Source organism: Podarcis melisellensis (assembly GCF_964234715.1).
Source record: "Podarcis melisellensis genome assembly, chromosome: Z".
In the NCBI taxonomy this organism is placed as follows: Eukaryota; Metazoa; Chordata; class Lepidosauria; order Squamata; family Lacertidae; genus Podarcis; species Podarcis melisellensis.
The window spans coordinates 43,738,829-43,810,917 of NC_138547.1; the positions used below are offsets into that span (position 1 = coordinate 43,738,829).

Sequence of the window (72,089 nt, forward strand, 5' to 3'; positions counted from 1 at the left end):
GGCCAATGCCTTAGAGAAACTGTGTCAACAGAACACCATAAAATAATACCACGGACTTTGCCAACATGGTACCCTCCATATGTTTTGGACTAAAATTCCCATCAACACTGGGTAAAACTCATAGGTTGTCCAAAACATCTGGAGAGCACCAGGTTGGCAAGTGCTGGTATATGACCTTCTTATTCTATACATATTTCCAGTGTCTACTCAAAAAAAAAATCAACTGAGTCCAGTGAGCCTTACTCTGAAATAAGTATGTATAAGACTGAGCTATTATGATCATTTACCTGTTGATTGAAACAGCAGGTCACTAATGCATCAAGAAAGTCTGAGCAGCTAATTCCATCGGGATTTAGACATGCTGTCACTCAATCATAGGTCCCTTCCTTCCCATTCTACCTGCTGGCATCCCAATGTTGTTGTTCTGTCCGCTTCATCACATTGTACATTATTTGTGCACAGCTTTTATATAAAATATTTTTAAAATATGTAAAATAAGAATATTGTTATATAATATTATGTTCTATAACATAAAAATGCACACTTTTCAGTGATGTGCAATTGTTTTGTAGGCATCTTTTATGCAAAATACATGTTTTTGTTCACTGAAAATTCACTGTAAAATCTGGAGAAGTGTGTAATCTTAGAAGGAGCTGCATTCTGATTCCGAGGCAAACTCATGAGCGTCAGGTACAATTTTTCAATCAAATCCTCTCCCCCCCCCCCATCCCAAATTAGAGCCACTTTTAAAACTAGTTCAAGAAATTTGGTACTTCAAAAACAGGGTGCTTCTTGAGGCATCTAAAGAGGCCCTTAACACAATCCTCTGTTTGTATCACTGCAGTGGAAACTAATCCATAACACTTATTCATTCACTCATCTATCTTTCTTTTTTGCCCTTAAAATGTTGGTTTGTTGGCTGGATGATGAGCACATCCTTCATCTCTTTAGCAACTATTTTTAAAAAAATAAAAAAAAATGGTGGTGGGCACATCATTGCTTGACATATACAGATGTGCAGATTAAAGGCTTGTTAAAAACAGCCCTTGAGATGACACAACATTTCGGCTTTGAAAGAGGCATTGTGTTAACTTATAGTGGTGATGATGTGCATTTCATGCTAAATTGCCAAGAAGGTAATAACATACTATAAGGCATCGTAATGATTCTATTGAAGTACCATCACATCCTTCAAAGCCTTTGTGCTTTTGATGAAGGCTTCTTTCCCCCTCTGTTATTTTACATGAGCCCATTCTTTAAAGAAGGAGAAATAGTTAGTTCAGACAATGGGAGATTCAAAATCACTAGAATACTTTGAATTCAATGGGAAGAGGAAGTTTGATTCTCTTACTGCATATCATGCTCAGTTTGCTGTAATTGGTTGCTACTTCAGACAACTAGAAAAAAATAGTATGGCTGCTATAAAATAGGCTAATTCTGGCTTCATTCCAAACCCAGTTTAAACCCACTGAACATCAAATATATTATTTGGAGTTTGACTTCCTCCTACAAGAAGCATCAATGACTACCAACTTGAAAAACTTTAAAGTAGTATTAGACAAATCCACAAAGATAAAGCTATGAATATCTACAAGCCATAGTGTTCATCTTCTACCTCAAATTAGTTCTAATTGTTAGGAATAGCATAACACATGGGGGAGGTACGATTGCACTTAGGTTCTGGTTTTAGACTTCCTATAGTTATTTGGTTGGCCACTGTGAGAAAAGATTGATTGACTAGATAGGCAAAAATTTTGTTTTTTGTTTTTTTATTAAAGATTTTCTTGATTTACAAAAGTGTGTGCAATGCCGCTCGTATTTTTTCCCCATGTAACATTTTTACAAATAGGTTTCATTTGTTGAGACATTAGGAAGAAAAGGGGGAAAGAGATGGGGGGTGGGGTCGGGTGGCAATGTTTCTATTTTACTTACTATATGTAGGGTTTGGTGTCAAGTGTTGCTTGTGCAGGTTCTTTGCTGTTCGCTTGTGTTCCTTTGGTGGTGAGAGAGGTTGGGGTTGGCCTAAGATGTGGTTATTCATTTGTGGTTGGCTGTGGTAGTCTTTGTTTTCATGTGTGAGTGGGGTGGGTGTTTTGGATCAGGTTAGCCATATTGATTTGTATGCTGTTGGTGGATTTTTGTCATTGTCTTGTTGGGCTGTGTATGTGATAAAGGGAAGCTGGGCTGTTTCCCATACTATTTGGTACCATTGGTCCATGCTTACTCCTGATAGGTCTCTCCAGTGTCTGGCTATGGTGCTTCTGGCTGCTGAAAGTAGCAATAATTTTGCTACTTTTCTTAACACTGTTATTCCTACTTTAAAAAATGTTTAGAAAGAAAGAAAGAAAGAAAGAAAGAAAGAAAGAAAGAAAGAAAGAAAGAAAGAAAGAAAGAAAGAAAGAAAGAATACAATGACTCAACCCCTGTTTTGTTATTAAGATGCGTGAAATTTGGTTGTGGCTCCCAAAAATGGTAAGAAAAAACACTCTGCTTTATTACTGATATATGCTACCTTACTTTGTTATGTTACTGATTTATTACGCTGAGCCCTTCTTAGAACTGGGGTGAATGTAGGTAACTCAGATCTATTCATCACCCTCCAGCCAAACATTGACAAATTGTGAGTATTTACAGATGGGGCCAAGAAGGAGGAGTACATGGTTTGAGTAGGAAAGTGAGGAGGTCGAAGTTCCAGTGATAACTACCAGCATTTCATTGTCCCAGCTTGAAATTTATGGGGTCTTTTCTACCCCAGCTTCTGCCCTCCTAGTGATGAGCTTTTGGCTAGTATAAAATCAACCAAGTAATAAGAAGCAAAATAATTGACAAGATAATCAGAAATTTGGTTTTCATGGCATCCTGGGAAAAATTAAAAATAGTTCTCCAAGGCAATAGCACAGTGCATTCAAGCCAAAAGTTGCTTGACCATACATAGGAGCATAAGAATAGCCTGTGGGACTTAGACAATGGCCCATCTAGTCCTGCTCTCACAATGGCCAGCCAAATCCTGATGGGAAGACCAAAAGCAGGACCCTAGCACAAGAACATTCTCCCCTCCTGCAGTTGTCAGCAACTGGTATTCAGGAGTATAGTACCTTGGACCATGGATACAGAATATCCCCATTGCGGCAAGTAGCTGCTGATAGTCCTAGCTTGCATGAATTTTTCTAAACCTCTTTTAAAGTCATCCAAGTTGGTGGCCTTGGATTGAGCATAAGTATGGAGCCACCACTGAAATGGCCTGTTCTCATGTTGCAGCCCTCTGGATTTCTCATGGAACACAGGGAAAAGGGCCTCAAAGTGTGAATTTGGCCCTCAGACTGAATTTGCTCAAATTCTTTAATCCTTTAGAGTGTCAGTGTGGTCTACAGCAAAAAGGTAAACAGCATTTCTATGCGTTCTGGTTTCCATCATGGTGTCCCATTGCACCAGAAGCAGTTTAGCCATGCTGGCCGCATGACCCAGAAAACTGTCTGCAGATAAACACTGCCCCCCTTGGCCTTAAAGTGGAGATGTGTGCCACACCCCATAGTCAAATTCGACTGGTCTTAACTGTCCAGGAGTCATTTACCTTTTACCTTTACTTTACAGAGGATGATCCTATGTTCAGAGAAAGGAGAGCTGAAGTAGTCTTGAAGTTGCCCATCAAAGCAGTTTAGCAGCTGGGCAAAATACCGAGGCCACCTGGTCACAGACTTCCCAACAATGGTGAGATGTGGTGTGTGTGTCTGTAGCAACTATTCATATAAATTAGAAAATAAAATTGCATACATATCTTCATCCTTTATGTCATGTATTTTAGTAATTTCCTTTTTGGGAGGGCATGGATATGCATAACTAGCCACCCAACTTACCTTAGTCCTGTTAACCATGGATAAAATAAACTATTCATACACATACATACACACCACTTATGTTGATGTTTGCTCTTCTGTCCTTGGCTTAAGAAGAATGGTATTGAATTCTTGGATTTATTTAAGCAATTAAAGGGGATTCATTTGTCCATATTTCTATCTTTGACAAACTGATCACGAGAGCTCTACCTGACTTTAACCTAAGTTTGTTCAACTTTGATAGGAAACCAAATTTCCAGGAAGCAACCCAATGCCCAAATTCCTAATTTCTGATTGAAAGAAAGCTTTATGGTCACTTAAATCTGTATTAAAGAAACCTCTGCATGATGTCATGGTCAATATGTAGAGGAAGTTTACTAAAATTAGCTAATACCCTTGGTGCATGCATCGGCGATTGCTGCTCCACCGAAAAAGGAATTCAAATACAATGAAAGAAAAACATGTCCCTAGGAGATAAAATAAATCCAATTGACTCGTGAAGCCCTTGCTAAGACAGGGCTCTCATCCAGCATTTTTCAATGAGAGCCTAACCTCAGAAGAGCTGGCCCCTCCCCATCTTATTCTGTAAGACCTTTCGCTCAAAATACGATGGAGAGTGATGGTAGATAATAGACAGTGCTAAGTAATGAAGGAAAGAGAAATTAAGAGCTGAAGGCACAGGAGAAAGGATGTGTTTGGAAATGGGATGGGGAATCAGTGAGGTGGAAAGTTATAAGGATGAAGTTTCAGATGTTGAGATACTGGCCTCAGACTTTTCACACCTGAAGCAGAAAATCTCTCTCACATACACACATACACAGACACACAGAGATTCCCACTCTTGAACGGAGCTCATTTGGTTTTAACAGCAAGTCAAGTTGCTGAGTGTTAGAGGAAAGAAAGGGCTGCTCTTGCATTTTTCCATTTAAGGTTTTGGTAGAGAAGAATGAAAGAAATTCAAAGGCTCAGGAGATTTTTAAAGACCTGGAAAAATTGTTTTGCAATAAGGTGAGGAAGGTTTTATACAAACTTAAGCTGTGGCGCTGACTTGGGCCCCAGGCTGTGGCTGCTGAGTGTGTGTGTGCTCCGGGGCCCGAATGTCCTCCACGGGTCCTCTGTTGAGGCCCACCGTGGCTGCAGATGCACCCTAGAAGCATGTCTGTGGCCACAGCAGACCCCCACAGGAGCCCCACAGCGGAGGCGCAGACCACGGCCCAGTTGCTGCCATAGTGTCAGTGGTAAGGTGGTGGTGGGCTGTGGTGGTAGGCTGCAGTGGTGGCAGTGGGGGACAAAGGATGGGCACCCAGAGCAAATATTTTGTGGGTGCCTGGGCCCCCACGGCTCCCTGGAGCTGGCACCAGTAGTGATCATGGTGATGATGGTTATAGCCCGCCCATCTGGCTGGGTTGCCCCGTCCACTCTGGGTGGTTTCCAACACTTATAAAAACATAATAAAGCATCAAACATTAATAACAGCAACCTGATCCAATACTAAAAAGTCACAATAACTTTATTTTTTTTAATTTTAATTTTTCATTTTCTCATTTTACATGTATTTTGACAAATAAATATCAATCTTAATATAATTAATCCAAATTTTATTCGACTTCCCTCCCCTCCTTTCTACGATTACTTATTTTACATCTTTTTTGTTACTGCATATCCAAGTTATACCTAGCTATTAACTTCCCATTATATTCCCTTTTAGTTCCCTTTTAATTATCTCTTACTATATCAGTTCATATGAACCCTGCTTATATTTTAAGTTCTTTACAGTGTGTCTTCAAATAATCAATAAATTTCAACTTAAACATTTGTGTTTGCCATTCTAGCATTTTAGACATTTTAGACATTATTTTTTGGTTATTCTCTAGCAGGTCTTTCCCAAATTGTGAGATTTGGTTAGCAAAAATATAAGTTACAATAACTTTAAAATAAACATATAAACAAAAAAAAGCAATATTCAATAATCCATTAGAATATAATAGTAAACAGTGAAATTAAGTATCAGCAAATAATAAACAGTTTACACTTATCAATTACAATAAAGAATTACTAAACTATAATCAATAAAAATTATGGCAAGACACAGTGCATAAAATACCACAAAACATACAAAACCATGTAAAAGGGTCAAACTGAGGAACAAAGACACACAACTTATAAAATTAATTTTTAAGAAATATCCCTAAACTCCTCTTCTTTCTTCCCAGCTGCTTCTGCTGTTCCCAAAGTCATGGTCTGGGAAAGGGCTGGAGGGTGGGGCAAGGCAGGTGGAAAAGGCATTGGCTGATTGCCATCAGAACGTCTCTCTCCCTAATAGTACTGCGACAGAATCACTATAGTTCCCATTTCTTTTTTCTCCCCTCCCCCTGCCCCGTGACTTGTTTATCTTTTTTCAATTATGGTCCTCATAAATTCACCACCAAAGTAGAGTATAATGTTGTTGACCTTTCCAGGCCTTCAACTTAATGTTCCCAATAATGGGCTGGTTGATATAATCAAGTTCTTTATAAGCTAATATGAGCTTTATTCGCTTTTGTTTATTATGTGGGAAACTTACTTAACAATTTTCTTCATAAGTATTGTAATTAAAGAAGATGTGACACTTGTCAATGATGGCATAACTCATTCAGGAGAGGGCACCAAGTGTGCACATCTGTATATTTGCATGAGAAACATATCTAAAAATAATTTCACAAAAGAGAAAAGGTTATTCAGTGTACATAACCCATGCCAGCTCCAATTATATGTTTCGGCTTTGACTATTTAGATCTTGATTGGAGCAACATAGATGTGATGAGCTAATTGCAGAGCAGACAGTGCCCTGCTCTGAACTTATGGACAGTAGCGTAAATTAGGAACAAACGCTGATGAATTTCAATGGGTTAGAGACAATTCTTGGATGGCGCAGCATAATTTTGTACCACTTATCAAATTTCTTCTGAAATATATGGATCAGAATTCATACCAAATTTGGAAAGTGAGCATTATTCCTGGAACTTGGTCAGTGTCACCCTTAATGTATGTTCTCACCTTTTGCAAACACAAAGGTATTGTAAGAGTCCAGGGCCATCACCTTCACATACAGCTGGCTTTTCACTTCTTATTTAGTAGTCCCTGGTCTAGCAGATCACCATTACAGGTCTTGCTTGGGAAGTTCACCCACTTTCTTTGGCTGCGGGCTGGCATTCCCCTGTGTGCCCGGATCTGACGTGCAAAGTCCCAGGCAGCAAATGAAGCCTCTGAGCCAAGCTTGCTGCCTGGCTAATTGGTCCTGCCCACTCGCCTAATCAGTGAATTGCAAGTGGGCATGGGCCACCATGGATTGGGCTTAGTCTGCCCCTCCAGTTTATTGCATAGGCATGTAGTTTGTTCTGCAGTCACTTTTCATTGGATCTCCCACCCCCTTTTATAGAATCATAGAATGGTAGAGCTTTAAGGGACCCCAAGAGTCATCTAGTTCAACACCTGCAACGCAGGAATCTCAGCTAAAGCATCCATATGACAGGTGGTCATCCAACCTCTGCTTCAAAACCTCCAAGGAAGGAGAGTCCACAATCTTCTAAGGAAGACTGCTCCACTGTTGAACAGATCTTAGAAAGTTTTTTCCCGTGTGATTAGTCGAAATCTCCTTTCTTGAAGAACCCAGTTCCTTCAAGCACTCCTTGTAAGGCTTGGTCTCCAGACCCTTGATCATCTTGGTTGCCCACGTTCTAGCCATATGACATATTTTTCATGGGTAGACTCATCATAGCAGTCCATAGTTAAAAGTAGAAGTCAGCAAAAGTGTGTCCTCTTTTTTGCTCTTTAAAATATGGCAACCTCCTTCTTAAATTGTGGTGCCCAGAATTGGACACAGTATTCTAAGTATGGTCTGACCAAGGCAGAATAGAGTGGTACTATTACTTTTACATGCTGCTGTTGCATGGTTATGGCATAACCGGTAACCATATTGGGGGCCAGGTTGGAATTTTCTCAGTTGGCAAATTGACATTAGTCTTCTGCTTTTTGCCATCCTCGTGGCAATTGTCACAACTTTGGTGGTTTAGCCATTGGATAAGTATAGTCTTTTTTCTTCTTCTTGCATTTTTGTTTTATTTCCAAGATTTTTATACTGGCCTTCCATCAGTTTCCAGCAAGTTAAAAACAATAGAATACAACAGCCACTATAACAGTGTTATTATTTAATTTAAAAACAGTAGAATACAATAAGCAATGTTACTTCTTTATTTGGATAAGTATAGTCTTGGTTTTGGTCACATGGGTAGGTTGACATCTCTGCATGGTTCCTTCAAAATGGGGTATTCCATTAAAGGGATCTAGGGGAGATACTTCTGTCCAGAAGCCCAAGTGAGAATGAGAGGCCACAGCACTCCCCAGATGCAGTCCAGTAGTGGAGTTACCCTTTGATATAGGTCTGGGACACCCTCATTTCTAGTTAACCCCAAAACTCAAGTTCTTTCAGCTGGCAGGCCGGAAGCGCGGTGGGGTCTACACAATGCCTATGCCAAGCCTACAGTCAATAAAGTTGTGGTCTGATTTCACCCAAATACTGTTTGCCACGTCTTATTCTTGGTATTGGGGAGGACCAAAGAGTTGGGGGGATGCCTTGCCATGCAAGAACAGTGCTTTTTCTTCTTCAGGGGGTACTCAAGGGTACACAGTACTGGCATCTCCCTCTCTTTTTTGCACTTACTGTAACAACTTCATAGTGCATATTGGCATCTACTTTTCTAGGGGGGAGATGCACTGCACAAGAGTGTCAGAGTATTGTATGGAAGGTCAAGGTTTTCAGCAAAAATTTAGAGCCTGTTTTCAAATTTATTGATTAATGTAGATCTGAACATTTAAAATCATGCATAAAGAAAAAGTGACTTGCCTGAAGTGTAAACAATTCTGGGGGAAAATATGCTAATGGTCTGAAACTATAGTGATGCCCTTCCTTGACTGAAACAATTGTTAAATGCACAATGTTGAAAACTTGGAGCCTCATCTCAATTCAATGAGAATGTCACCAGATTTTGTACCTCAGTTCCTTCTATAAGCCTGCTAACAAATTCCCTGGTTCTTCTGGATCACACACCTGCATTCTTATCACTGCATTTATGTCTCTACACATGTCAACTTGCATGGTATTTGAACCCTGTGGTGCTTTGATCATGATCTTCTACCTACTCTCATTAGCTACAATCCTAATGTGTCACACATTTGATTATTGAGCACAGAAGGTTGGGAGTGAAGGTTTTATCGGATTCTAGCTCTTACATGTTCAGTAATGTTGGCCTTGAAATGTAGCAAGAGAAGAGATAGGGAACCCTTTTAGGTAGAGAGCCACATTGCCTCCTGGGAAACCTTCCAGAGGCCAATGCCAGTTTTAGGCAGGGTAAGAGACAAAAGCAGGTAAAGCAACAAATTCAAGTTTTACCATTGTATAGTAGGCTAGTTGCTATACACTCACACTCAACCCTCTCTTATCTTCTATCTAGGAAAATGCATCAGAGTTGTGAGGAAACAGCAAAAGCATTCAAGGTGGCTTGGAAGCAGGGCCAGTTAGGGGTGTGGCTGGACTAGGTGGGCCAGGGAGGGTCCTGGTGGTCAGCTAAAGGGGCAGAAGACTCCAGACCCCAGGTGTAATAGCTAAGAGTGATATTTATGAGCTGAAAAGTGATAATGTCCAATGCTCACTGGATAGATGGATGGATATTCAATCATCCTCCACTGCCAAATCCAAAATCTGGACCCAATCATATTTCCCAAGGGCTTACTTAGGAGCCCCCATGCCCTGATTGCTGCTTTTAGTGCCTGGGACACCCCTGATGCAACTTTTAAGCCATCAGGAAGGGAGAGGATGTGTTATTTAAATACCAAGCTGGATAAATAGTTTTATGGGAAATGCCACTTATTTCATAAGGCAGCCAGGTATTACAAAAGGAAAAATCTCGTATTTTGAGTCGGTTTAATGTAGGCTTAGTAAAAGCATTACAATCACCTTTCCCTGCCAATCACATCACTGGCAAGCTATCACACAAAGGGTACAGGAAGATGTTAATAGTGCTTGAACCAAACTCTGACATTTCCTTACCCACTAAAACTCCCATTCAGGCCAAGGAGAAATCTGCATATAAAGAGATCCCAGAGCTCAAAGGTGATTAAGTATTTGGTATAATTGTGGCACTATCTCAAACCCCTCATGAAAATCAGACCACAAGTTTAGTGACTGTAGATGTAAGAGGTGTGGCATAGGTGTTGTGTAGACTCAAATCAAGCACTTAGCACTCCCCAAGCGCATTCAAGTTACTCCTTGATGTAGGTCAGGAACTCCCTCATTTCTGGTTGACCCCAAAATGTAAGTTCTTCTGGCAGGCAGGCCAGCTGAAAGCATCTCCCTTGGATCCCTCTAATGGGATGCTCCATTTTGGAGGTGTCAGGCAGAGACTACAACCTCCCTTCTAACCAAGATTATGCCTATACAATGCCTAAACCACCACTCAAGCATTGCTCACCATCAAACCACTCATATCTGAAGCCAAAGCCTTAAGCATTCCACCAGATCAGACAACCAAATATCATTACCCATGTCAGTCAGATGCACTCCATCACGTCTGAATATGGCCTCATTTTTCAAAGTAATATTAGGGTGCCGAATTGCCATACCACCCAGGAACTGCACCTTGCGCTTTACTCTACGATTTAAACTCTTCCTGGCTCGATTCATGACAGATCCCTGGAGGATGCAACTCCCCTGGCCAAACCAAAACCGCCTCTCCAGTAGATAAGACCAGCAAAGGATGATCTGTGGGTACTGAGCATGTAAGGTCTCCAAGTGCTTAACAATTGCCCTGCTGAGGTCAATGCCTCTCCATTCACCCAGCTCATTCTCACCCACCTGGAAAACAATGAAATCAGGTGGACCCAACAAGGAGATTTGATTTGTCAGAAGTGGCAGCACGTGATGCCATCTCATTCCCCTCTGAGAGATCCAGGATATCTGTACGTAGGAAGGAAGACCCAGGTTCTCTTCCCAGATTGATTCTGTTGCACGAGCGTGGGCCCAATGCACAATACTGTGCCCGCAAATCCAGACCTTCTTAGGTGATAATCCTGCAAACCAAAGAACAAGATAATATGAGATCAGGTGCACTGGGACACATAACTCTTGTATGACTCAGAGCACCATCCCCTGAGGAATTTAATTCTAGCCACTGGAAGGCCAAATCTGGGGAAGGGTCTGGGCTGCAAATGGTGGTAGCTTTTTTCAAAACCCTGGAACCCCTGGAAAACTGATATTTGGCCAAGTAAGGCCATGGATGAGCAATGGTCTTGGGCCAGGTGGCCTTCTCCGGAGGAACCTGGAGGTGTCACAGAGGGGGGAGGGGCCCTCCTGAGAGGACACTGCCATATTTAGCATGGCACCTCTGCCCAGCTGATCAATCTTTGAGCAACAAATCATAATGGTACCTGAGGCCACACTCTGGGAAATGTCCTCCAAGAGATGGCTCTTAGATTGCCTTGAATTGCCACCCACAGTGATACATTCACTAATATGTAGAGCTCTGAAGATGGCCAAGGAAAATGTCACCCTGAAGAGATGGTGTTCGTACCAGTGGCATAGCGTGGGGGGTGCAGGGGGGCCGGCCGCACCGGGCGCAACATCTGGGGGTTAGGGTTAGGGGGTCAAATCCACGGGTTAGGGGGCGCAGATTACTTGTCTTGCCCCGGGTGCTGACAACCCACGCTACGCCACTGGTTCGTACCTTGACCAGCAGACAGATAAAATGATTTATCCTCTACAATTATTTAAGTTCTGTCATGTGCTTTCTGAAATAACTATTGTTAGTGCTGGTATGCTTGGGGGACAGGAAACAGAATCTGCCTTATACCTTACACGTTGCTAAGTGGCATATATGCCCACTTAGCTGCTACACCTGCATTTCCTGAAATTCTGGTGGTTGGGATAACCTCTTCCTAACACTGATCTTTGGTGTTTCAGGTCAGCACTAGATGAGTGCATCCCTGCCCCCCGTCTCCTGACCTGCAACATGTTATTTATACAATAACCCTGCATTAATAGTTTATACTGGGCCATCCATACACCCTTCCAATCTATTAGTTGTCCTGTGATGCTTCCCCAATATTACCTCATTATTTTAAGACTGGAGGGACATTCTTGCACGATAGTACAAGAAAAGGCAGTGCAGCTCCTAACCCTGGTGTGCACCTGATGAAGCAGTTGCCATAACAGAGAGGCCCCACCCCCATTCTCAGTTTATGTATCTCCCCCACTCAAGCTGCGCACAAGCTGGAAAAGTCTCTGCCTGTGTGTAACCTACTTCTGCTCCTCTCTCCTCTCTTTTCAATCCTCTTCTGCTCCTGGGAGACAGTGGACAGGAGAGGTTGAGGCAGGAGAAGGAGGTGTAGAAACCCCTGACTCTACACCAGCCTGACCCACCTCTCTTTCCTACTGTTTTCCCCTCTCCAATTCTGCAGCTTCTCTTGCCTCTGCCTCACATCTCCCAGCTGTTACAGGCTCCTCCAGATCAGTGATTCTTTCTTTCAAGTCAGTCTATAGCCCCCGTTTTTCCCAGTGCCCGCTAATCAGAATCCAACCACCATTCCTCAGTGTTCAGTCAGTCCCTGGCAGGCCACATATCCTCTCAAACCACACCCCTCATCAACACTGCTTTGCATCTTCATTGGGTGTTTTTGCCTGACTTGAATATGTCTTCGAACTTTGTGAGAATCGTATTTATTGCTCTGCCTTTTGGCTTTATTCCCAATAAAGGAATATAGTCCGCAGAAGGGAATCTGGCCCTTTGGTTGAAAAGAGTTCCTTACCCCACATGAGAAAATGCTTTGTTCCGCCCCAACTTTCTTTCCCGGAAGATACAGGTGTTCTTTATTTTCTTATTTGTGTGCTTCTAATTATAGTACAGCATTTCAGCAGCCTTGCAAACCTTCTTAAATAGAAAGCTTGGGAAACAGTACATTGAAGGGTGTGTGTGTGTGGGACTTTGGGAAGCTACTTCCAAATAGAACAACTCTATAGAACTGTTACCATTAACAGGATTGAGGGGGTTTCACCAAGATATATAAACCTCAATTCAGATACATACCAACACATCAACAAATGCATGTGCATGTATGTGTGCCCCCCCCCCCAAAAAAGTTATGCAAGATGCAGCACAGCTTCTATATGGATTGTATTTCATGATGATATTATTGTGAGGAAGCTGGTGAAATGTGTTTTGAACGAGGTAACTGTTTGTTGGATTTGTTCCTGGTTGACTGACCAAACCCAGACAGTGCTCATTAATGGTTCTGAGTCATCCTGGAAGAAAGTGACAAGTAAGGTGCACAATTGTTCAACGTCTTTATAAATAACTTGGGACTCAGCTACATTGGCAAAGAAATAGCACTTTATATGTGTTGTTTAAGCATTCTGACACTGTGACACTAGATGGTGATGTGGAGTTCCACACAATATAAAAACACAATGAAACACCAAACATTAAAACCTCCTCTATACAGTTGTCTTAATTACTTGACATCTAACAGGACAGGAAGATGTTCCATAGGGCAGACACCACTACCACGAACCCTTTGCCTGGTTCCTTGTAACTTCATTACTTGCAATGAGGGAACCATCAGAAGGCCCTTGGAGCTGGACAATGGGGGTGGAGACACTTTGTCAGGCATATAGGGCCAGAGCCATTAGTATACATGTCCCAGTATTTCTTATTATTTCTTTTCTTAAAAACAACAACAACAAAACCAAGCAATGAATTCTGAAACCCTATTGAGGATGAAAAGTGTTAGAACACAGCCCTTCATGTTGCATTTTCGTTCAAGCAGTTGAAAGCTCAACCATGTTTGGGTTAAGAAGGGTTTTTGTTTTTGTAAAGGAGCTGAACGGACATGGAAAATAGTGATCAGATTAGATATTGGATTACATATCTTAAATGTCATTTGAATGAGATAGCAGAACCGGCACAAAACTGTTGACGCATGAGATTACAGGTGTTGCAGACATTGATTGGATTAAAGAATTGTTGCATAGTTCCCTGCTTCAATTACCGTATTTTTCCTTCTATAACACGCAGATTTTTTTCTTCTAAAAAGGAAGGGGAAATGTCTGTGCGTGTTATAGAGCGAATGTGTGGTCCCTGGAGCCAAATGGTGCGAGGGGAGGCAAAAAAAAAGCAGGCAAAAATCACGAGTCTCCTAGAAGGGAAAGCTGAAAAGAGGAAGTGGCTGCTTTCCTGCATTCTGCCTCAGGGTCTTACTGCCCACCCGCCTCTGTTTCCTTGCTGTGTTTGCTCAAAGGGAACAAAGAGCAGGGAAAGCCCCTCCCCTCCAGGCAAGCAGAGGTTTTCACCTCATGCAGGAGGGAGAGAGAGAGCATGCGAGCTGGCTGGCTTGGGTGGGTAGGTGAGGGAAAACTTTTGCCTTCCTTTCCTCCCTCCCAGTAATACCCCTCTCCTGCATTCTTAGCCAGCTGCTTCTCTGCACACCCCTCTTGTGCTCCTTGTCTGTTCTGTGTTTTTCCTTCCCTCCCCACTTAAAATGTGGTTAAAAAGCATGGATCCACATGGATCCTCAGGATCTTTGCATTGGGTCACCCCAAATTCACCATAAGATCACATAGCATGTCCATGGCTACAGCCTGCCCCCCAAAAAATCATGCACCCACTGTTGCCTGGGGCTGCAATGGTGCAAAAACGTGGTTAAAAAGCATGGATCCACATGGATCCTCAGGATCTTTGCATTGGGTCACCCCAAATTCACCATAAGATCACATAGCATGTCCATGGCTACAGCCTGCCCCCCCCCCAAATCATGCACCCACTGTTGCCTGGGGCTGCAATGGTGCAAAAACGTGGTTAAAAAGCATGGATCCACATGGATCCTCAGGATCTTTGCATTGGGTCACCCCAAATTCACCATAAGATCACATAGCATGTCCATGGCTACAGCCTGCCCCCCCCAAAATCATGCACCCACTGTTGCCTGGGGCTGCAATGGTGCAAAAACGTGGTTAAAAAGCATGGATCCACAGGGATTCTCAGGATCTTTGCATTGGGTCACCCCAAATTCACCATAAGATCACATAGCATGTCCATGGCTACAGCCTGCCCCCCAAAAATCACGCACCCACTGTTGCCTGGGGCTGCAATGGTGCAAAAATGTGGTTAAAAAGCATGGATCCACATGGATCCTCAGGATCTTTGCATTGGGTCAGCCCAAATTCACCATCAGAGCACATAGCATGTCCATGGCTACAGCCTGCCCCCCCCCCCCAAAATCACACACCCACTGTTGCCTGGGGCTGCAATGGTGCAAAAACGTGGTTAAAAAGCATGGATCTACATGGATCCTCAGGATCTTTGCATTAGGTCACCCCAAATTCACCATCAGATCACATAGCATGTCCATGGCTACAGCCTGCCCCCCCAAATCACACACCCACTGTTGCCTGGGGCTGCAATGGTGCAAAAACATGGTTACAAACCATGGATGCACAGGGATTCTCAGGATTTTTGCATTGGGTCACCCCAAATTCACCATCAGATCACATGTCTGTGGCCACAGCATGAAGCACAAAAATGATACATCCACTGTTTCATTCAGAATGTTTTTTCCCTTGTTTTCCTCCTCTAAAAACGATGTGCGTGTTATGGTCAGGTGCGTGTTATAGAGCGAAAAATACGGTAGATAGATGTAAACAGTGCAAAAAAGCAGTCTATATAAGGCCAAAGAGAACTATTTAAATAATTTGAATGAACTAATCCAATGGTTCTTAAAGTGGAGCAGTGACATGCGGTCAATGGACTAGGGGGACCAGGTTAGTTCCATTAAATGTTCCTAGTAAATTAGAATAATAAATTATTAAAGCCTGGTGCCTCTTTCCCAAAGCCCAGGAAGCTTCTATCCAACTTAGGATGGGAGGCACCCTGCTACAACTGGGACCTGCCCAGCTTTGGGAAGGAGACAGTAGGGCTACAACATCCTTTCAGAGGCCTATCGCCTCCTTCCCAAAGCCCATGAAGCTTCTCCCAATTTAGGGAGATGTGATGTTCATGCTTGCAATATCACACACACACACACACACACACACACACACACACACACACCAGCCTTGCAAGCTGGCACCTCTGGCCCTAACTGTTTTCCTACAAAAAATTCCACTGCACACCACTGGAGTAGAGTTAATGGCTCCCCTTGCATACTTTCATGTCATTTCTGAAACCACAATGGGGGGGGGATGTTAAAGAGCCAAGGGTTTCTTGAAAGTTTATAGGTCAAAAAGGCAAGCCACTTTTCAGAGTATTCCCACCCCAAGTTAAGGTGAAAAATGACTTGCTTTTTCAGCATTGCAAGTAACTAATGCTGGAATATCATAGGAAGGAAGTATTAATGGAGAGAAGTAAAATTACTAAGGTTCAGAACTGGGAAGCCATTGGGCAAGGAACCTTTGAAATGCTCCAAATGAAGAGAAATTGTAAGATTTACCTAAATACATTTAAAATGTACCATAGAGATTTTTCTTTCATGCTATGTATTTATATTATAAGATGGAATTGTCAAATGTACTTAAAGGTACTTAAAAACTCTAATAAAAAAATGTTAGCGGCTGTTAGTGTAGAATTACACTCCTGAAAACAGAAGATTAATTAACATTAATTTTGAATTATGACAAACTGGGTTAAGATAATTACTTGTGCAGTGTAATTATTTCATTATAAGGCAACTTGCATCCAAGTCTTTAGCTAAGAAAGAAATTGGTTGTGACATTTGTTCCTGTGTTTTGCCATTCTTACCCAACAATTTGGACTTCAAAGATATTTCAATTGTTGCCAGATGGAGATGAAAAGATGAGAGATCCCCTCTTCCTCCCCCCGCCCTCGCTCCTTATCAAAGCCTTCACTGTGAAGAACTGAAGCTAATTGGATCAAGTAACAAAGAAACTATTGAAATTACAACCCGAGAACAAACAGACAGTATAACAAAGAAAAAGAAAAACCCTAATATGGGTGAGCACTATCATACAATTTTATTAAAATGAACCCTGTATTATTTTATTATTATTATTGTACCAAAGGTGGAATGAAACAGAAACAAAATTTCTTGCAATAAGACATTCTCCTTTGAGATCAGTCTATATCTGGAGTAAAAAGACAAAAGAGAGGGAATCCAAAGTAATATTTTAAAGGTACTTATTATGTTACTCACCTTCTGCCTGCATCATGTGGGTGGTGATAAGTGTTTTTCACCTTTAATGGAATGTCAAATCTAAGGGCAAGCCAGAACACATAATTAAATAGTCAGACTGTGATCACTTATAAAAGGATACTAAGACCCAGAATGGGTTTCTCAAAAAACAAGTCATACCAGATTAATCTCATTTCTTTTTTCCTTTTTGATAGGATGACAAGCTTGGTGGATCAGGGGAATGCTGTGGAAGTAGTGTATCTTGATTTCAGTAAAGCTTTTGACAAAGACACTCATTCTTTGCAGAGAAGATAGTAAAATGTGGGCTTGATGAGGAAACTGTTAGGTCGACTTTTTGCTGGTTGACTGACCAAACCCAAAGAATGCTCACTAATGGTTCCTCATCATTCTGGAAAAAAGTGGCAAGTGGGGTGCTGTAGGGTTCTGTCTGGGCCAGTTGTTATTCAATGTGTTTATAAATTGCTTCAATGAAGCTGAGGGGATGCTCATAAAATTTGCAGATAACACCAAACTGGAAGGGGTAGCTAACACTGTAGAAGACAGAATTGGGATTCAATATGACTGTAACAGGTTGGAGAACTGGGCCCAAACAAACAAAATTAATTTCAATAGGGACAATTGGTAGGTCCAGCTGCACTAATATAAAATGAAGATTACCTGGCTTGCCAGTGGTATGTGTGAAAAGGATATCAGGGTCTTAATATATCACAAGCTTAACATAAGGCAACAGTATTATGTAGCAAAAAAAAAGCAGGCGAGGGGTCCTCTGATAAATTCATCAAAATCTTTCTCCCTGTGAGTATGCCTGTAAGGATTGTTGCAACATTAGGGGAAGGCATTTGAGCTGAGCCTTAGTGTGGGGTTTGGGACTCGGGACTAGGGACGGTAAAAGAACTCTTCAGTCCCATTAGCTGCCTTTACTTTCTATCTCCAAATGGATTTTGCATCCTTAAGCACACTTCTCTTCTTCATCTGACTTTGTCCAGGTTCCCTGACCAAAATACTTTCACCTCAGAGCAAGAGTGTTCCAGGCTCCTGAGCAGATGCTGGTCTTGCATGCATCATTTAGATCTTTTCACAAACAATTAGGAATTTAATTGGGAGGTTTGCTGTCAGAGTTGGACTTCCCTGCTGATGTCTTCCCCATTCCAAAATCATGAGCACTTACTCCCTGACCTCTGGAAAATTAATCATATCCATAAATAACTTGCTGGTATGACCAATCTTCTCTCAAACAAGAAAAAGAGTGCAATCCTATTCATAGTTATTCACTTATGTTAAGAAATTTATAGACCACTCATATGATAATATATATCAGGACAATGTAGAGAAAACCACAAAATAGAGTATAAAACATATACAATGACTAACACAGTTAAAGTCTAACAGTATAAAATGACCAAGGGACAATAATTACAAATTTCTTTTGGGGAAAAAAGCTTGAGTAAATAAAAACAGTCTTCCATATGAATCCTAAACATAGATTGTTAGTGCTTGCCTTCCATGAAAGACTTTGGGATCTTAAATTTCTGCGGCACCCTGTGTAACATAAAAATTTGGAACAGTCCCGCCTCTTGCCTTCCATTTTGCATTATAGTTGTAGAGCTCCCTGTGGCACCCCCGAGGCTCTGTGCCCAATGTGATTGAACCAGTCACACTCCTCTAAATCACTTGTGATGCCTTATATACAATGGGTTCTGCTGGTTATTGACCAAAATGATATATATAATGTGCACAAACTCCATGTTAATAGGGCCACAACAATGAAAACCATATTACTGGTGGTCACAGAGCAAATAGCAGAACCACTAGGAGGTTCTCAGTCTGGAAGCATAGTAGCAGAGAGAAGTGTAAAGAGAGAGGTGGTCACTCATGTAGCCTGGCCCGTCAGCATATAAGCAAGAAGCAACATCTCCAACCTTGTCTGGTAGCAAATGGGCAACTATTGCAGCTGCTTCAAAAATGTACAATACGTTGTGGTCGTACTAACTTCAGTTTCTGGATCAATTTCAAGAGCATCCCCACATAGAATGCATTGCAGTAATCAAATTTTGTGGTTACAAATGCATGGCCTTACTTGGGAACAAGTTGCACACAACCTACTGATAATTTCTCTTTCTTTCTTTCTACTCAGAAGCAAATTAAATTCAATGGAATAGAAATGCATATTCACTGGGACTCACTTCCAAGTAAACCTCTGTGGAAAATATGAATTCTGTATTATGGATCATTAATATGAATTCTGTATTATGGATCATAAGTCTTAGTATGAAAATGTACTTATAGAAATATGGTTTCTGCACCTCAAAAAGAATAGTATAGAGCTGGGAAAGTTTCAGAAAATGGCAAGCAAAATGACTGAGGGGTTGGGGCACCCCCCCATGTGTCTTTGTGCTATGATAAGGCCTCTGAATTGAGTGTGGTGGGATATGTGCATGTGCAAAAACCTCTGGCATTTGCATGAATTGAATTAAGAATGTGTCAATTTGGGTTCTCTTGGTTTCTCATTTTCCCAGTCTTAAATTCATTATGCCACATTTCTGCAGTGCTTTTTCTTTTTTAAAAATAAAAATCCTCATGAAAATTCTTCAGCATATAGTGCAAATTTCTCCAAATCAACACATTTCTGCATGCTGTTTTGTTGACTTCACATGCATTTTTCAAGCAATTTATCTTAATATTATGCCTTTTGTATGTTATTTCCAGGAATATATTCATTTCACGTATTCCCCTCTCTAATAAGTTCATTTTTATAAACTTTCACTGGTTAAAGAACTGCAACGCAAAATCCAGGTAAGTGCAATTTTTGAAAAATGGCTATGTTTACAGATAGATGGTTCCATGATGGTTCTCATGCTGTTTTGACAGGAGTGGCTTTAAATATAAACTGAATTAAATTTCTTCCCCATCCTTAAGTGGAATGTAGTCTATTGTACAACATTATCTTTTGTTCCCTCCCCAAACTTTTGCCTCTGGCACCACCCACCACAGGTATGTGGCCTCTGAAAGATTGCCATTTGGAAATGCTGGAAAGGGTTCTTCATCTCTGCTGTAGGGAATGCAAAAGGTTGTTTTGGAAACAGTTGCTAAGGGGGGAAACCTATAGTAAGTCCCCCCAGATAAACAGTTTAGGATTTAGTGGATCTCCAGCTCAGATGGTTGATTCCCAGCTCAATCAGGCTCAGCCTGAGGTAACTTGTCCTTCCCAGGTCAGAAAGTTCCTCAGAAGGAGTGTTCTGCGTGTGTAGCAGGGATGGGAGTGGGGAGGGAATGGCTGGATCTCAAGCCTATGCAGCTCAGTCACATGATCTTGTTTATTATTATTACGTATTTAATATATTGTTTGTTTGTTTGTTTGTTTGTTTGTTTGTTGCATTTGTATACTGCCCTTTATCCAAAGATCTCTGGGTGGTTCACCGCATAAAAATACAAAATAAAAACACAATACGTAATTAAAAACAAGAACAAGGACATAAAATGTTAATCAGCCGAAGTCTGGTTGAAGAGGAACATTTTCATCTGGTGCCTAAAGATGGACAATGAAGGCTCCAGGTGAGCCTCCCTGGGAAGAGCTTTCTACAAAAGTGAAGCCACTGCAGAAAAGGCCTGTTCTCATGTTGCCACCTTCTGTACCTCTCGTGGAGAAGGCACACGAAGAATGATGGCTGCAGGGTCTGGGTTGGTTGATATGGGGAGAGGTGGTCATTGAAGCATTGCAGTCCTGAGTCATTTATGGGTTTATGGATCAAAACCACCACTTTGAATTGAACCCAGAAATTAATTGGCAGCCGTGTATCAGGCCAGGATCTGTGTAACATGCTCAGATAATCTTTCCTTGCTGAACAATGAGGCTGGCGAATTCTGCACCAAGTTTCTGAACGCTACATCTAACATGTTGCAGTAACCTAATCTAGAGGTTACCAGAGCAAAGATATCTGAGATTTGGCTATCACCCATAGAGACACATCTGGGATTTGGCTATGTCCAGATAGAGACACAGCTGGGACACCAGCCAAAGTTGATGGAAGGCACTTCATGCTACCAAGGCCACATGAGCCTCAAATGACCCACAAGATGAATAACCACTCATTCAGAGGAAGTGTAACTCCATCAAGAGCAGGCAACATCCTATCCATCCAGTCTAAGGAACCATTCAGTGACAGTCTTACCTCAAATGAGCTTCAGCTTGTTGGCTCTCAGCTAGTCCGTTACTGAGACAAGACAATGGTCCAGTGCCTCACCTGCAGCTGTAAAGAAATAGAGTTGTCTGTCATCGGCATATTGTTAACAATGGACAGTGGTACCTCGGGGTACATACGCTTCAGGTTACATACGCTTCAGGTTACAGACTCTGCTAACCCAGAAATAGTACCTCGGGTTAAGAACTTTGCTTCAGGATGAGAACAGAAATCGTGCTCTGGCGGTGTGGCAGCAGCAGGAGACCCCATTAGCTAAAGTGGTGCTTCAGGTTAAGAACAGTTTCAGGTTAAGAACGGACCTCCAGAACGAATTAAGTACTTAACCCAAGGTACCAATGTACTCCAAAACTCTGGATTACCCCACTCAGTGGATTCATGTAGATGTTAAACAGCATGGGGGATAAAATTGAAAACCGAGCATGACCCTTTGGAAACAATAGTCCAAGTAGGACCAGAACAACTGCAAATGAGTGCCACCCACCCATAACCTGAACAGCTATTCCAGAAGCATACCATGGTCAATGGTACAGAAAGCCACCAAGAGGTCAAGAATTAACAATGACACATTTCCCATGTCTCTCCCAACAGAAGTCATCATACAGGCTGACCAAAACAGATTCTCCACCAAAACCAGGAAAATGATCCAGAACAACAGTTTCCTCCAAGCAGTGGTAGAGGAAGGGGGGGTGCGGACCGCCCTGGGTGTCATCACTGAGGGAGAGGGCGACAAAATGACAAAATTATGAGGGTGGTTTTTTTTTAAAAAAAAAAAAATCAGCTCCTGAAACTTTTTAGTTCGGACCACAAATGTAAGGAAATGCAGCTGGCACTGGGTGCGACACCGCGGGGGCACCTGCAGTGTGAATGAGCCAACGGCAGTGTGGGACTTGTTTCTGCCCTCCACCTCTCCCTCAGCCACCCTACAGTTGAGGGGGAGGCAGTGGAGAAGCTCCACACAGTGCACCCCGCCCCCATGGGTGGCAGGATGCACTCGCCACACCAGGCCTCTAAAGTGCCTGGATTTGGCCTGTGGCCACCCACTCAATAAACTTGCCCAAGAAGGGGTGATTAGCAAATGGCCAGCAGTTACTTATATTTTCTGTGTCCAGGGAGGTTTTATTGAGGAGTGCTTTTACTACTGCCTTCTTCAAGCAGGCAGGGACTGTTCTCTCTTTACACCAGTTTGCTTTATACCAGCTTCTTGTGAATATGATTGGCCCCTTAGTCTCTTTTTCTATGGGGTCCTCTCAGTGGCACATTGTATTTACTTCCTTCTATTAGCACATTGCCCTCAACAGATTTCTGCTTCCTTGATCAGTCTTTACTTTGACAGTTTCCTTCATTTTTCTCCCTCTAATTACTAACTTTTAAAATTTGTACTATTACTGCAGTGCTGCACTTTGGGGGAAAGAACGGGTGCTTGTGCTTACTGAAGGTATTCCAAAATTGTCATTCTGTCTCAAAAGAGAAATGATCAACCAGCTAAACCAATAAAAAGGAAAATCTTTTAACAAATATGAAAGCATGTTCAATTTGTGAGTGTAACCCCTTGGTGATCCTGGTATGAGCAAAATGCAATCCTGTATAAGAGATGATTCATATTTCAAAATAGAATATTGTAATATTGGCTAGAGGGTTGGGGGAAACATAGCAATAAAAACAGTAAGGTGGAGATCGGAATGTCAAAGAACGTAGCTGGATATTCCCCAACCAAATTTCTTTATCTTTTTTAAAACTGAAACATTGCTTTTAAGGCAATGGAGCAAGGATGGAGAACTTTCAGATGTGGTTGGATGACTTCCAAATCTCTTCTGGAAAAGTACTCTACAGCATTGGCCCAGTGGCACCAAATGCCTAGCTTCTAGTTGAAGCCAGCTGAACTTCTGAGACACATAAGACAACCAACAATACTGCTCTGGATGATCTCAGTGATCAAGCTGGGATAAGTGGGTTAAGGTGACCATTGAGGGGTCCAGGACCTTGAATCTGGCCAAGCAGCATATGGGCAACCAGTGAAAATATTTTAGCAGTTAAACAAGGCTGTCAGGGAAGAAGGGAAAAAAGCATATCCCATGGTGCATGCATCCAAACTATTCTGATTACTTCAATTCATGGTGTATAGGATATGTAGTGTGTCCTAAGATTGCAATTATACTGCATTTGTCCTACATCTTCATATTAACCATTCATCCAACCCACATTTTTCAATACGTTTCTCCATCACTTTCCTAACTTCAGAAAGTTTTTTTTTCCATTTTTTTAAAACCATATATCTGTTTAAATACGGCTCAACTACCAGTTTTGAAAACTCTCCCCCCCCCCCTCCGAGGTGTATTTCCTTTTTTACTTGGCAAATCTCCCTGGAAGGTCTGACTACCAATTGACTATGTACGCAAGTGGGATTGTAGAGTATTGTAATATTTAAGACTCATTTTGACCTAATTATTAACTCGTGGAAAAGATTTATGAATCTGAAATTAATTTTAATGGATTGTTAAGAACAGAAGACGAGAATTAAGGCTTCTAGCCAAAGTACGGACTTATCTGTTCTGGATTGAGATAAAACGAAGAGGTTTGGACATGTGCCTGGTACAATTGGCAGAAAGCAATATTTCCTCCATTTTGGGATGTATCGCAATGGATAATAACAGGCACGAAGAAGGGAAAGTGAAAGACATGGAAGAAAATAAACACCCATACAGAAACATGTTGTTTGATTTCACTCACTTGCTAGATGAACTCAGAGGCTGTTAAAAATGAATGATTTATGGGAGTTACCTAGGCTAATTAAGAGAAGCAGCACAAATGTCAGATGATTGCCATCCCCTGACCTCGGAGCATGGGAAGTCAACCAAAGATTTATAATTTGGCATAATATTTGGACTGTTTGATTATTTTATAATGTTTTTAATGTGGCTTTTGTTGGATTGTTAAATTGGAAAATTTAATAAATATTTTTTTTAAAAAAAAATAATAATAAGATCAATTAAAAAAATAAAAACAGCTAACTTCCTTAAAATGCCTGCTGAAATAGAAAGGTCATAGTCAAGCACTTGACTTAGTCAACCAAGAAAAAAGCATGTCTAAATTCGAGAGCCGGCGTGATGTAGTGGTTAAAAGTGGTGGACTTGTAATCTGGGGAACCGGGTTAGCTTCCCTGCTCCTCCACATGCAACTGCTGGGTGACCTTGGGCTAGTCACACTTCTCTGAAGTCTCTCAGCCTCACTCACCTCACAGAGTGTTTGTTGTGGGGGAGGAAGGGAAAGGAGATTGTTAGCCGCTTTGAGGCTCCTTAAGAGGAGTGAAAGGCGGAATATCTAGTTCAAACTCCTCCTCCTCCTCTTTTTCTTCAGCTGGCAGGAGGAGAATGAGGCCATCAGCAATGAATGCACAGCTGCTGGGAGGAGGCGTCTTTAACAGAGACTCCTCCCAAGACCAAGGTGATGGCACAGGGAAACAATACTTTTAAAAGTGGATGTGTTGTGCTAAGGCAGCAGAGAGTTTTAATCCACTCTCATTTTGCATTCCTAAATTAACAGTATGCACTGGAATCCCTCCAACAAAACAGTGGCAGTCTGGAGCAACCCAAAAATATTTTGAAAGTGCTCATGATGTTTCACAGCTCATTGCATTAGTTAGACTCAGATGGTGATGTGTGCTTCAGAACATCATATTGCATTTTGAAAAGTGGCATTAACAACCTGTGTAGTAGGAGGAGAGCAGAGATGGATAGCCTGCTCATGGGCCCACATAGCATATAGCTTCTGTTAGTGTGACTTCCAAAGCCCCCATACCTCCTTGCTGCTGCTTCTTTTTGTAAAGCTGGTTCATGAGAAAGGAAGGAAGGAAGGAAGGAAGGAAGGAAGGAAGGAAGGAAGGAAGGAAGGAAGGAAGGAAGGGGAAAGAGGTTGGCAGCAAGCAGCAGGAGGGAGTCTGGCAGGAAGGCAGGTGAAGGAGAGGTGGTGGCTGTGTGAGTCAGCATTTTAGTGCAAATTTCTCCCAAAACACAATTTTGATTTATTTCCAGCATATTTCCCCCTCCTTCAGGGGCATGCTTTGAATAGTGATTTTCATTAGCTCTATAAACTGTAGAGTTACTGTAGCAACATAGCCTGCAGCATTCCTCAGATGAAAACAGGGACTTTTCTCACTCCCCCCACCTGACCCTCCTTGACCCCACCTCCATTTTTGTCCTTCTCCCACCCACAGATAATTTCCACCACTAGTACACCAAACATACACACACCCTCCACCTTTCTTCCTACCCAAGGTGGCCCTCTACCTGCATCTCAGAGCTGGTGCGTCATTCAAGGATGGGCCTTGGTGGCAGCAGCCTCTCCTCATCCTCACCTGCTTTCCAGCAGCCACTGCAAGTTGCCCAAGAGAAGTGGTTGTCAGCGGCAGTCATGGAGAGGCCATGGAGAGACAAAAGAGAGTGCCACCATCACTCAAGACAAGCGCCAGATAATCCTCCTCCCCAATTTCAGCAGTGGGGCACTGGCAGGAAAAATACGGACATTCTGAGATCAAATCAGAAGCAGGGATGGCTTCTGTAATTCCAGGACTGCCCCTGAAATATCAGGACACTTGGAGGGTATGGCAGCCCAACAAATGTGGTGCTACCACTGAGAAGGCCTTGATATGGCTAAATAACAAACAGGCAGCACTCAATGGACTTGTTGCACACTCAGTGACAGCCAGGTTACCTAAGCAGTACTTTACTGTATTGGCACATGTTTGAAATGCATGTAACACTAGATTTCCTGTGTGACCCCAGATTCCAATTATTCCTGAAAGGCTGGAGTGGGGTACCTTAGGCATGGGGATCAAATGTTGCCTTCCAGGACATCCTATCTGACTCTCAGAACTCTTCTCTGGCCACACCTTCTCATGCTCCGACTTGTGGTTTTGCTTGGCTGAAATGTGTCCCTGAGCTATGGAATAGCATTCCTGTCTAGACACAACATGTGCCTGCTATCTGCATGTTCCAGAAACAGTTATGGAATCAAAGAACTGTAGAGTTGCAAGGGACCCCAAGGGCCATCCAATCCAACCCCCTGCAAATGCAGGAATCTCAACTAAATAATGCATTATCAACTAGATTGCCATTCAACCTCTGCTTAAGAACCTCCAAGGAAGTCCACCACCGCCCAAGGGAGTCCATCCCAATGTCTCAACAACCCTTAAGATCAGAAAGTTCTTCCTGATTTCTAGTTGGAATCTCCTTTCTTGTAACTTGAATCCATTGGTTTGGGTCCTACCCTCCAGAGCAGGAGAAAACAAGTTTGCTCCATCCTCCATGTGATAGCCCTTTAGATATTTGAAGATGGTCCCCCCTCATCCACTTAAAAATTGGACCTCACCTGTTGTCCGGAAATTCTCAAAGGCCAGAAATTCTCAAAGGCCTTCTTGTTCTAACAGGCTTTCCCAGCTAAAATTTCAGCTATGTTTTGTGTGTATTCATTGTTTTTGTGTTTTAAAACTGCTGCTAGTTAACTTGTGTGTAAAATGTTCTGACATGCTTATTTGGAAGGCAATTAATTGTAACAACAACAACAACAGCTCTTATAATGCCCTTTGCTTACTTAAACGAAGGACAGAGGGATGTGTGGGTCTGGGTATAAACTAGTATAACACTTACATCCATTGCTCTGGCAACTTTTGCAACTGGTTCTACCCACATGGTGCTCAGAAAGTTGCCTGGAAAAGGATAAGGTCTCTGTGCTGGAAAAAATATTTTTCACCTTTGCTAAAGCTTATGGGAAGTAGCCTTTTAAAAATATTTTTGATTACCATATAATATGGGTACCATGCAATTCCTTTCCACTCATGTGATGCTGCGTATCCACATTTTTCTTTAGGGTATTTTTGGGGGGATGTATTAGATAATATTTACTTTATTTAGTTTTCTTTAACATAACAGATCCTTAAGAAAGTACTAATCACATTTTACAGTAACTAAATACACTATTAGCATTTATTTAAGTGGAGATGATGGTTATCATTCCTTTGAATCTACACATGTGAAAAATAATGCTTCTGAGCCATGTAGATAGATAGATGTAACCTAATTAAAGAAAAAGAAAAGAAAAAAGTATGGGAAGAGCCACTGGTTCATTCAGTCCTTAGCTGCTGAAGGTAGTGTTGGTCATGCTCCAAGGTAAAGGTAAAGGTACCCCTGCCCGTACGGGCCAGTCTTGACAGACTCTGGGGTTGTGCGCCCATCTCACTTAAGAGGCCAGGGGCCAGCGCTGTCCGGAGACACTTCCGGGTCACATGGCCAGTGTGACATTGCTGCTCTGGCGAGCCAGAGCCGCACACGGAAACGCCGTTTACCTTCCCGCTGGTAAGCGGTCCCTATTTATCTACTTGCACCCGGAGGTGCTTTCGAACTGCTAGGTTGGCAGGCGCTGGGACCGAGCAGCGGGAGTGCACCCCGCAGCAGGGATTCGAACCGCCGACCTTTCAATCAGCAAGTCCTAGGCGCTGAGGCTTTAACCCACAGCGCCACCTGTGTCCCCCGGTCATGCTCCAAAGGCTGGGCTAATTTCTGCTATTAAAAACCCATACAAGTTAAGGATTTAAAGAGGTGACCAAGTTGCATTGCTTGTTATAATTACAATGAGAACTGGGGAGGGTGGGGTATTGTCCTGTTTATTGCAGGTTGCATAAAGATTCTGAGTGCCCACTAAGCTCTCTTCAATGAGAACAATTTGTACCCGATATTTTGGCTTCAGTGGCAAATGAAGACCATCTAAAGGCTTTTTTGAGTGAATTCTCAGAATGGTGACCCACAAGAGCTCTGTTGATGTTGTCCTTTGGAAACAGTGCCTTGCAGAGGCATTACCTGTGATAAAAGCATTTCTCTAAAGAGTCAACAACAAACTGATTATTCCATGGGTCCATGTGATTCACCCTTCCATGCAACCCATTCTTTTTACATGTTCTGTGATGTCGGTTTCCTTTAAAGAAATCCAAGGACAAAGCTGAGTGAGAAGCAGGTCTGAAGAAAAAAAGAAAATGCAAAATACCAACAAGGTATGTGCCTGCACATTCTATTGTGGTTTTTCCTTGCTAAACGTTGGAAACCAGAGGAACAAAAGGCTGGTGATTCTAGGTGGGAAAGCGTGTGATATTATGAAACAATTAGGCATGTGTGTGCTTTTCCACAGACTACAAAAGAAGATGAGCTATTCAAAGAGCACTCACAGGGCTGCTGATCATCCTATTCTGTTTGCCGTCAACATGTGGTGTTCAAAGGTATTTTGCTCCTGAAGTTGGAAGTCCCCCAATCAGCAAATAGTCATTGATCAATCTACCTATCCTACTATGGCACCAGGAATAATAATAATAATAATAATAATAATAATAATAATAATAATAATGATGATATATTATTTATACCCCGCCCATCTGGCTGAGTTTTCCCAGCCACTCTGGGCGGCTCCCAATCATATGTTAAAAACACTACAGCATTAAATATTAAAAACTTCCCTAAACAGGGCTGCCTTCAGATGTCTTTTAAAGATAGGATATCTACTTATTTCCTTCACATCTGAAGGGAGGGTGTTCCACAGGGTGGGCGCCACTACTGAGAAGGCCCTCTGTCTGGTTCCCTGTAACCTCACTTCTTGCAGTGAGGGAACCGCCAGAAGGCCCTCGGTGCTGGACCTCAGCGTCCGGGCAGAACGATGGGGGTGGAGACGCTCCTTCAGTCATACTGGGCCGAGGCCGTTTAGGGCTTGAAAGGTCAGACCAACACTTTGAATTGTGCTCAGAAACGTACTGGGAGCCAATGCAGATCTCTCCCAGTCACCAGTTTAGCTGTCGTATTCTGAATTAATTGCAGTTTCCGGGTCACCTTCAAAGGTAGCTCCACGTAGAGCGCATTGCAGTAGTCCAAGCAGGAGATAACTAGAGCATGCACCACTCTGGTGAGACAGTCTGCGGGCAGGTAGGGTCTTAGCCTGCGTACCAGATGGAGCTGGTAGACAGCCGCCCTGGACACAGAATTAACCTGTGCCTTCATGGACAGCTGTGAGTCCAAAATGACTCCCAGGCTGCGCACCTGGTCCCTCAGGAAAAGTTTCCAAGAAATACCCTCTCAATTTTTAAGAAACCGTTCCCTCTTCTTGCTCAGTTCCTGTTTGCACAGGCTCTGCCACTCCCATGATAGCAGTTGTGTCACATGCCACATCCCCACTACAAGACATTTTGGAATTGGCACCCACTATGCTTTCTCCAAATTCTAAATGTGTCCACTGCCCTTCCCCCAGGAGTTGGCAACCACTGGCCTGATCTCCTTCTCTTTTTCATATGCTAATGTGTAATGGTGTTAAAGTCTAGGAAAGTATATTCCCATTTCCCCCACCCCAGTGAGTTTTTAAGAAAACTGAGCCCCATTGTTAAACAGAGTACGGAAAACTGAGCAGGTGGCTGCTCAGCCCAGCGAGACACACAAGCTCTGTATTGATAATATTATTTGATTATTCTCTGACATGGGTTATGAATTGTGTATTGAGCAGCAATACAGCTTAGGAGTGTTTGCCAGCAAATTCATTGTCAGCGACACTCCCTTGCTGTACCAAACTGATAAGCTGTGGTTACTCATGCACTGAAGTCAAAGGAGTCACTTCGCTAATTGTGCAAGTCCAAAAGCTGAAGCTGCATTTTCTCTGCTAGCACCTGATGTTAGCAAAAGTAGATACATGGGTCAAATAATCTTGTTAAAGATGTTGGTGTGTGTGTGTGTGTGTGTGTGTGTGTAGAATAACAGTATTATGTATGTGTGTATATACATATTCCATTTTAAGCCTCACACCAGATTTTAACTCGAAAAGGAGGTCTTTATTTGCAAACAGCTATATCAGGGACCAGGGTTAGTCATGGAAAAACAGTTCAACAGTGCCCCCTCTGGTTGTACATGACCCCCAGTTGCAACAGAGGCCATTGTGTACTTTCACAGATGGCCCTAAAATGCCTTAAATATCTGCAAACAGTTTGGCCTCAGATCTCACTAGTCCACTGGAATTCAGAACTGGTCAGCTATGTGAGATGACCTTAGACCCTGAGCCCTGGGCAGCACCAGGAGGTTTTGAGTTAGCTCCCTTAAGATTTGGGGTCTCGATAGTAGTTGCCACATCAGTGCAGGAGCACTGAAGTGGCATCCAATCACCCTCTTCCTAAATCAGAACAAACAGCAATCCACAGTAAACCCGAACTGCCCGTTAGCTCCGATTGAGTAGTAAGGAAAAGTTTTCCCAAGAGGGAAGCAGCAGGACAAGAGGAATTGTGCATAAGCCCAAAGTGGTTCTTGTTTGTCATAATGACAATGAGAGGAAGGGGAGGTGGGGAGGAGATTTTGGGGGTATCCGTGGCAGCTGTTCACTGTTTTGCATTCTTCTCAGTGACCAAGATCTAGCATTCAAATGTTTCCCAAACAGTAGCAAATCCTTCTGAACATCTTCTGCTGTGTTATTGAGAGGTATTTCTTTTCCCAGAGACAGAATACTTCTAGTTTAATATGATGCAATGCCTTTGTAGCTCATTATGCAAGTGCAATTATGCATATCCTGTGGTCATTAATTCCAGTATGTATGAATATTTCTGCTAGTTGCTGGAAAGAGCTATTCCATCACACCTTTGTTACCAGCTTCTCTTGCTCTTCTTCCTAGCACTGAGATAATTTAGAATTCTACCTGTATCATAAGAAGATGAAGAGTTCAAGGAACAAGTCATGCTTGTGTCCCAATAAAGAAACAAATGATATGTTTGAGCCCAGATATCATTTCTTATAATTACAAAATTAAAATGAAATCAGCTTGATGAATGCACAAGGGTTTATTCTGCCTTCCTTTCAATACTTTCTCATTTATTTTATTACCTCCTTGCAGAAATGCCTCAAAGCCACAAATACAGAGCACCAAATATATTATTTAGATATATGTTTGTTTGAAAACTGCACTATTGATTTTGTGGTACGAAGAGCCGAGGAGCATTTTAGTTCACCACCACATCTGGGATATAATTTTACAGGGGGAGCTGAATCATCTCAAATGTCTTGTGATTAGCTGCTTTTCTTGCAATGGCTCATTATTGTTACAGTTATACCTTGAGTTGTATGTGCTTCGGATTGAGCACCTTCGAGTTGCGTTCCACGGCAACCCGGAAATAACGGAGTGTGTTACTTCCGGGTTTCGCCGCATGCACAGACACTCAAAATGATGTCACGCGCATGCACAGAAGCGCCGTCGCGTCATACATTCCGTTTGGGATGCAAACCGGGCTCCGGAATGGATCCCGTTCACATCCCGAGGTACCACTGTATCATTATTTAAGTGCTATGGGGCTGCCACCCCTGCTCACCCCACTTGCCAACCCCACCTACCCACCAACTACTTTACCAGTGCCCCCTTTCCCCATACCTGGCCAGCTCCTCCTCCCTTTACTCCAGACCAATGCTCTCCTTTTAATCCTTACCCATTCCCTTGCTTGTCCCCTCATAGCTGACCAAGCCCTCTCCCTCTGTTAAACCTCACTGCAGCTTTGTTTATCCAAGGCAGGTGTGAATTGCTTTATACCCCGCCCTCCCCCAGCCAAGACCGGGCTCAGGGTGGCTAACACCAGGTATAAAAACAATTGATTGAAATACAACTTAAAAACAAGATTAAAATACAACATTAAAATGCAGCCTCGTTTCAGTAGGAACTAAAATCAAAAACTTTTGGGGGGATGAAAACGTCAAGTCTTCACCAAGGCCAACTATCCAGACCGGTCCTACGTGGGCCAGAAAAAAAGCCAAGGAAGTCCCCAAACAGTAGTTCCATCACAGAAGGAGAAAGGAAAAAAAGAAAGGGGGGAGGGGATCAAGTTGATTCCAAGCCAAAGGCCAGGCGGAACAACTCTGTCTTACAGGCCCTGTGGAAAGAAATCAGATCCCGCAGGGCCCTGGTCTCCTGAGACAGAATGTTCCACCAGGCAGGAGCCAGAGTTGAAAAGGCCCTGGCTCTGGTTGAAGCCAATCTAACTTCTTTAGGGCCCGGGACTTCTAGGGTGTTGCTATTTATGGACCTTAAGGTCCTCGGTGCGGCATACTGGGAAAGGCGGTCCCATAGGTAGGAGGGTCCTAGGCCATGAAGGGCTTTAAAGGTCAAAACCAGCACCTTAAATCTGACCCTGTGCTCCACCGGGAGCCACTGCAGCTTGAAAACCACTGGGTGAATATGCTCCCACGGCAGAGACCCCGAGAGGAGCCTCACTGCAGCATTCTGCATCTGCTGGAGTTTCTGGGACAGCTTCAAGGGCAGCCCACGTAGAACGAATTACAGTAGTCAAGCCTGGAGGTTACCGTCGCATGGATCACAGTGGCCAGGTCGGGGCGGGAAAGGTAAGGGACCAACTGCTTGATGCGGCGAAGGTGGAAAAATGTTGCCTTGGCTGTTGCTGTAACCTGCGCCTCCATGATGAAGCACCTCTCCCCCTCCATTAAACAGCTTGCTTGGGCTGCCTGCCCACCCTCTTATCATGTTGGAGTAACCACCAAACTACAGTTTGATGACAGGCCCTACATATATTTTTATGTATATAGCGAGATATACTACTTAGGCCTCATTGGCATATGCATATAAAGCACTATCATACCACTAAGGAATCCTGTGAAATGTAATGTGTTATGGGTGTTGAGAATTGTTGGGAGATTCCTTCCCCCCCCCCCCACAGAACTGCAATTTCCAGAGTGATTTAACCAGCAATAATGAGCAGAATAGTTTTTGGGGGTTTTCCTGTAATGTTATAAACAAGCAAAATCACTTAGTAATGGGCCAAGAAGTCAAATAAAAACCAAGGCTTTGTTGACTGGGGGACAGTCAGTTGTGTCTGTGTCTTTGCGTGCATGGGGGTATATAAACATGTGCGCCCAAGGAAAGTATAATTCAGTTGCAACTCCACATCTGGGGGGTGGGGGGAGACTTTGGGAAGCTTTAATAAGGATAGTTGTTGCAAGCAAGCATTTTCACCAGCATGATTACTGGGTACAGTTCGACATCAATACAAACCATTCCACAAATACTAATTGGTTGTTTTTGCCAAATTAGATCTCTAATTTCCTGTTGAGGATTAGAGTAGTTAGCACAGCCCTGAAGAATATTTTAAATGCCTTGTGTAATGAAGAAAGTGGATCTCCTCTACCAATGAAAGAAGATTGATTGGATGAGAAAATGCCTTGGACACTGTGTACCAATAAACACTCCATGCTGATTAGTGAACTCTTGAAATATACAAATGAATGGGTGGCAAGCAAACCCAGATGGTGATAGTGTTAGCTCAAGAGGAGCAAATGGACCAGACTTCATCAACATACTACAAGAAACATGCTGTGGTGATGGGGGCCCTAGTAATTTCACCTAATCTTTAATCAAGTTAATGAGCTGATTAGTCATCTTTAGTTGATTAGTCAGGAGTTGTGCAATTTGAATTGCCAAGGACAAATTTTCTATGGTGGTGGTGCCTATTAACTTGAACAAGGCTGTGAATATGACCAGTTGTGGAGGGGAGAATCCCTTGCTGGACCCAGTGGTTTATTACAGCTCTTCCTCACTTTATCATCTTTATTTATCTATTGATTGATTGATTGATTGATTGATTGATTGATTTGTGACAGTGGGGCAGGTCAGATTACCAAAGTGAGTCCAATGTACCATAGTGAGGAGTGGGATTCCACTAGCCTTGGAGGAGGCAGTGGTGGGTCCTTTGCTCAAGGGCAACTCCCAGGTTCCAGAATTGTTAATCTACTTCTACACAGTCACAAATATCCCCTTCTGAGGCAAGGTGCTTGAGAAGGGGCGGGGGGGGCAGCTTCAGCTGTACTTGGATGAAATGACCATTTAAACCCAGAATCATGCCTGCTTTTAGGACTGAAAGAACTATGGACATGAATGTTGAGATAGAGTGACCCTGCTGATTCTCTCACCAGTGGCTTTTGATACCAGGGGTGGGGGAAATTTGGCCCATGGATTGACCCAACAGACCTACCCAATTTGGCCCGTGAAGCCAGTTCCCCCAGATGATGCGCACTGGCTGCAGATCTGATGATGTCAGGTGTGGGACATGTAGACACACATGCCTGGATTCTGAGGCTGGAAAGCAGAATTGAACTCCCCATGCATCAATTCTGTCCAGTCTTGCGTTGTTTGGGTGCTTCGGCAGGTTCCTCTAGGGAACTTGTTAATATAGCCATGCCCTTCAGAAAGTAGGACTGAACTCCCTATGGATCCACAGATTCTCAGGGAGTTCAGTCCTCTTTAGTCACTATCAGTGGCATCGCAATGGGATGGTGGGAGGGGCGGTTTGCCCCAGGTACCATGTCTGGGGGGGGTGTGACAAGAAGGCACCCATCGCAAGCAGTCATCACACCACCGCAGCAGCATGTGGAGGATCCTCAGTTTACGACTGCAGCCACAAGCAGACGATCCCGGCGCTGGCAGCAAACCACTATGTACAGCGCATGTGCAGCATCACACACATGCACTGTATGTAACGCCGCCACACATAAGCTGTACATAGTGGTTTGCCGGTGGCACTGCTCCAGTGTGCGGACGGTGGTGGGATCCTACCCTCAATGCTACAGCCGCAAACAGAGGATCCTGGCACCATCCATACAGTGCAGGGAGAATCGCCGCTGGCAAACCGCTATGTACAGCGCATGTGTAGTGTTGTACACAGCGATGCCACACATGTGCCTTACGTAGCAATGCCCCACCCCAGGTGTCACAACACCTTCGTTCGCCCCTGGTCATTATCCACACTAGTCAACTTTAATATTCCATAACTGATAGGTAGGAGGTTCTATCAAAGCTGTCAAAGATGGCCCAAAGATCTGGCCAACAAACCAAAAAGGTTTCTCAACCCTGTCATTAACCATGGTGTCCACTTGGACCTTTTGAAGGAGTTAGGAACTGGGCCATGACTGATTCCTTAGACTTTGCAATAATAATAATAATAATAATAATAATAATAATAATAATAATAATAATAATAATAATTTATTTGTACCCCGCCCATGTGGCTGGGTTTCCCCAGCCACTCTGGGCAGCTTCCAACAAAGATTAAAAATACATCAAAATGTCACACATTAAAAACTTCCCTGAACAGGGCTGCCTTCACCATGTTATATACTTGCCTGACTGTTGCTGTCTCTTCTCCTCACACTGAACACTTACAATGTGGAGCTACACCCCTCCCCTCTGCCACAGCCAGCATCAGCCTGGGAAATATTACACCACCATGGAAATTATACTGTATTGCTAATTCTGAAATGAGGATTAGCCATGTTCCAGTGTGTTGCCCCTTATTGTGAACATTTGCACTTACAATGCTGGAAGTGGTGTGTGCATGGTTGGGGTGGGAGGAGGGGCTCATGAACAATAACACAACAGCTTTTTTAGGGAAAGCTCTAATTAAAGCTGACCTGCAAGCTTTCAAACCAACATGGCCATGCTTCAGTGAGCATTTGAAACTCTCTGAAGAGTGTGCTGCTACAACCAACAAGAAGGAATCTTCTTTGCATTGTCTCCCGACAAAGAGATTTCTAGGTTGCCAAATGACAAGTTCTGCATCACTAGGCTTGGGAAGATTAGCTTCCCAAAAGGAGGGGACAATAAGAAGTTGTCAAAACTCTGAGAAGAAATATTTATCTACACACACATACACACACACACACACACTGCTTGGAATCCAAAGCCCATCAAGTGCCACCTCTCTAGAGCACAGATCTAGAGAATATACAGTATGTTCTAGCTCTGAACTTTAGCACTAAAGTAGAAGTAGGAGCAAAGTCTTCTCCAAAGTGGCCATGACTTGGCATGGGTGTACTGCTATTACTAATAAATTTATTTTTTTATATCATGTCCATCTAGCAGCATTGATGATACAGAAAACTGATTTATGCAGAGACGCTGCTGAAACTACCTTTATTAAGAAGAACCTACTGAATAAAGCCAATAAATAAAGAAGAACCTACTGAATAAAGCCTGCTCTCACAGAGCCCAACCAGATGCTCCAGTGAAGCCTGCAAGCAGGACCTGAGCACAGCACCACCAGCATCTATTTATATGCCTCATTTCCACAACTGAACCATATGCAAGGCAGCTTACAACATCAAAATATGTGCATAATCACATCAATATAACAAAGTTTAAGTGGCCACGAACAAGAAATGAGACAGTATCAGTAACTACACAATAAAATTAAAGAACTCCACATAATACATAATGAAGTCTTCAAAAAGACACAAAGCATTATATCATGAGCAGCAAATAAATAAAGAAGTAAAGGTAAGCACCTCCAGAATCAAATCTTTACCCCAACAAAAACTCCTAAACAATACCCCACCCCAATAACCTCTAGGCATCCTGAGCAGCAGGTTTTGCAGGACTTACCGGTAAGAGGGTCTTGGCTCACTTCAGCAGAAGAAGCAGATTTTATAACAGGAGACAGTCAAGATCTGTCCTTGCAGGTCAGGCGGACATGCCTGTTGAGTAGTAACTTCTACTGAATCCTACGAGGCTTTGTCCCGGCTAACTGGGGTTGGAATCGAAAGCGTAATCTCTGACAACTCCAGTGTAAAAAAATAGTAGCAAGCTGGTAACTTAGAAAGAAATGTTTTCTTGATACCACTCCAAGTCAGAAGAAGCTCCTCATCCCTGTCCTTTCCCAAGCTTCAATGGTGTACAGCCCTATTTTTCCTCAACCTTAATTGTCTTTACCACTGGAATGTGTCCTTGAACTCTGATAATGTCTCTTGCCTGCCTGAAGAGAAAACAGGGTGTGCAGAAAACAGCCTGTTGAAAGTGGGGGGGGGGGGTGTCACGTGTTAATCTGTACACTTTTGCCTCATGTCCAATCCACCACTGTGGCCCTCAGGTAAAAAATACAAATAAATTCCCATTTGTGGTACACATGGATCATATAGTGTGGTAATTAAAACAGTTATTTTCTTGTGGCTCACAAATCAAAACCAAGTCACCAGGTCCGTGTGGCTCAGCAGCAAAGCAGCACAGCCATAGCATGAGCCATATATTATTGACAATTAAGAGTCCCAGAAAATAGCACCCAGGAGTTGAAAAGAATGGTGGGAACAGGAACGCAGGAACAAATGAATGCCAAGTTTAAAACCTGGATGGAATAAGGGCTTTATTTGGTGCCAAAGAGGCATTTATATAAATGCCAGGCCAACCTATATAGTGATAGTGCTCTGTAAATATGGGGCCACCACCAAAAGCCCTCATTCTCACCCTGCATCCTTCAGAGTGAGGTGTTACTCAGAGAAAGCTGATTTTAGGGCACAGATAGGGATAGACCTTATCTTAACTATTTTAAAATTGCCCAAAGCCTTCAAATTAAGCTCTCTTTGCACATCAAAGTGTTTTATTTTGGAAATAGGACTATAGAGTTGACAGATGCTAACCAGTAGGCCTACATTAAACTCCAAGGACTTATTTTATATCCACTACTAAAAGAACCAATGTTTTGAATGGGGTAGCCATTTACAATCCCAGTAAACCATGTGTGTATCCAGTGTAAACAAGATACTGCAGATGATTGGCTGCTTGCTGGGCTGTTGTACATGTTGAGTTGCATGTCCCCAGAGTGTCTGATGGCTGTAAGGGATCATGGAGGAATAAGAGGCAGGCATTGAGTAGGGAAACTGTACGAAAGAGCCCTGGCCATCACGTGAAGGTAGGAACCCGCAACCTGACTCCCTTTCCTGGTTGGCACAGGGTTCTCCTTTGCAAGAGAGCAGGACCACTACAGAGGCACAGATCTTGCTTGCTGCATGGCACTGCTTTGCAAGCAACTTCCCTGCAGAGAAGTTGCTTGCAAAGGGAGCACCCTGCAGAATTAAAACCCCTGTTCTCCTTTCCCTGCCTCCCATCTGTGTTTCAATTAGTGTGCAGGTTTTGGTTTTCCAAAAACCCCAGTTAAACATAAACCCCACCTCACTGAACTACTTCAGAGCTGGATCCTTGGTAGGGCAGTTGGCCCCCATGTTAGCCCAGGATTTAGCCCAGGGTGGGTTGCCCTGATTCAAGACCCCTGGATTGAGATCAAAGGGCAAGGGGAAAGCTATGCACCCTCTATTATGCCTCAGTTGAGGCTACTTCTCAGTTGTTGCCAGGATAAATTGAATCTCACAATATATGGCAACTCCACACTTTAAAGTATTCATGGAGCTGAAATGTACGGAATTATAAGTAAAGTCATTTTTAAATACATTTTTTTTAAAAAATAAAAAGTGAAAACCTCTTGTAGGTACTCAAAGACCTGATTGCTGTGGTTAGAGCTTCTTTTAACTACACACATACTTGTTCATGCCTCTCTTGAAGAGTAATCAAATCATGCTGTATGGCACTCACTCATTTGTAAATTCAAACTAGAGAGAATATGAGGCAATGCCTTGCCCAATCTACAGCAGAAATGATTTCCAAACAAAGGACATTTCTAAGCATTTAAAAAGCTTTTTGCTTCTTTTGAGTGTTAAAAGCCATCTATTCTGTGATCATCTCTGCATCTTGTGGGAACAAATTCCATAGAATGCCTTGAGATGAATCAAGAGTAGGTTTGCATTTTTATGTGCACCTACTTGTTGTTTTTTCAGATATCTTTATTGAAAGTTTAAAAGTACATAATTATATGTCCAGTAAACATGGTGAGACTTCAATAAAAAAGAGAGAAATAAAAAGAGAAACAGCACCCGTGTAGAAGGGAAAGTAAAGGGAGGGAGGGGCAAAACACCCCAAACTGTATGTTTTACAACATGGGTAGGCAAACTAAGGCCCGGGGGCCAGATCCGGCCTTCTCAATCTGGCCCACGGACAGTCCAGGAATCAGTGTGTTTTTACATGAGTAGAATATGTCCTTTTATTTAAAATTGCTCTCTGGGCTATTTGTGGGGCATAGGAATTCATTCACCACCCCCCCAAAAAAAATAGTCTGACCCCCCACAAGGTCTGAGGGACAGTGGACTGCTGAAAAAGTTTGCTGACCCCTGCTTTACAATGTTGTTATTGTACTTCACTAGAACCCAACCTATTACAGTATTTGTAAGAATGGATTCCAAATATCATTGAATTTGTCCATGGCAAGCCTGCATTTATATCCAAGTTGTTCATATGTTGCAAGTTTGTATAAGTCTTCAATCCAATCGTAGAAGGGAGCCACATTTTTATTTTTCCAGTTCATCAGTATCAGTCTTTTTGCTGTGGTAAGGGCATGGAGAGTCCACTCAAAATGTCCTTTTGTAAGATCCCATGTGCTGGGCATATAATTCAAAAGGATATTTTGCTCTGTAAATGTAAGACTGTTCCGTACAGTTCTACTGATAGTTTCAGTTACCTTCTGCCAAAAATCTTGCAAAAAGGACAATGAAAGAACATGTTTTAGAGAAGCATCATCCCTATTGTATCTCGAACAGTTTGATACCTTACATCACCCTTTTTAAAACAAATGTAATGGGGTCCAGTATATTAAAAATAATATTTTTGGTTGTATAAGCCTCAATTTAAGGTCCAGAGATGGCACCCTTGTTATAGCACTTTAAACAGTTTCCCACTGTGTTGTCAAAACTGAGATCTCTAGATTTTTATTCCATTCCTCCCTCAATACCTGTATATCAAATTGGTTTGTTAGTAATAACTGCTTCAATATCTCTGGGGTCTCTGAGGCTTTAATGCTACTGGTCCATAGATGGTGGTTACCAAGTGTTTTATCTGGAGATATTGCCATTGAGCATTTGTAGGTAATCTGTATTTGTCTCTTAAAACGGAATATGCATAAAATTCATCCTCTTTGTTTATCAGATGGTCTAACATTAATATACACAAATTCACCCACCTCTTCAATACGACCATTTCTTTTCCAATTTTAAAAGATGGGTTTCTCCACAAAGTCATTTTGTCGTGGGAGAAAAGGTCAGATTTATATTTTTTGGACATGTGGTGCCAATAACTGATGTCATTGTTTAAATAGCATCTTAAGTATTAATGTATTTAGACCCAAGTGCTGCCCATCTTTCTAAAGGTGCTACATAGGGATATTCCAGAGTAGCCCAATTTGGACAGTTGTTTTCAGTTATGGGTCTCCAGAATTGTGTATCTGACAGTAAATATACTTTATGATACAATTCTAAGTCTGGAATCCCAAATCCTCCTTCTTTTATTGGTCTTTGCATTTTTTGCATAGATATTCTTGGAACTGAAAAACCCCCAAACATTTTCTAAACAAAAGATTAATTTTGTGAAAGTATTTGCTTGATATGTGAATTGGAATACCTCTTAAGATTAGGTATTATGATCACTTTGAGCATTGACTTTCCCCCACAGGGTCAGGTTCAATGACTCCCATCTGTCAATATCTATTGATACCTCATGATATATTTTGCTGATGTTTAATGATGCTAATTTAGATGGTATATAGTAGTATTAATATGCCTAGACATTTGATGTTGTCTATGCAAATATGAGATTGGTATTGCTTAAACGGTTGAACCAAAAAGTTGTTTCCTCTTAACATCAACTCCGTTTTGGACCAACCAGTTTGGTGGCGCTGTGGGTTAAACCACAGAGCCTAGGACTCAGAAGGTCAGCGGTTCAAATCCCTGTGACAGGGTGAGCTCCCGTTGCTCAGTCCCTGCTCCTGCCAACCTAGCAGTTTGAAAGCATGTCAAAGTGCAAGTAAATAAATAGGTACCGCTCCGGCGGGAAGCTAAACGGTGTTTCCGTGCGCTGCTCTGGTTTGCCAGAAGCGGCTTAGTCATGCTGGCCACATGACCCGGAAGCTGGACGCCGGCTCTCTCAGCCAATAAAGCGAGATGAGCGCCGCAACCCCAGAGTCGGCCATGACTGGACCTAATGGTCAGGGGTCTCTTTATCTTTGTCTTTAAAGATGTAAAAATGAAATAAACTGGAATTGGTGGATACATCTTTCCCTCTTGGGAACTGAGGAGCAATTTCTGGCACTGTCCAACTGAACCCCTGAACCCCAATTGGGTAGTTTGCTTACTTCTTCTTCATCCATGGGAGAAGAAAAAGTAGACGTGTGACAATTAGCACTGCAGATTGCATCCCCATCAGAAAATGCCTTTGTGATTAGCACGTTAATTCCTCCCAAATATGACTGAAGCAAGATCAGCAAGTTGTCTTACCATATGCTGCCAAGGAAGGAAATAATTTACAAATTGTTTAAGCTTCTTCTGGGAGAGGAGGAGAAATCTGATGTGAAGCAATGTGATGTCTTGAGAAAATTAGGCTTTGCTCCTGTCACATTGTTATTTTCCCACCTCCTTTTTAATCTATTATGGGCATGTCGGCTTATCCATTTCCATTTGAAGAGCTGTCTGATTCATCACAAAGCTGGGAAACTCCTGAATTAGGTTTGCTTGTTCACTTGTGAGAAGTACAGAAGTTTTTCAAGGTTTTCTTTAGGGTAGTTTGCTTTGCTACAGTTGGACCAGTCATCTTGCACTGCATGAAAAAGCAGCACATCATTTGGTATAATGATGGTCTGAGCAGTTGGTTCCATACCATTGCAGTCCCACTGGAGCTCAGTCATCCCATTCTGTTCTCTTATTTCTGGATTTTATATTTTTGGGAAGAGTGCTCCAAATGAAAACTTTTAATGCATACACTTTTTTTATTTGTCAGATTTCTCACCTAACATTCAAAACAAGGTCTCAGTGCAAATTCCAACAATATAGTATACTATATTATACAGCCCCAATCACAATGGCTCAGGGGAGGGGGATATATGTTGTGGGAGGTGGGACAGGCCATCTCCTCCTCTGACCTGGGGAATTGTTGCCAAAGAAGTGTATAACCCAACTGGGAGTTGCATTCCCATTTGCAAGCAAGTTTGGGTTGTTGAATCAGGCCAGTCTGCTAAATACTTTCTCATCAATCTTTAATCTAGTAATGCATTTTATTTAATAGAGAGGTGGGCCGCTAGGTGACCCACTGATCTTTAGCGACCTTACCAAATCCCCACGAATCCAGTCCCAGTCTGGATTAGTGGATACTTCAGAACTTCTCCCATATTTGGACAGATAGTGTCTCCCTCAGTAGAGAACATTTGTGGGATCAAGGTCAATGTATAAATGGTTTATGGAGCATTATGGTGGTGGCAGGGTATAGCAACTGATTGTGCCTGAAAGCCAATGTGAGGTGCTGTTAGGATCCAAGGAAGTTGCATAAACAAAGACTCTGACTGTCTTTGCATCCTCACACATCTTTCCTCAACTCATCATAGCTTCAGTTAAAAGAAACATAGGCTAAAATTGTGCATAGCCTTTCAGCACAATAATGTATCTTGCATGAGTCAGCTGCACAGAGAGCTCTGAGACACCCCCTCAGTTTGCATGTGTCACCACTTTCTATGGCACTCACTGGTTAAATGGGCTCACTGACGGGTCTCCTGTTTGCCCCCTCCCATCTAAAGAAATATTATGAAGGGTTTTGGGGGGGTTTTTGGATTTAAATAGATCAAAACTATTAACCTCATTCTGTCCATATGTACCACACTTTATTGTGCCAATTTCTAATTCCTAGTTGCCATGTACTGATTGTATAAAATATATTTCATATATATTGCACTGCACTGTTTTCCTGGTTATAATGCTAGTACTTCTGGTTTCTAATTTCCTTTTACTGTACCTGTTGCATTATAGAACTGTGGCTTGTTGATGGAAAATCCATAACATTGTGCCAAATTCCATTCACACCAGTGGGTGTAGTGTGGCACAACAACAAATGTCACTGGACATGTTGCTTCACACACACACACATCATTTCCATGAATCTTTACCTCTGTTTCCCTATGATTCACCACATGGTATGCAAAAATACTACCAAAGCTTTTGTGACATGTGTGTGGAGTGGTGGTGGTCCATGCAAACAACAGAATCTTTATAATGCACAACTCTCATGCTACTCTTGGTTTCCAGGGTTGCAAATTGCTTTTTTATTTTTATTTTGGGTGGAGAAAGTTAATATGGAAATGACTGCTGAACTTCTGTTAGATTCAGCTAAGGAAATATTGGAAAGAAGGAACAAAGTGCTGTCTGAATAACACCTATCCTCATATGAATGCTTAGAGAGTTGTTTTTCAAAGAAGTGACAGCTACATCAAAAGGCATTCATCATGTACACATAAATCAAGTGTGTTTGCTAAATAGTATAGCTAAGGTTACACAGTGATTTGATTACCTTAGTATCAACGGACCTCCATTATAGGTCATTTCACTTGAATGGCCTTGGGTAGCTAATTGTTGTTAATATGCATTCATTACTTTCACCATGACAACTCATTTGCTGATGGAACAATGAACTGTAGGAGCCAGACTTGAAAATAATGATATGTTCCAACTGGAAATGTGTAAGATTAGGTGAAATTTTAATACTCTGTTTTTTAATGACCTCCCCCAATTGTATTTTATTTTTTTTAGCTTTTTCCATTGTACCAATTACTAAAACACAGTGGGAACTTGAGAAGGTAAATGTGATTCTAAAACTGATTATTATCATTCCACAGGAAAACTTTAAAAGGCAAAATGCATGTATCAATTTCTGTCACTTCAACATTGCAGTCAAGGGAGGAACAAACAACTTGTTTGCAAGACAGTTGTTTTGCATTCCTGAAGGTCCTAGATTTGATTCCAGGCAGTTACAGTAAAACAATTCCAGATAACAAGGATGGGAATGCTTTATAATGAGATCTTAAAACAGTCTTGTCCAAACCGGTGTCCTTCAGATGTTATTGAGCCTACTCAGACCCTTAGATTGCCAACTGATTGCCAACTGATGCTCTTTTCCAGGCCTCTTCTATGATGAAGGTTCAGAAGATGCTGTCAAGGGAGAAAGCCTTTTTAGTTGTGGTTCCAAGTTTGTTGAATGTTGCCATTTCTTTGGCACCAAATAAAACTTACCTTTTCCCCAGGCTTTTAATGGGCTACAGTGATGTTGATAAGTGGTCTGCCAAAGCTTTCTGCAGCTCTTGTTGCGCTGTGTGTGTGTGTGTGTGTGTGTGTGTGTGAGAGAGAGAGAGAGAGAGAGAGAGAGAGAGAGAGAGAGAGAGAGAGAGAGATTTGCATGTTTTTACTGTACATGTCTTCCTATGTAAAGTGACTTACATAATGATACAGGGAATTTTATTTCTTTTTATGCTTTTAAATATTGTTACACGCCACCCCTGCCCAGAGCGGTGAGAGACTCTAGGGGTTCCAGATCTGTAGCCAAGGCTTGGTTTCTTTGGACAAAAGATTAATGGAGACAGTAGGGTATCCACAGCATTGACCAGAGAAAGAATGATCATAGGGAGGAGAGAAGAACAAAGAGACACCATCATGCACCTGGTAACAGCAAAACTGGTTGCCTTCATGTCTCCACAGCTACAGTCTCTACAGCAGGCACTGTAACTCTCCAACAATTTGACTTTGCCCTCAGAGGCACACTTTTCTATTGTCTCCTAAGAGAGATGGATGCCAACAGTGTGGTGTCTTTAGTATATATAGGGTTTTTTATACATATATGCAACCAGAGCACAGGATGGAATAATAATAAGTATTATTATAATAATAATTTATTATTTATACCCCACCCATCTGGCTGGGTTTCCCCAGCCACTCTGGGCAGCTTCCAACTGAATATTAAAAACAGTACAGCATCAAACATTCAAAACTTCCCTAAGCAGGGCCGTCTTCAGTTGTCTTTTAAAAGTAAAATAGTTGCTTATTGACTTGACATCTGCTGGGAGGGCGTTCCACAGGGCAAGGACCACTACCAAGAAGGCCCTCTGTCTGGTTCCCTGTAACTTCACTTCTCACAGCAAGGGAACTGCCAGAAGGCCCTCGGCGCTGGACCTCAGTATCTGGGCCAGACGATGGGGGTGGAGACACTCCTTCAGGTATATAGGACCAAGGCTGCTTAGGGCTTTAAAGGTCAGCACCAACACTTTGAATTGTGCCGGGAAGCATACTGGGAGCCAATGAAGATCTATAAAACCAGTGTTATATAGTCTCAGTGGCCGCTCCCAGTCACCAGTCTAGCTGCTGCATTCTGGATTAATTGCAGTTTCAAAGTCACCTTCAAAGGTAGCCCCATGTAGAGCACATTGCAGTAGTCCAGGTGGGAGATAACTAGAGCATGCACCACTCTAGCACTCTGGTATGCACCTGTCTGTGGGCAGGTAGGGTCTCAGCCTGCGTTCCAGATGGAGCTGGTAGACAGCTGCCCTGGACACAGAATTAACCTGCACCTCCATGGACAGCTCTGAGTCCAAAATGACTCCCAGGATGGAAGGACTCAAAGCGTTAGCACTCCAACAGATCTTGTTCCTCCATTTGTCACAGCTTTGGATCCAGCACAGAGCAAGACATATATCTGTCCTGAGCTCTCACAGCATCAACCCTCTAGCTTCCAGATCAGTCACAAAGCAACTATCAAGCCCAGTCCCACTTTGTTGTCCTTTTAGTTGTTCATTAAGATGATGCAGCTATTGCAACCCAGCTCATCCCTTTGAAGTGCCCAGCAGAGCACTAAAGTGGCCATCTGGTCTTCATCTTCAATGAACTCTGACTGATTCCCCAACTTTCCCCCAAATTCATGACAATATGTTATAAGTCACATAGAGACCCTTCTGTGAAACAAGTGACTAACAGCTTCAAATAACAATAGCAACAACTCCCAACCTCCTTATTGACTATCAGCCATGTTTTCTGGGGCTGATGTGAACTGGAATATGACAACACCTGGAAAGCATTAGGCTGAGGAAGAATGTTTTAGAGAATGGTTGCCAGGCAAAATGGGCAATACTAAGCTAGAGATGGCCCAGACAGAGGCAAGGGTTATGATGACCTCCATATTGCTTCCCCAGCTCACATTTTAATACAAGTCAATGAAAAAAAATAGCACTCCTCTAACTCATCCAGATTCTAAATCTTCCAACCACTAAACTGGCTTGAAATTACTTCCGACTCACCTAGTTCCAGTGGCAGTAGTGAGCGGAAGGAAGGAAGGAAGGAAGGAAGGAAGGAAGGAAGGAAGGAAGGAAGGAAGGTCTTTTTCTCATCTCTGGTGACTGGCAGGGGTGGCTAATGCCCATTGAAACTGGTGGGGTAGAAGGCAGGAAGACCAGATTGCAGGTGGAACCAAGGCAATGACAGAAGAGCCAACTAATTGTTGTTTCCCCCCTTCCGTTCCCTGCTAAGTTATGCAAGGACAACACTGAGACTAAGAAGCAGGAAGCTAATAGGCTGATAGGGAGTAGGAGCTGGCTGGGGTGCACTGGGGTTGATGGGGCCTATTCACTTTAGTAGACCAGCCTCCACTGCATATAACTCTCCAGCATTCTAGCTACGTCGCCCTGGAAAATGTAGTTTTTCAAAAGGTGACTATGATGTCTTCAAACTGAATTACAGTTCCATCTTCATGATGGATGCAGGGCTGCTTAACAGAAATGGCAAACTCTCCATGACTCCCTGTGGTTGTTATAATCCAGATATCCATCATCAGAAATTGCACCCTCTTCCAATTAAGTTGTTGATGAAGCTAATCATTTAGCAAGGATATTTACCAACATTTCTGCACTGCTTGCCTTTAGCAAAGTAGGAATGAAAGGCTATTGACCATAACCTTTGCTCCCTGTACAAAAGAAATAAAACAATTATGAACATGGAGAAGAAATAATGAGAATGGTGGTTCCTTCCTTATTGTTAACTGAATGAATTTTGGCTCAGTAATCTTGGCAGTTAATGCAAAAAAGGAAAAAAAGACAAATGCAAAAAAGGAAAAAAAGAGAAAAAAAGAAGAAAAGGGAAGTCAATTATGAAGCAATGAAAAATGGAGAAATAATGGAATTTTGTTCTTGCTTTTACCAGTATTTTTTTTTTAACTGTGTCACTGAACTAAATGTAAAACTAATGTTTTCTCAGGGTGGTGTAGTGTTTATGTGTTTCTTTCTGTGTGCACACATGCACAGCTAGGCACACTGGAAATCAATCTCAGGTCCTCAGTGGAGTCAGACTCCACAGTTGGGCACCACAACTGGACACCACAATTTAAGAAAAACATTGACAAGCGGGAACATGTGCAGAAGAGGGCAACCAAGATGGAAAACAAGCCTTATGAGGAATGGATGAAGGAGCTGGGTATGTTTAGCCTGGAAAAGAGGAGACTGAGAGGAGATATGAGAGGGAACGAGCTTGTTTTCTCATGCTCTGGAGGGTAGGACTCATAATAATGGCTTCAAGTTATAAGTCAGGAGGTTCTGACTAAACATCAGGAAGAACTTTCTGACAGTAAGTGCTTTTAGACATTGGAAGAGTGGATTGAATGTATTGCTCTTGGCTTTACTTGAGGAACGATTCCTACAAATTCCACATGAAAAACGCTTATGTCCCTGTGGAGACGGCAGTACCGAATCAGTGGCACATGCCCTTCTGGCTTGCACTCTTTACAAGGACTTGAGGCATGAGATTATCACCCCTCTCTTCTTGTCCATTCCATGTTGCCCAAACACTGCCACAGTGTCCTTTCTCCTGGCAGATCAGGAGGAGCAGATGACAGCAAAGGTTGCAAGATTTTTAGCTGAGGCAATCAGAATAAGGTCCACTATTTGACTGCTGATTCAGGATGCTAAAGTGTGTTTTATATAATTGACTTTTTATTTCTGTTCTTTGTATATTGCATTGCTGTTTTGTTGCTATGGCCAATGGCAGATGCAAATAAAGTTTCATTCTATTCTAGACAGTGGAACCGTCTCCCTCAGGAGGTTGTGAACTCTCCTTCCTTGGAGGTTTTTAAGTAGAGGTTGGATGGCCATCTGTCACAGATGCTTGAGATTCCTGCATTGTTGAGGTTTGGACAAGATGACCCTTAGGGTCCTTTCCAGTTCTACAATTCTATGATTTTTCTGTTCACCTTGAAAATCATCAGGGTGTTGTGATCATTACTCGTAAGTACTTGCAAACCTTGGGAGGCTATTTGAATACTTGTAAGGAATTATTGCAAAGATCAGGAGAAGGACATCCACCTTTTGCACCACCACCACAACAACAACAACTTTACCTTTTCAAAAGGAAAGGTATAACCACAAGTGGGAGAGTACACCAGCTTTCAGAAAGGCATATAATTCACGAGGGATCACTCTTTGCTGAGCCTAGATTGGTTGGCTCCAAAAAATGAAACAATGCTTCTGAGCATGCTCAGAATGGTCATTTCCTGCAGGGGATAACAGGATTAATGACATTAAAACATAAGATCCAACATATCTCTTCCTCTTACCTCCCTATGCCTTACTATCCCTGTCATGAATGATTAGATGCCAACCCAAACTTCATTGTCCATTTCTGCCACTGGTTGAAACAATGTGGTTGTTATTTTGCTCACCTCAAGAAGCTGTGCAGAGCAGATTGTGTTTCAGCAGCCAGCAAATCAGAACTAAAACAATTTCCTGACATCTGTGACAAAATGAAAAACTTGTTTCCTAGTGGTATTTCTTTCTGAATCACAGGTCTGAGCTGAATTTGGACCAGCTGATTAATCATTTTGCACAGATTTAATGTGCTGCAAACCTGCAAGACTCAGGTCAAAATGTGAACCTTGTAAAATTTCTTTGTCCAATTTAGTGCAGAAGACAGTATCTGAGATCTCCCTAAAGTGGCACATAGATTGATTGATTGATTGATTGATTGATTGACTGACTGACTGACTTACTTACTTATTTATTTAATGGAATACTGCCATAACATTTGTGATTAGAGAATACACCATAATAACCACATCTCATGAGGACTCCTATAAGATTAAGCTCATATGTACCCTCTAGTAATTACTTTAAAAATGCAGTAGGAACATTAGCAAAAGATTTTTGTCCCATTAATTTAATTAGTATGGCATCAATGTAACTGAAAACTGTAGTATATGGATAAGCTCTTGGCATCCAAAGCACCCTCTTCATCAAAGGGATTCTTTGATATAAGGCTACATCTTCATGACCCTATCATTGAATACTTTCTGTGATTTCACCCCTCCTTTTCTATCCCTCCCCTCTCTCCTTCTGCTATTCTGTGTTGCATATCTCAGATAACAACAGTCAGGTGGGGTGGGATGGTCTTATTCCTTTTGTGATACTCTGCATTCTGTAATGACAAACTGAACTGAAAACACCTTGCTGAACACTTGACTCCTTGCCTTTAATATTAATGGAGCAATCCCAAATAAAAGGAAGATTTCGTTACCACTCCCGGTATACTGAGAACATTTTAGGGGTGAACAATGTTACGCCACATTTACTGCCCAGCTGTTGATATGAGAGGTTGTGGGCCGACTGTGGGGACAGGAGACAATTGCCTCAGCTCACCAAAACCCTTTCCATGCCAAGCACATGAAGTTTTAATTATGAGCAGTTTGAAATATTTATTCCCTCACACTCCCTTATTCCTGTACAGAAATGAGATAAAAGTTCTTTTGAAATCCGATGACATAAAACATTTGATACCAACACTGTGCTGTTGCAGAGTAGTGAGTTAATTAGCTTGAGTGAATATTTATTTGGTTGCATCGGCTGTGGCTGCTCCCTTGACTTGGGGATGCCTTGAGCAAAAAGAGTCATTTAAAAGAAATTAACCTATATCGATGAGCCACATAAACAGTAGCTGGGTTTTTTCTTACCGTAGACCTCACATCAAAATGTAAGTGGAACATTTGACTTTAAAATACCATCCCTTCAACAGGGGTCACCAACATGGTGCCCTTCACTGGCTTTTCAACTCTTGTTTCTGACCATTCGGTATGCAGTCAGGGGATGGAAGTTGAAGTCCCACAACATTTGGGGGCCCCATGTTGTTTACCCCCTCCCCTATGGCTTCAGGGATTTGAAAGACCATTTCAAAAACCAACTAGCAGGGTAAATACTTGTGATAAGGGGCCCCTGCCAGTTACAATGGCTTAATTCTGTTCCAAACTCTGTTCAGGAGCAATTTTACCTTCCACTGTATTAGTATGTCATGTGATCAAACTGAAAAGGGTTTGAAATCTGCCCTGCCCTGCAATTCCCTTGGAAATCTCTTTTGGGGGATTTTATGCCAGAATAAGTTTTGCTGGCTTAAGTTCTGCTAGTAAATTAGGGTGAGGGGTGTAAACTGGCTCAGCCATGGCTCAACTGGAAAAGCCCAAGATCCACCAAATCCAAACTGTCTAATCCTGGCAGGTGTGTGTGTGTGTGTGTGTGTGTGTGTGTGTGTGTGTGTGTTCTTGTCCTTAGTGCTAGATGGAGAACTCAAATTCTTGGTTTCTGCCCAAGTCTTTAATGCTTAAATGGTACGTAAGCAAGGCACGGTTACAAAATACAACAGGTGTACAAGAGGATTAGATACACCAATAGGTGCAAGCTAACCCATTGATCCAACAAACACCTTTTGAAGTACAGCACTTAGTGTGGAAAACAGTTGGAGACCCGAGACTCCTCTGGATGCATTGAGTTTGTGAGGTGTCTAGGCCAGTGCTGGTGTCTCTGTTTTCTAGGAGATGGGTGTGGCTTTTATGTCAGTTCAAGATCTAATGGGAGGAGAGCCAGAGGTGGTTCTAAGGCAAGAAGAATCTGGCATGGGGTGTTTGGTGTAATCGGAGCAGAACATTCCTCTACTAGCCCACTTAGTCTCTTCCCAGGATTCTGCTTATCATTCTTCATGGTCTCAATCCCTTCCCTGGATTCGAACACCTCTTGGGGTTCCCCTGATGCTTCTCCATCCCACAAGGATCCTGTCTGGGGTCATCCAGCTCTCGTCCTTTGGGTCAAACCATGAAACCTCCAAGGAACACGCAGAGTCTGGATTTTCACTCTGTGTGGCATTTCATCATTTTTTAAAAAAATGTTCAGCTTCTGGAAAATTAAATTTGTTGCACATAAGTTCAAGTTTGTTACACATAAGCTATTAGGCTCAAGGAGATGTGGCTTACTTTTCCATCCTCACAGTGTAAGGCTGGCACAAGAGAAAAAGTGTTTATTGACATCTTTCATTCAGTTTTCATCTAGTGCCTTCACTGACTCAAAGAGGCAACATAAAAAGTGGAACATTGCTTGTCTCTGGTACCCTTGAAATGAGAGGAGGGTGCAATGAATATAAATACCATAAGCAGTATTTTAAGGTAAAAGGCCTAAAAAATCTCTGCTTTTCATATAAAGTTGGCTTTTGTTGCACCAGACAATTGTAGCAACTAGGTCAGCCTTGTCTCTTCCAATCTTCCCCAACCTGGTGCCCTCCAGATCTTTTGGACACTTCTTCCTTCTCCTTCCCAGTGCCATTTGCAAAAAACATCTCCTCCCCTTCCACTTCCAGCATCACCCCTCCCCCACCAGTCACCCTGGCAACCTCTGTTTCTCAGACTCATTGCAAAAGGGATTTCCCCCCTGTTGTTTACATTCTGGCCAAAGGTGATCCTATCCCAAAAGCTGCTGGGCAGAGGGTCTTGTGTTCTGCTGCAGGCTTACCATTATTCAAACAAAACAGGCCATTACCAGCCTTTTGTTTCTCCAATGACCCACTGCCAGCGAGCCTTTATCAGGCTGGTTTCAAGAGGAAGCTAGCTGGTATTCTTTCCAGCCCTTGCTAAATGCATTCATTTGCTCAAATTTTAATCTTTCACTGAATGTTTAAAAAACAAAGTGAAGGTGCATGTTTGGGAGTGGTAGGATCCGGATCCGGACTCTTTTGGTGAGGATATATTGCCAATCTGGTGTTTTTTCTAGGGCTGTTAGGCATTGTGTGCTTGGCTTTTGACATAATTTAATAATTTTATAATAATAGTTTTATTATTTATACCCCACCTATCTGGCTGGGTTGCCCCAGCCACTCTGGACAGCTTCTAGCACATATAAATACATAAGAAAGCATCAAACATTAAAAGCTTCCCGATACAGGGCTGCCTTCAGATGTCTTCTAAAAGTTGTCTACAGTGGTGCCTCGCAAGACGAAAAGAATCCATTCCGCGATTCTCTTCGTCCAGCGGTTTCTTCGTCTTGCGAAGCAAGCCCATTGACAGCTTAGCAGATTAGCGCTACAGTGGTCTAGCGGCTTTTAGCGATCAGCTGTTAAGCGGCTTATCAGCGGATCAGCTGTTAAGCGGCTTAGCGGCTTAGGAAAAGGGGGGAGCGGAAAAAACCCGTGGGGACTCACAAGATTTTTTCGTCTTGCGAAGCAACCCCATAGGGAAATTTGTTTTGCGAAGCGCCTCCAAAACGGAAAACCCTTTCGTCTAGCGGGTTTTCCGTCTTGCGAGGCGTTCGTCTTGTGGGGCACCACTGTAGTTCCTTATCTCCTTGACACCTACTGGGAGGGTGTTCCACAGGGTGGGTACCACTACCGAGAAGGCCCTCTGTCTGGTTCCCTGTAACCTCACTTCTCGCAGTAAGAGAACTGCCAGAAGACCCTCGGTACCGGACCTCAGTGTCTGAGCTGAACGCTCTGGGTGGCATGTGTGTGTGTGTGTGTGTGTGTGTGTGTGTGTGTGTAAGGTTAAATCATTTTGCCACCCATACTAAGGTCCCAATCCAGACCACCCCAATGCCTATAATATACTTCTGAAAGTAAGTTCATGCTGTCCTGGCTTTCAATGAATAAAGAACACAAACTCAGATTACAATTTCTGCCCAGAAGTTTAATGCTCTAATCAGTACGCAGGCAAGGCAAGGGTTGAAGACACAACAGGTGATAAGCATGTCTAAACAAGCTAAGAAGTTGATCTAGTGGGGCACATGTCTCCTGAGCTTCTGATTCAAACAAGCGTGGAAGGCACAGCTTTAGTGCACCAAGTTAGAAGCATCTTTGGACTAGGCAGGCAAATGAGCGCTGCTTTGAATGAGCTGGGTCTGAGTCATCTGTGCATGCTAGTGCTAATTACTCTTTGTCCAGGGTCAAACCTGTCCCCTGGCAGCTCTCCTGTGGACAGAGGTTCACTAACAGGAGACAGTGGCTGAGGATATTGTTGTGGGAAGGTGGCTGATTGGGCACACCTGGTAGTGCCTGATGAGGCTTCATTTGTGACCACCAGCTGGGTACCTCTTTAGGGTCTGACTCAGTATTCACAGCCTCCTCCCCATACAATTCTGAGACTTCCCATGGACCCAATTAGGCCCATCCATGTCAGTTAGGTCCCAGGATCACCTGACTCCAGCTCAATTTCCCCCAACCTTTCTTTTTCATCTGAACAGCCTCTCCGGAACGTCTCCATTCGGTCATGACACATGCAATTGTGTGAACTGCATCATCACCAGTACAGTCAGCAAATCGTTAGCCCAGCTCTTAGGTACGTACATTGGAAATTGCCTTATACCAAATCAGACGATTGATCCATCTAGCTGTCTACACTGAATGGAAACTGCTGCCTAGAATTTTTCCCTGCCCTCCCTGGAGATCCTGGGATTTGAACTTGGGGCCTTCTGCATGCAGAGTAGATGGTCTATTACTGAGCTATGGCCCATTCCCAAACTCAGCTAGCCTGGAAGAGAAAAAAGAATCTACAGAAGTTCTGATACTCACAAAGTAGCTCATAAACTGGTTGGAATGTGCACATTTCTACAATCTCAGTGAGAAACCTGATGTATTACTGTTTTTTGAAAAAATCAATTTGCTTTATTTTACAGCATCCAGCTTAGAATCTCCTATACTTATACAAGCAGCAGCCCTGGCAATTCCAAATGTCACTTCCCTTTATTCTCAAAGACGTGCATTGCATATTCCAGGAGATCAATACTTACCAAACTTTTGTTACAGAAGGAAGCACATTTTAATTCAAACACACTGACTAGTGCTGCGACCGGCAAGAGGTGAATCAAGGCCACAGGCAGTGATCCAGAATCATAGACACAAGAGAGGCAGAGAGGAATTCCTCTTCCAGAAGGCATAGGGAACCTTTTCAACTCAAGGGTCACACTTGCTTCTGAGCAACTTTACAGGGGCCAAATAGGCAGCGCTAGACAGTAGGTGTAGTAGGTGGAACAGTAGATGCGTATTTTACCTTTCCACAGTGAGCTAGTTTCTTTCTTTTTTTAATTTTTATTGATTTTCCAACACAAATTAAGAACAAAACAACACACACACATAAACAAACAAAACATATAAACATGTATAATTTCAAGACCTCTTTTTCATTAACCTTGCTTCCCAGACTTCCCCTTACCTCCCCTTTTCTACATCCCTGTTTTAAAATTTCTTCAACAACCCCTCACACCAATTAACTAATTACTTATTTTCTTTTTTAGCTTCTTCTCATACTTAATCAATTACAGCTATAATTCTATATTTTCCTTTCCCTTGACATTTTAGCACTCATTAATTTTACAACAGTTCTTGAGATATACTTTAAATTTCTTCCAGTCTTCTTCCACCGTCTCTTTTTCTTGGTCACGGATTCTGCCAGTCATCTCCGCCAGTCCCATGTAGTCAATCACCTTCGTCTGCCATTCTTCCAGCGTGGGTAGTTCTTGTGTCTTCCAATACTTTGCTAAAAGGATCCTTGCTGCTGTGGTGGCATACATAAAAAACGTCCTATCCTTCCTTGACACCAATTGGCCGACCATGCCCAGGAGAAATGCCTCTGGTTTCTTATGAAAAGTACATTTAAGTACCTTCTTAATTTCATTATAAATCATTTCCCAGAAGGCCTTAATCCTTAATACTCTGGTTTCTCTTCAGATCATATAAATCTTTCGCTTTTCACAGTGAGCTAGTTTCTACACTTGCTCACACACCCCTCTCTGTCCTCCACCTAGGCAAGCAAAGGGCATTTTCAGACTTGAAGGACATATTTCATCCAGGCAAATACACTTTCAAGGAGAGTGTATGGCAGGGTCAGTGAGGAGTGTGACATGGGAAAGGAGCATGGCCTGATGAGATTATTGTGGTTATCTCACTCGCTGGATCATCATCTTGTCATGGTAAGTGGGCTTGCAAATTCCTATGATCCATCGGAAGTCTTGGACTCCCAGTAGGGTCACCAAAGGTGGTAAGGTCAAGGGGGAGGAGCTATCCAGAGAATGATCCAAGAAGTCCTCAATGGCAGAACAGGCGGAAGATAACAAATGGTATGCTACAATGGCTGTGAAGGCGGCTGAATGATGAAGCAGATAAAAGTCTGCTAGTCATATGGAAGCAATAGGATGAATAAAATCTGATTACTCTTGGAATAAAAATTGTCCAGACCAAAAATATGGTTTCAAAGCTTTACTAACAGAACTTGTTCCAAAACAGACTTACAGCAATGATACATACAAATGGTTGCATAAAATCATGTGCACAAGTTCAGCATTTCAAAAATATGAAATTACTTCAACAGAACTGAAATAAAAAACCTTTCTCTCCACAATCTCTATTACAGCCCAAGAGGCAGGAGAGACATCATTAGCATACCCTTTGTCTTCAGTAGCTCGAGAACAAAGACTAGCGCACACAAAACGGAGATTTGCAACTGAATATGCCTCTCATGTGATCTAAGTTAAACACCATGTGAGAGAGCAGCAGAGATACATTCTCAGTTAATTATCAACCTGTTAGGCACTCAGAGAGCCTCGCTTAGCTTCAATGGAATTTTCTATGTTCCCTCTAGCAATACACATAGATACAAAGTTATTTTCAATTTCAATGTACAATACAATGGAGATAGGGCTAGATAGTTAGGTCTGGATGGTTTCACATCTCTACTCTGCCATCATCTGTAATGTTTTTCTTTTTAAACCATTTGCCTTTACACTGTTGTTAAGTAGAAAAGCTAATCTTTTGCAAGTACACCCATTTACTATTGTTTATTTATTGAATTTATATCCCTCCCTCCCTACTTCCCTCCCAAAGAACAGCAAATAGTTGAGCTGTACATCTAGTTATTCACAGGTAAGTTTCAACGTGTGCCATTTGCATATCTGTGCATAATGTACTTGAGCTGTACAAAACTATAAGCGTGCTCTCTTTCATACAAATGCTTCCTTGTGTGTAAAGACAGTTTGCATCTGCATATGGTGTATATAGAGACAGGTTGCTCTTGTTTCGCCTGTGTGAACAAGACTATAGTCACAAAGAGTCACAGTCTTGGGAGGTGGAAATAGATTCCATCAGTTCAAACTAGTCAAAAGCGTAAACTATCTAGTTGTACGTGCATCACATCTATAGTAGATTAAAGTGGAAAGTATTTATATAAATCAAAGCAGAGGTATTATGAAAATATATAGAGCTGTAGCAATATCTGACATTTAAGCATAAAAAGAATGTGTAAATGAAAACAAAAATGTAAAAATGTAAAATAAGGGATTTTCAAGTAAAAGCTTCCTATAACTTGACATTGACTTAACTTGAATTCTCCTAAAATGTCCATCAGTCCAAACTAGTCAAAAGCTTAAACTTAAAGTTCCAGCTAAAGAGCAGTTTATCCTAAATATTAAGGAGAAGCGTGGTTCGAAGGAACTGGTTCCTGTTGTCTTGAGGATGGGGGTATTTTGGGGGGGGCGGGGGGTCCTATAAAAAACAACTGAAATTACTTGCTGGACAGAGATAAAGAAAGATTTAGAAATATGGTTGAACTTGAAGCTTTCCTTGTTAGGCCGAATTGCAGTGATTAAAATGAATGTATTGCCAAGAATGTTATTCCTGTTTCAGACATTACAAATTGTGGACAAACTTAATTGTTTCAAGAAGTGGCAGAAAGATATATCTAAATTTGTCTGGCAGGGCAAAAAGCCCAGAATAAAGTTTAAGATACTGATTCAAAAGAAAGAGGGGGTTTTGCCCTGCCGGACCTAAGACTGTACTATGAATCGGCAGCTTTCTGCTGGTTGAAAGACTGGCTACTACTTGAAAATGCAGACATTTTGGATTTGGAAGGTTTAAACAATATGTTTGGTTGGCATGCATATATCTGGTATGACAAGGTCAAAGTGTACAAGGGTTTCAAAAACCATATTGTCAGAAAAGCACTATATAATGTTTGGATTCGGTACAAGGACCTGTTGGAAAATAAAACTCCCAGGTGGCTATCACCAATGGAAGCTAAGGAGGTGAAGAAACTTAATATGAGAACTAATTGGCCAAAATACTCTGAGATCTTAGAATTTGAAAGTGGTGAATTTAAACTACAGAGCTTTGAGAAAATAAAGTCCAAGGTACGAGATTGGCTCCATTATTTTCAAATAATGGAGGTCTTTAAACAAGACAGGAAAATTGGATTCCAGGTGGAAAAATCGAAATTAGAAACTGAATTGTTAGAACCAATACTAAGAATTTATCAAGGATGTATAACTTGCTGTTGAAGTGGAATACAATTGATGAGACAGTTAAATCAGCCATGATTAGATGGGCACAGGACTTAGGCCATGATATTATGTTTGCTGACTGGGAACAGTTGTGGACCACAGGTATTAAATTCACGGCTTGTAATGCCTTAAGAGAAAACATTATGAAAATGATTTACAGGTGGTACATGACCCCAGTCAAGCTTGCGAAGATTTATCACTTGCCCAATAATAAATGTTGGAAATGTAATGAGACCGAAGGTACCTTCTTCCACCTTTGGTGGATCTGCCCAAAGATTAAGGCCTTCTGGGAATTGATTTATAATGAAATTAAGAAAGTACTTAAATGTACTTTTCACAAGAAACCAGAGGCATTTCTTTTGGGTATGGTCGGCCAACTGGTGCCAAGGAGGGATAAGATCTTTTTTATGTACGCCACAACGGCAGCAAGGATTCTTCTAGCAAAGTATTGGAAGACACAAGAGCTACCCACGCTGGAAGAATGGCAGGCGAAAGTGATTGACTTTATGGGACTGGCAGAAATGACCGGCAGAATCCGCGACCAAGAGAATGAGACTGTGGAGGAAAATTGGAAGAAATTTAAAATATATCTTAAAAATTGCTATAAACTTGAGGAGTGTTAAAGTGTTAAGGGAAAGGAAGATGAAGAATTACAGCTATATTTATTTTTCTTGATTTAAAGTGAAATTGAAATGAGAATAAGTTAAATTTTAATTGGTTAAAAGGGTTGCTGAAAAAACTGAAAAACTAGGATGCAAAAAGGGGAAGGTATGGGGAAGTCCGAGAAAAGAGGCTTACGAAAATGAGGTTAAGAAAGCAAAAATTTATGTATTTGTACGTGTTTGTTGTTGGGTGTATTGTCTGGTGTTGTTTTGTTGTTAAAATTGGAAAATCAATAAAAAATTATTATATATATATAAAAAAAACTGAAATTATTTGGATCTGTTCATGAAGAATATTTGGCTCAAAAAGTCCCAAACAAACAAAAATGAGCTAGAAGAACTGGGGCACACTAAAGAAGTAAAATTAAGGGAAGAAATAAAGCTGAGGTGCAGGCTCTTTCTGATCCCCCATTGATGCCCCGTACATACTTTTATGTACGTTTTACTCTGGTACATCTCTGAGGTTATCCAGCTTTGAGGGCCTGTCTTTTGGGAGTAGACTAGGAGGTGGACACCCAAAGCCTCCCATCATTGCCTCACAAATGGCTTTCCTTTCTCCTTCTCATTCTTTGAAAATGGCTGTGGGGAAGGAGGAAGTTTTATTAACTACATGGTCCAGTAGACGACTGAGGCTCCTAATTAAAAGGAGCTCAACTTTTAAGAGACATTTTAATCTTTCCTAGCCTGACATTTACATAACTTGCTTAATGTTTTGGTACATCCGTCACATGGGGTTATGTCAAATCGATTCTGCTCATTCCCATCCCTAGCAGCAATTATCATATACTTCATTCACAAATGTGTGTGCATGCACTGACACACAGAGACACAGAGGCACACACACACACACACACACACACACTCATTCAGAAGCTGTACCATTCTAATTAACATCATGGAAATTCCCAGAGATTATGCTTTAACTCAGCATCCTTGTGCAAAATGGTGAGCGGCACTTCCAGTATCAAATGTAGTATTTTCCGACATCATTTACATGCTAGCATTTAACAGAAATCTGCTCACCAAGCAAGTAGGGTCGGCAGAGCTTGTGGGGTAAAGGTAATTTGTGTTGGTCTTAAGAAATGAATGCTGGATAGACATATTTCCAATATTACACAATCAACAGTCCTCATGAGAGAGTCACTACATCTCTCTCCCCTGTCTTATAGGAATGTTCTGCTCAACTATTACACTTTGTGCACTTATTGAGAGATAAGCCCCATTGAATTAAGTAGCAGAAGTTTCTAAGTAAAGTTGCACAGGATCAATCAGTATGAATATTATTTCAATTGTAAATGTAGATTCTATATCTAATGGAATAAAGTACTTCTTTTAAGCCATTAATGTGCACACACATTCAATGAAGTGGCTTTTAGCTGAAGAAAACCTAATACTGTCCTAAATTTGTTAGTCTTCTAAAGTGATTAAGGCGGGATGAATATAGGGTTTTAGTTTTTCCTCTTTCCCCCAGTCATTTTCCACATTTCCACATCACTTTGCATCTTCTTAAAAAAAAAAAAAGTCATGAAAATTCTGCACAATTTTCGGGTGGATTTCTCCCAGTATTCACATTTTTGTATGCAATTTCCCCCAATATGCACTTTTTGCTGGATAATTTGCTCAATGTAATGCATTTTTGTACAAAAATTTCACAAATATATGCATTTATATACTTGTTGTATTATATACATTTTTGTACACATTAGTGCACTGGAGAAGTGTACTGCAAAATTTTGAAACAGTATGTGAACCAAAGCGCAGCATTTTGTCCAAGTGTGACATTTTTTTAAATGGCTGTTTGGGTTCACATTATGTTTCAAAACATGGGAATTATGTAAATTCACCATTAAATATGAAGTGAATTTATCCCCCACCCCTAAAGGTGAAGTAGAGATTTTGGATCTTAGGATAATGATCCCCACACTCATTTTAGCTGCCATTTTGTTCATGAGTGAACCAGAGCTTGAAAGAGAGGCAGTGACCCCTGGAAAGATGAAGGCCTCTCACTTTGCTTCTCTTTTATCCTGGGATAAATGACTAGTAACCACAAGCCACTAATGGATTATTGTTGTTTAGTCATTTAGTCGTGTCTGACTCTTCGTGACCCCATGAACCAGAGCACGCCAGGCACTCCTGCCTTCCACTGCCTCCCACAGTTTGGTCAGTCTCATGTTTGTAGTTTCGGGAACACTGTCCAACCATCTCGTCCTCTGTCGTCCCCTTCTCCTTGTGCCCTCCATCTTCCCCAACATCAGGGTCTTTTGGATAATGGATAAGAGTTCACAATTCCACCGAGAAATACAGTGACCTGTGGATAACCCAAGAGAGATTCAGCAAGTGGATGTGGATTAAACTTCCTGGAATTCCGTATGTGTGTAAACACATCCCTCTCTCTCTTGGATTTGATGGCATTGTGCTTTTACGTTTTATTTTATTTTGCTTAGCACACAGAAGGGGGAGCTTATTCATTTCTGAAATAGCTCCAGTCTTCAAGATAGGACTCAGGATGGTGGATTGACTCTAAGAAGATTAAGTTTCAGCATGTAATGTTTCTTTCTGACATCCAGCAAATGCCCGAGGTGGATTCTTGTGAGGTGTAACAGAGGGGATCCGTGATAACATTGTTTGACTCTTCTGTCCTCTATTTCTTGCACACACCTGTCAGCGGAAATTGCCATGAAGATCAGTGGAAGTTTGGGGGAGAAATATGAATGAGAATTATCATAGCAAATGGTTAGAAAGAATGCGCTGGAATGTACCGAAGCATCCGAAATTTAATGCATTTCTAACCCCCCCCCCTTTCCCAAGAATGTACTGTATAGCAATGTATGGTTGATACACTAATAAAGGGTGAGGGGGAATCAAGTAAATATTATTCCAGCAAAATGTCTCCCTAATGCCTGGAACAGATATGGATGTGTTCTTTTTCCACCTCAGTACCATTGTTCATTCTTGGCAATATTTGCCCCTTCTCTTTGTCCAAGTTGCGCAGGTTGAGAATGGAGATTGGTGTAACTCAAGTTTGCCTCACCTTGGGTGGGGGCAAGCAGCTTTGATTCAGGGAGGTTTGGACAACCCCTCCCCCAAAAGGTGAAATGTCAATGTGGGTGTGGAAAAAGTGGGTGTGACCAATTCTAACTATATATATTTAGTATTTTCCCTAGGCCGTCAAAGACCCTCCAAGTGTCCCTATTTTCCAGGGACATCCCTGATTTAGAGAAGCCGTCCTGGTTTCTGATTTGATCCTGAAATGTCCCACTTTTCCATGGACCCAATTTTCAATGAAGAAATGTTGCAGGGTATGGATTTATGTAATCATACAACCTTTAGAAGACCTCTAAAGGCAGCCCTGTATAGGGAATGTGTTATGTTTTTATATTTGTTGAAATCTGCCTAGAGCGGCTAGGGCAACCCAGTCAGATGGGCAGGGTATAAATGTTGTTGTTGTTGTTGAATAAGACATCCCTATTTTCATGGGGAAAATGTTGAAGAGTATGGTATCATCAAGCTGTTTTCATTGTCTGTTTCTGAAGGTTCTAAAGGTGGGGAAAGGAGGAGAGGGCAGGAAGAAAAAGGAGGGTACTTGTGTTTGTAGTAAATGATAAGGGGAGGGTCTTAATGGAAGGCTTTGGGGGGCAGGGAGAAAAATTTCTCTGTGAGTGGAGTTGAACTGAGTGGAGGCAAATGAGGCATTTGGAGGAATGAGTGAAATATGGGAGAGAGGGAAGAAGGACAATTTTGAGGCTCTGTGATGGGGGAAGAAAGTTGGAGAGGAAAATGATTGGGGAGGGGCAGATGGAAGTGAATGAAGTTAAAGGGGTAATTTGTGCTGCTGTGGTGGTGCAAGTGGCACTACGGGGAATGTTTCAGTGTCCTCCTTTTCTCAATGTACTCAAACTTCTCCATCTTTCATTCCTCTGCTGCCTTATATCTATGAGAAAAGGGTTGAGGAGCCCTCAAATATTCCATAGTACTTTCCCACGATCATGTATTTCACTCCTGGTGCCTTGTGTTTTCTTCCACATGATGTTCCAGATTTAAATCTGTAATTTAGAACAGATATTTCATTTACAAGCAGACAACTGTATATATACAACACCCACTAGCTGAACTTCACCTTCTCTAACTTAGCAATCTACATGACAGACTTTCTTTTAAGATTTTATTTTTATTAAATATCCAGTAACATATATCATCACTGTGTGTGTCTGCAAAGTAGGACTTCAGAATAGAAGAAATAAATTGTTTTAAAAATAGGGTTGGGAAAAATGAAGGGGGGGTGTTAGGAGAGAGAGAGAGAGAGAGAGAGAGAGAGAGAGAGAGAGAGAGAGTGAGTTTGTGTGTATGCAATTTTTCATTTCAATATGTATTTTTAAAATGTTCTCTTCTTTCCAAAACATATTTCTACAACTTTTCTAAACATATTTTCCTCTCCCAGTAGATTCCTTGAGTCAAGAACTGTGTCAGAGCATTTGAGAAAAATGAAACCCAATGGATAACTTTGGTTCCAATCTGCACCTTTCTTCTGGTGGTTCAGATCTGGTCAGTCTACAGCCAGTGAACTAGAGCTTTCAACAATGTGTAATTAGGCAAAGCTTATCTGTTTTTATCTGTAGAATGTGAAGGGATCTAAGAATGAATGTGAGAAACACACCCATAAGTTGGGTTCAGATGTATGCACATTTCTTTATTTCTCTATGAAAATAAGGCTGTGATGTTGACTGTGATGTTGTGTATCTTCATTTTAGGAAGGACATGAGACCAGCCCACAAATGTATCATGATTAACTTGTTCTCAAAAGGAGAAGCTGTTAAAAATAGAGATATATTTTTTAAAAATAGAAATATTGCCTCTGATTCTGCTTGTTTGCACTCCTAAGTCTACTTCTAAGGCAAAGGAGAAGCAATAACAATTGGTGTTTATTGCATCTTTCATCTACAGGCATCACATTCTATTAAAATGTTATGCCCCTTAGGCATTACTAAGGACTCTTCAGCAGGTTCTGATGCCTCTTTTCAATTCTCCCCAGCCCTTGAAGCCAAACAGTAACATGCCATAGCTGGGTATAATTTCCATCTAATGTTTTGAATTCGTAGACAGAGGAGAGCGAAGTTGTAATGAATCTCCAAAGACAATTTTATTCTCCAAGAATAAACTAGAAACAGTTATTGCATGAGACAGTTCAATGTTCCTGTAGCCTGGAAAATTTCATTTCAATTGCAGCTAACAAAATCTCATGCCCACAAGGAAACATGACTAGGGATGAGACCTTGCAAAGCAGAAAAAATAAATAAATATTCCAAAGTTAAGTTGACTAGGTTTTGGAACAAATGCATTGTGCTCAGGTCTGAAGTGGGGTGATAAACATATTTGGAACACAAGTCTGTTTGCCAAAGCCATGTGTTAAATAGATATCATACCCTGTCAAACTGTACTCGTGAAGACACTCTCTCCCTCCCCACCTCTCTCTCTTGTGTGTGTGTAATAAAATATAATTTATAATTCATTTCAGCATTTATCCATTGTATCATTTCAAAATATACTCTTGTTTGCCACTCCAATCTCTGAGCTGTGCAAGATTCCAGGGGTTCTAGGCACTTAGCCAGAGTTTGGTTTCCTCAGAATGAGGGACAGCAGAGACTTTGTGATATATGGTTTATTTACACATATATACAACCTGAGCCTATGATGGAGGGATGCACAGCACCAAGAGGGTATTGTTTCTCTCACAGCCACAACCTTGGATCCCAGCAGAAATCAGGTATGGCTTTGTCTCTCCACTGCCCAGTATGCTTCTGGCTTCTAGTTCATACCTCTCAACTCTGGCTTTTGTCCTGACCACCTAAGGGGGGGGGGGCTATCCATTCACTCTCTGACAGATCCACTTCCATTGTTACCTTTATGACCCATGCTTTGGGGTTATTACCAAGAATCTTGCCTGGCTATTCCAGCAGTTGGGTCTCTGTTGGAACCAGGAATATGAAGGGACTCAGGCATGCAGCCTACCCTGCCAAAGCTCACAATAATATTGTATTCATGTGAGAAAATGAAAGTCTCCTACTGTGACAGAGCTAGAGTGGCTTTGGTCTCCCTATGCTTTCAACAGAGGCCTCAGAGTTTGAGTATAGTGCTCAGCTGGCAGACCTTGGCACCTCGAATTTCAATGGTGCTCTGTGGTGACACTAAAATCCGGTGCCATCCCCTCCCCCACCTCTCACCTTCTATTGGATTTAATAGTTGTGGTGCCGGCTGCAGCACCCCAGAACCTCCACTCCCAGTGCAACCACACCACTCCCACTCCCCTAGAACTGCCTTTGCAGTGCTACAGTGGCCAGAGGGACACTGCCCCACTGACATGCCAGCTAGTAGCATCTCTGGGGCTGGCTGTGCATGCCCTTCCCCCTTCAGGTTTTACTCCATCACCTGAAGGATAATTTGGCACCTAGACTCTGATACCTTCTCCATTCTTTACTGTGAAAAACATGTCCAGTGTTCTTTAGCTTCCTGTTGATGCACTGAGCCATTCTAGACCTTATAAAGTGCTTCCTTTAGTTGTGATCACCTGAACAAAGCTGCACCTTAGTTTGGGTCTAATAAATTTCCCATTGTTAACATGGATATGTGGCTTTCATGTCAATACGAATATGTGGGGTTTTTTGTGCACACTTAAACAGGAAAATAGAAATCCATTGAATGTTTCCTTTGCCTCTTCTCTCTTTGAATTAGGCTCAGGTGTGGAGGGGAAGACACACAAGTCAGAAAGATTCAAATGCATCCTGGAAAAACGTGTGAAAGTTTTCATTTGTATTTAAACCTCCGTCACATTCTTCCCACCTCTGCTGCTATCCCATTTCCAATCAGAGGAAGCATTGATTTTCACCTGGTCATGCAGAGACACTTCCTATAACTAATGGTGGCAAAACAGCTCTCTTATCAAAATAAATAACCAGGCAGCACAACACAACCAGATGAATGCTTAAAAACTGATGGCCATCAATTCTTGAAGGGCATACTTCTTCAAATATTATTCATGGAAATAGCTGCTGAAGTCAATATCTCTCCTAGAATGAGTAATGGCTACACACGTGTGGTGGACTCTAAAATCTGGACACCATTACAAAGCCTTCACATGAGGTAGCATTAGCACTAGAACATGGCAAGTTGCCTGTTCTGGATTAGGTTGCACACTCTCTGAAATAGCAGGTTTCAACCTTGTTGCTGGAGGTTCAGCTATGTCTGGTACACCAACTATGGCTGTTCTTGGACAGGTACAGTCTGGCTATGAAGATTCATGCACTGGTAACCTCAAGACTCAATTATTGCAATATGGTCTCTGCAGGGCTAACCTTGGGCCTCACCTAGAAGCTCCAGCTGGTGCAACATGCTGGAGCTAGGATGTTGATGGAACTCCAGTGCTCAAGAGCTTGCACTGGATGCACATTATACTTGAACTGGGTCAGGTTCAAGGCTCTAGTAGTAGTAGTAGTAGTAGTAGTAGTTGTTGTTGTTGTTATTATTATTATTATATTATTATTATTATTATTATATTTGTTTGTACCCCACCCATCTGGCTGGGTCTCCCCAGTCACTCTGGGTGGCTTCTAACAAAGATTAAAAATACATTAAAATTTCACACATTAATTTTTTTCCTAAACAGGGCTGCTTTCAGATGTCTTCTAAATATCAGGTAGTTGTTTATCTCTTTTGCATTAATTCCACAAGGCCCTTCACAATTTGGGTTCAGGATACCTCAGGGACCACAAGATCCCTTATATTCCTACATGATCACTCATGTAGTCACTGTTAGTAAACCCCCATATTTCAGATGCATGGCTCAGATTCAAAAGGAGCTATGTGTTCAATATTCTGGAAGGCCCCCTCCTTGCTGAACCTCTGGTGCTTGATGATGATGATGATTACAGCAAGTTTTTCAACTGAAGTCTGATTCTATTGTTGTAAGTCACTTTTAGGCTCACTCTGTTGGGTCCTTTGTACACTGTTTAGAGAGAATTGTGTTTATGTGATATACAAATTGTTGGGAAACTATATAATTGAGCAAATAGATATGGTAGAATTAAATGCTTCTTTTTATACCATTGATATGAGGAAGCAATGCTAACTATGCAAGCAGGAGGAGGAGGAGGAGGAGGAGGAGGAGGAGGAGGAGGAGGAAGAAGAAGAAGAAGAAGAAGAAGAAGAAGAAGAAGAAGAAGAAGAAGAAGAAGAAGAAGACCTTCACAGAATTATCTATGAACTGTTGCATGAGATAGATACTCTGAAAATCTCTGAAAATTAAGAGAAGGGTCATAGTTACTTTGCATGCTAATAGTTCTGGCTTTAATCCCCAATATCTCTCTGTAGCACTGAGAAATGGCCTTTCTTTATAGACAATATTGGCCTAGTTGAAACAGTCGTTCAACAAGTAGAAGGATGTTTCCTATGTTTCTATGATAAGTACACAATACGTTTCCTGCTGGGTCAGGTGAAAGGCCCATCTAGTCTGAGATCTTGTTCTTCTCAGATGCCCATGGGAAGCCTGCAAGCAGGAGCTGAGTAAAATTGCGCTCTCCCCACCTGTGATTCCCATCAACTGGTATTTAGATGGTTACTATCTCTGATACTGAGGATTGTGGATAACCATCATGGCATAACCACCAGCCTTATATTCCATGAATTTGCCTAAACTCTCTTTAAAACTATTCAAGTGGGTGGCCATCAATCTATCTTGTGGGATTAAAATTCCACAAGTTAACTAAGCATTGTGTGAATAAGTACTTTCATCTATCTGTCCTGAATCGTCTAATGTTCAGTTTCATTGGATGGGCCCTGAGTTCATGAAAAGAAGTGTCATCCCCATCATGTCACCTTTCTTCTAATAACCATGATAAAAATCAGAACAGATTCCTGTCTGCATTCTGCAGAAAGCTGCAGACCAAATAGTGCTGGAGCAACACTGAGTGATGGTGCATAAGGAATTCCAGCATGGTGGAGAGCTTACTTGAGAGGCAATCAGAAGCCAAAAGAAAATCATGGGAAATGGTGGGGAGATGACAGTAGCTGAGCTCCCGAAGAGATTATGCACTAGAATTTCTGATTGCACTTCAGTAAATGTGTGCCCCTTATTCCCACCCCTCCTTAGGCTTCTGAGATAATGGATTTGAAGAGACCTTTGCTCCGAATTGCTATAATTTTGCTTAGCAAGGGGAATGGAACAAACAAAGGCATAAATCCATGGCAGTGCAGAAAGTAGAAGATGATCTGAGCAAACTCAGTTATACCTCCAAATAAATTAAAAACAATTATTGCACACCCATCCCCATATAAATAGGAGAGAGTATGAGTACTGTGTCATGATTTGATGGAGAAAGTGAAACCATTTGCTTCTGTACTTACTTCTTAATTAAGTATAGTGCCATCATCAATAGGCATGGTGCTTTGTAGCAGGGATGGGCCCTCCAGATGTTCTCCAGATGTTGTCCAACTTCAGCTCCCATAAGCCTTACTCAGCATGGGCACTGGAAAGGGAAGATGGGGGTTGTAAGCCAGCAACATATGGAAGGCCTCATCTTGGTTGTCACTTCTTTAAACCATATTGCCTGAGGCCCAGTTTCAGGAACTAGAAGCAGACGGATAAAGGGCTACATTGGTCTTTTTAGTACCTTTTGCAGCTAGGCTCAAATCAGATGCCTAATTGTAACAGGAGATGTAATCTAATAGGATGAGGGGAAGCCCACAGGTATCCCACTCCTGATATACATTGACCAGCAGTGGATCTCCAGGATCTTGGACAGGTGATAAAAGTGTTACAGCAAAGTCATCATCCCAACACACCATGCAAAGCAGGCAGCAGCATAGCTAGCCGATTGGGTGCCTAGTGCAGCATGCACGTCCTGCAGCCGGGGTGAGCCACCCATGGGGGTGGGGTGTGCCATGTGGAGCCTCTCTGCCGCCTCCCCCTCAGCTGTAGGGCGTCTGAGGGAGAGGCGGTGGGAGGCGGTGGGCAGACGCAAGCCCCACTCTGCCGTTTCAGACAGCATGGAGCCTGCAGGCACCCAAGCCACCACGTCACTCCCAGCTCAGGCACGCTGCAGGCCTTGTGGTAAGTGTGGGGCCCCAAAGTATGGCACCCAGTGCCAGCCACATTTATTTACGTTGACTGAACTAAAAAGTTTCGTGGGCCCAATTATTATTATTATTATTATTATTAAAAACTCATCTTATTGTCATTTTGTCACCCCCCCCCCCCAGTGATGACACCCTGGGCAGCCTGAATCCCCCCCCCACTCCTTCCTCAGCCACTTAATGGAGGGATGTTGAATAGTGTAGCTTGGAAGGGATTAGGACATGGAAGGAGTTCCAGAGGCAAGACAGAGAATTCCAGAGGGTCATATTTCAATCCCTTCCCTCCTTTAAGTGCTGGGGTTATTAATGACCCACTCCTCCGATTCACCATGTCCAGGCAAAACCTATGGATGGTTGCTACTGCTTGGTCTAGAATTTAGTGTGCTAGTATCAGCAGAAAATGAAAATGAGGAAAATGAAGGGAATATATTGCTGTAGCTATGTTGAATGCACATGCTGAGCTATCACTCCAAAACTCCAAAAGTACCATTTAGCTGTCTCTCCAAGGGCAGGGGTTTTGCGTGTGCATACTAAACTTCTTATCCTCCTATTGTCTAAAAACTAAATGAACCATTTGGCACTGATAACACAACTATACAGCTGCAAATAAAACATTTTAAGTGTGTTGTAAAGTGTAATATACAAATGTGACACTAGATGGTGACAGTGAGCTATGGCAAATTCAATATATTTTTCAAAACATTTCTTAAGAAAGTATTTTCACAGTGTTTTTAAAATAGGTGTGAAGATTCCATCCGTATAGTTAAAGCTATGATTTTCCCAGTAGTGATGTATGGAAGTGAGAGCTGGACCATAAAGAAGGCTGATCGCCGAAGAATGGATGCTTTTGAATTATGGTGCTGGAGGAGACTCTTGAGAGTCCCATGGACTGCAAGAAGATCAAACCTATCCATTCTGAAGGAAATCAGCCCTGAGTGCTCACTGGAAGGACAGATCCTGTAGCTGAGGCTCCAATACTTTGGCCACCTCATGAGAAGAGAAGACTCCCTGGAAAAGACCCTGATGTTGGGAAAGATGGAGGGCACAAGGAGAAGGGGACAACAGAGGATGAGATGGTTGGATAGTGTTCTCGAAGCTACCAGCATGAGTTTGACTAAATTGCGGAAGGCAGTGGAAGACAGGAGTGCCTGGCGTGCTCTGGTCCATGGCATCACAAAGAGTCGGACACAACTAAACGACTAAACAACAACAACTAACTGTTGGGAATCACTAGTGTGAACCATGCTGTGGACGCAGGTTCTTAACTTCCTGTTAATAACATAAGAACATCCTGCTAGATCAAGCCAATGGCCCATCTATGCCAGCATCTTGTTTTCACAGATCACAGATCACAGGGGTCACAAAGAGTCGGACTTGACTATAAACGACTAAACAACAACATTCCATCTTAATGTGGTAGGAAAGGGAAACTCTGCAAGAAATCTGCTAACTGAGGCAACGGATAAACCATATATATAGCACTTTCTTTATAAAAATCATCCCTGCATGGGTTTAGCCATTGGCTAAGCTGTTGTAATGTCACAGAATGTGCACAAACATTTTAAGTGCTAATGTAAGAGTCAACCCCAAAATCTTAAAAATCAGTACAGCTGCTGTTGTGAGGAAAATGTAAGCCTAGTCTGGGCCCTTGCCCCCTTTTACAAGAATATGAAGTTCCCCATTGACATAAAGGCAACAGGGAGCTTTAAATTAAGTCTAAAACCATTTTGTGCAGAAGTTTGCAAACAATACACATTTTAATTTGCTTGCAAAATTATGATATATGCTATACCTAATACAGAAGAAGAGTATAATTGGGATTCTACACGATTATCCTTTCTTTGCATCACTAACAACTGTTTTTCTTACTTTAGAAAACAGGTTTGCATCTTGTGCTCTGTGTGCTTTCTATTGGCATGCTTGTGTCATGATTCAAGGACACTTTCTTCCTGGATTCAAGAGCCCCTGTAATCACCAATCACCTTGGAACTTCTGCTCTTCCCTTTCTGGCAAAATTTCAAGGTGTGCATTCACAGGAGTAAGAGGAGCCTTCACAATGAAGATGCTCGACTTGCAATGTTGTATTATGTTTCGGGATGGAGCACATAATAACAGAGAGAGAGAGAGAGAGAGAGAGAGAGAGAGAGAGAGAGAGAGAGAGAGAGAGCGCCAGCCTACAAATTCTCAAATACTTTAGAGCAACTGGCTTGGAATCATATGAAGTGGGTGGCTCAGAAACCAGATATGTCTAATTTAATCTGTCCATACGTCCCCAGAAAGATGCTAATAAATATGTACAATTTAAAACACACACACGCACACACACACACGCATGTGTGTACTTCTTTTAAAAAATGTACTCATTTGGAGATTGCAGTTTCCCAAGCTGCCTATAATTTCTGCTAATACTGCTAATATTGTATGCTGTGTGAAGTCCCCAGTCTACACAAGCATATTGATTTTATGATCTTGATGGTTCAGGCAGTGGCTCTGTTTTTATATACAGTTCTATAGTTATATAGATATGTTCATTATGGCCATTGACTAGTACAATAAGACTTATTTTGGGTTGGCTAGTACCTGTGTGGACAGTGTCATTTTGGCAAGACACACGAATAGGAAGCACCCAATTTATGGGGCAGGGGAAAGAACCCACTTTGGCTTCTTGCAGTTTCTCTTTTTGCCAGTCTTAAGTTCTTTGCATTCCCACATTGGTTTGAAAGTGAAAATCCGCCAGCATTTTAATGTGAATTTCTCCTAACACATACATTTACAATTTGGCCTAATATACACAGTTTTGCAAAGCAATTTTGCACTATATAATGCATTTTTGTACAGTGATTTCAGTCTTTTCTGTACATACTTTTGTCCACTTTTGTACACATAACATGGCTACAGAACTGCAGTGCAAAATTCAGAGAAGTGCAAATTTCAAAGGATGTGTTTCATTGTTTCAGAAAGTGCAAATTGGCTAGGTTCCATTTTAAATGCAAATTGAATTGTAGTATGTTAAAGGTGCTGAGAGTTGTTTGGAGTCCCAGGGCTAAAGTGGGGCAGCTGCCTGAGGAGGCAGATGCTGAGGGGAAAAGAATAGCCAGAGCTGTGAGTGCCATCTTGCCTGCCTTGTACCCCCTATGCTTGCCTCTGCCCTCAAGTGCAGTGGAAGAAAATGTTCTTGGGTTGGATTAAGATTGAACTACCAGTCCAATCAGCTTCTTTATGTGCCTTGGGGGAGGGTGCCAACTTGTCCTTTGCCTCAGGCAGCAAAATGTATTGAGCTGGCCCTGGTCCAGACACCCCTATTCCCCTCACAGAGCAGCAATTCCCAGAGATGTTAAACTATCCATCTCCACAGGGAAATAGGAACTCTAGCTCTGCAAAGGGAATAGGGGTCCCCTAAAAACTTACATCACCCTCAACAAACTACACTTCCCAGGATTCATTGTGGAAAGCCATGACAGTTTTAAGGGCTATGGGACTGCATTAAATGTATAGTGCTGATAGGGATTTACTCCTAGCAAAGAGTGCATAGCATGGAAAAGTTTTCAGCTCAAGGACCTCTTTCCCTCATGGGAAACCTTGATGATGCCACAACCTTCAGTGGCAGATGTTGTTAGGGGCAGAGTGTGTGAAGGGATGGGTGCAAGAGGGAGTGGAACAATACAAGTGACTGTTACCTCTGCACAGTAGGCTACATTCA

At 42.1% G+C, this 72,089-nt stretch overlaps 3 long non-coding RNA genes across 3 annotated transcripts; 1 reads left to right on the top strand and 2 right to left on the bottom strand.

The window, feature by feature from the left end:
* Positions 1-8,095: 8,095 nt before the first annotated feature.
* Positions 8,096-9,925, bottom strand: LOC309361848. The gene is made up of 3 exons (XR_014164665.1): positions 9,041-9,925; positions 8,400-9,007; positions 8,096-8,338 (listed from the first exon to the last, which is right to left on the bottom strand). It is a non-coding gene; the product is annotated as an uncharacterized lncRNA (long non-coding RNA).
* A 4,441-nt stretch (positions 9,926-14,366) lies between these two features.
* LOC309361370 lies at positions 14,367-15,130 on the top strand. Its single transcript, XR_014164455.1, has 2 exons — positions 14,367-14,795; positions 14,965-15,130. It is a non-coding gene; the product is annotated as an uncharacterized lncRNA (long non-coding RNA).
* A 1,935-nt stretch (positions 15,131-17,065) lies between these two features.
* On the bottom strand, positions 17,066-21,299 carry LOC309361608. The gene is made up of 2 exons (XR_014164558.1): positions 21,236-21,299; positions 17,066-17,126 (listed from the first exon to the last, which is right to left on the bottom strand). It is a non-coding gene; the product is annotated as an uncharacterized lncRNA (long non-coding RNA).
* Positions 21,300-72,089: the final 50,790 nt, after the last annotated feature.